This window comes from Ascaphus truei, chromosome 11 (assembly GCF_040206685.1).
Source record: "Ascaphus truei isolate aAscTru1 chromosome 11, aAscTru1.hap1, whole genome shotgun sequence".
Classification (NCBI taxonomy): domain Eukaryota; kingdom Metazoa; phylum Chordata; class Amphibia; order Anura; family Ascaphidae; genus Ascaphus; species Ascaphus truei.
Window position 1 is genome coordinate 38575261 of NC_134493.1, and position 72089 is coordinate 38647349.

The 72089-nt window shown below is 44.5% G+C and overlaps 3 protein-coding genes across 6 annotated transcripts in view; 1 reads left to right on the forward strand and 2 right to left on the reverse strand.

Annotated features, from left to right (window-relative positions):
* ZNF598 (zinc finger protein 598, E3 ubiquitin ligase) overlaps positions 1–5732 on the forward strand; it is an 18144-nt gene extending 12412 nt beyond the window's left edge. Inside the window, exons 12-13 of one of the 2 annotated variants that reach the window (XR_012787395.1) lie at positions 2282–3573; positions 3639–5732. Coding sequence is in view for 1 of the 2 variants with exons in the window: in XM_075565735.1 (XP_075421850.1) it covers positions 2282–2632 (351 nt within the window). In the remaining variant the exon portion in view is untranslated. Of the gene's footprint in view, positions 1–2281 lie in introns of both variants that reach the window. The other variant, XM_075565735.1, reaches the window with a different exon arrangement.
* A 3283-nt stretch (positions 5733–9015) lies between these two features.
* On the reverse strand, positions 9016–50565 carry SYNGR3 (synaptogyrin 3). 3 transcript variants are annotated; one of them, XM_075565736.1, is made up of 4 exons: positions 50050–50553; positions 23966–24200; positions 20226–20368; positions 9016–11542 (listed from the first exon to the last, which is right to left on the reverse strand). In XM_075565736.1, exons 1-4 carry the CDS (start codon positions 50146–50148, stop codon positions 11333–11335), a joined length of 687 nt encoding a protein of 228 aa, XP_075421851.1. In that variant the 5' UTR covers positions 50149–50553; the 3' UTR covers positions 9016–11332. The 3 variants fall into 3 exon arrangements, with proteins under 3 accessions (XP_075421851.1, XP_075421853.1, XP_075421854.1); XM_075565738.1 differs by lacking the exon at positions 50050–50553 and adding an exon at positions 49250–49289; XM_075565739.1 differs by lacking the exon at positions 9016–11542 and adding an exon at positions 15271–15661 and having other exon boundaries at positions 50050–50565.
* A 13678-nt stretch (positions 50566–64243) lies between these two features.
* GFER (growth factor, augmenter of liver regeneration) lies at positions 64244–69132 on the reverse strand. Its single transcript, XM_075565740.1, has 3 exons — positions 68929–69132; positions 66254–66462; positions 64244–65824 (listed from the first exon to the last, which is right to left on the reverse strand). The coding sequence occupies exons 1-3, from the start codon at positions 69130–69132 to the stop codon at positions 65662–65664; spliced, it is 576 nt and encodes a 191-aa protein (XP_075421855.1). The 3' UTR covers positions 64244–65661.
* Between the last annotated feature and the right edge of the window lie 2957 nt (positions 69133–72089).

Consider the following 72089-nt stretch of genomic DNA (forward strand, 5'->3'; position numbering starts at 1 on the left):
CGTCTGGTTAAAAGACACTTTCAGACAAAACCAAAACGTACTTGGCTAGGTAATAAACCCTGTGGTACATATACATGCGGACGTTGTAAGGCTTGTCCTTCAATTAAAGTAAGTAAAACATTCACCGATTCAGCTTCTCAACACCTATTCTACCAAAGACTGTATTAACTGTCTTACCACAGGGGTGGTATATTTGATCCATTGCTCCTGTGGTAAACAATACGTTGGAGAAACACACAGAGCCTTTAAAGTACGCATTTTGGAACATCTAGGTTCTGTCCGGAACAAACTTGATACACCAGTGGCAAAGCATATAAGTGACATACACCAGGGAGATGCTTCTAATTTACGATATATGGGAATAGCTCGTATACCCTGGGGCCCACACAAGGGCAACTGGGACATTAAATTGAGACAATGTGAATGTAGGTGGATTTACCTGTTAAACACACTTTCACCGCACGGTCTCAATGAAGGTTTTATTTTTTCTCCTTTTCTTTGATTTTGGGTAGAAGGATCCCGGTATATAGGACCTGCTATAATACCAGCTTAGTTGTTCCGTTTTGACTCTATAGGCGGATCCGTTAGGTTAGTTCACTCCTACACCTACCCATTCATTTATTTCTTTATTCGTTTGTATTTATCTCATTCTTCATTAGCATCTCCTGGTGTATGCCATTGTTTGCCTGTTTCATTACCTATGGGTGCCTTTATATATTTACATGTGTATTATCATTCACTGACTATATTAGTCTATCCTCCCCACCCGCCCCTTGATTCCTTATTCGTTTTTCTGGCAAGGGTTTCCCTTCATCGTCATTGCCAGGTATGATTCTAATAGGCAAATTATCCGCTCCTCCCCTATTTGGATGGGTACATAAGGTCACACTGCACATTACAAACTACTCCTCCCCCTTGAGAAAGCGCGCTGTGACGCGCGAAACGTACGTCGGGGTACGCGTGACGTCATCACGTTGGCGCTCACGTGGTTTGTGTTTGGAGGTGAGATCAGTCCGGGATACTTCCCAGGGCTGCAGCTGTTTACTTACAAGCGCAGGACACACTACATCAGGTTGTATATTCATCATTAGGTTGATTTATTCAGTGTTTCTAGGGAGTTATTAAGTTTCACTCTCCTGCTGCGTGTTTTGGCATTATCTATGCGTGTACAGCCTCACAGAGAGTTTGTGTGAGACTGTTGTTATAAGTACAGCATACTACCATTTGTCAGTGTGATTTAGGCATAAGGTATATTACACTGCCTATTCCTCTCACCACCATACACTTTTGGGGACTTTTAACTATGCATATTTATGGTGTTTCGTCGGATTTTTAATTGTTTAATAAAACTTTATTATTTTGTTGAGTTTGACCTTTTGCGGCTGACCCCTATTGTGGGATTAGGCTATATTTGGCTTCCATTGTAATAACCCCTTTGCCTATAGTGTTATCTATCATGAGTGCTACTATTGGGAGCTTTATGTAATCCTTGTGATTACTTGTGTGTTTCAGGTTTGTTTTTTACTAAGCTTCATTTTATTTATTTATTTCCCAGTGTGCTTTGGGTTTGCTCTATCCCAGTGAGGAGTAAGTTGTCAGCCCGGCGTTCTGCAGAGTAAAGCGGCACAATGTATAACTGCAATGCCAAGTATCGTTGTTTAGGACGGGTGCTCCACTCCAGTCCTCAAGCCCCCCAACAGGTCAGTTTTTCAGGCTATCCCAGCTCCAGCACGAAGACTGATCCTCAGCCACCTGTGCTGAAGTAGGGATATCCTGAAAACGTGACCTGTTGGGTGGGTTTGAGGACTGGAGTTGAGCACCTCTTGTTTGGGGAACAGACTCAAAGAGCATCATGTCGGTGTCCCTACGACTGAGTCCTAATGTTTTTTAGCACCATAATAGGAACAGTCTGACTGTGAGGGCAGGGGGCCCCTATCTGGGAATTACTTTTAGGTTAGAAATCCGCAGGTTAAGCATCACTCCTATTAAATTTAGAGTTTAAATTGCTTCAGGTAGTTCTCAAAACAATGTAGTTGTGATGGGCAGAAGTGAATAGAAGTAACACGGCTTGCAGTCTAATTTCTATACGTCAAAGTGCCAACCTGTGTTACCTGGAACCGTCTCTGCTTGGCAGTGTGAAATGCTGGGACCTGCAGTTCCGGTCTGGAAAAGTCTGAGGTTGTATGCAGATCTGTGCTGCCGGGCCTTATCTTCACCTTGAGTATTGCGTTGACCTGTTTGTGAACCTCTGCCTTATGCGTGTGTTACTTTGTATTTAAAGGGACTCATTTCAGCTGCCGAGTATTACAAAAGCTGCCGCCACCTTCTTGGGGAGAACTTCAAGCTCATCTTCAACGAGCTTCTGGTGCTACTGCCAGACACGGCCAAGCAGCAGGAGCTGCTATCTGCGCACCAAGATTCCCGAGTGGAAGACAAGCAAAGCTCTAACAAGTCCAAAAAGAACAAGAAGGGAGCATGGAACATGGACTCCAATTCTCCTGATCTGGACTATTCCACCTGCCCCAGTTGCAGCCAAGTTCTGGCCCATAGGGACTTTGCAGCCCATAAAACATTACATATTGAAGACCACGACTTCCCATCGCTCCAGGCGGTCAGCAGGATTATTAGTTAACTCTCCGGACGCAGCGCTGTCCGGTTTTGCACTTTGTAAGAAGGAAAAAATGATTACCAGTTATGTCACTCAAACGGTCTAATGTGAGCAGAGGCCATTTGCTGCCTGGTTCTAAATAAAATGTCTTCCGTTCAAAAAGCACTCAGCGGCCAGAAATTAAAAAGCTTGCTTGGGACACTGAGGAAGGGGCTGAGAGTAATAGCGACGTGCCATGCCAGGGTTATTTCCACAAGCTAGGCCTTGTACAAGTTTACATCTCTGAGAACCTGCTAAATCACCTGCGTGAAGCAGGGCCACAGCATGTACAGGATAGCTGGGTATAAATGAAACCTCAAAATAAGATATTCAGGGGAAATGAGACTTGGGCAGCCCAAAACCTATATTTATTTTTACCTGTACACATTTACTTTGCCCCTTCGCCTTGATCACGCAGAACATTAGGAAAGTTCCCAATAGTTGTCTTTGTTGGTTTAAAATAATAGGCGGGTTTTCTAGAAACGGCTCTTCCTGCTCAGCCTTTGGCATCCTGTGCTGGGACAGCTCAGAGTCCCTAACTGCCTCTAACGAAAGACATTATTTATAACCAATGTATGGAAAGGTGTGTTTTACGGGCTTTCAACCTCAATTTGTAAATCTATTCGACACATCTTGGTTTATGGAACAACCGATACAAAAGGTAGAGGAGGTTTTACCTGGCCCACGGGTTTCACTGTTGCATCTCTAGTACATGTTGGCAAATGGTACTGGGGATTTAAACAAAACCTAAATGAAAGATGGGCACCTTCAGATCCAGACCCCTCTATAACAAAAGTGGGTTACCAAAATCCACAGACCCCAGTCTCTGCAGTGTGGCCTTTGGCTTACAGGCTGCGGTTATCCCTACATTATTATTTAGCCCAAGGCGGACCAACTCCAGTCCTCAAGGGTCACTAATAGGTCAGGTTTTAGGATATCCCTGCTTCAGCACAGGTGGCTGTCAAAGACTGCATCGCCTGTGCTGAAGCAGGGATATCCTGAAAACCTGATCTGTTGGGGGGGCCCTTGAGTTCTGGAGTTGAGCACCTGTGATTTAGCCCATTCACGTAGGAAAGCTGTTTTTTTGTTTGTTTTAGTGATTGAAATTCAAAGCCACGTCTGTCTTCCACACTCCCAAACAAAGACAACGTCTTCTTTCTAAATGCAAGAATGTATTTTCTGTCTGGTCACAGGAGGAGACGGCTGGTCCAGTGAACCCATCCTTTTCCTGTTCTCTTCCCCCAACAAAAAAATACCTTGACCCAATGCAAGTGATTGAAGGATGAAGACAATATCTCACAACATTTTCCTACCAAAATAAGCTTTTTTCCCCGTTTTTGCCTGTTTAGAAGGAAGCAACACAAATGTACAGTTTGGTATTGGCTGGTTTCAGTGAGGATCACCATGCTGGTCAGAGATTAACATTTTGAATTATACTTGAATTAGAACAATCTGTTAAATTTGGAGGGTTATAACATCTTGCCTTGTGTATGAACATGCATTTTTGTTTTACACATGGCTGTAAAACCCCTATTTGTCCACTTATTGTCTTGCAGTATTTGCATGTTGCATATTTCCCAGAGCGTTGGCCTGTAAAGTATGCTTGATTTAACCATTTAATTTTATTTAAGGATTGCTGTGTCCTTCTTGAGAAGAGCTCATGTATAAATCCAGCCAGTTTGGCCTATCCGCAGATGCAAGCATTGAACCCCTCATATTATGGAAATTGCACTCTGTTGCAGAAACCTTTAGCCGAGATGGGGTTAATGCAGAAAAGTGCTATGTCATGGGTGGCCAACTCCAGTCCTCAAGGGCCACCAACAGGTTGGGTGTTCGACTGAGCCACCTGGGCTGAAGCAGGGATATCCTTAACATCTGACCTGTTGGTGGCATTTGAGGACTGTAGTTGGCCGCCCCTGTGCCATGTAATGTTTAAATCTGCTGTTGTCACTGAGAAACATTTGTGATCTTCCTGGAAATCTGCAGTAAAAGAGAACAGAATACAGAAAGTTGCTTTTTTGGGGGGAGGGGAGGGGGGTGGGGTTATAAATGCTTGTTCTACATTTTGTGCATATTCACAGATATATCAGAATAGGGGAGCGGTTAATCGGCACCAACATTCTTCAGTTACAAAAACGGCAGCCCTTTCCTTCCACGTAACCTTTTTTTTTTATTCATTTATAATGTACAGAAAACAACTTACAGTTTGACACACGACATCACTGAAAATACACAATCACAGATTGTTCTTTCAGGAAATACATTATATACAGAGAATTGTAAACATTTCACTTGTTCCCAGACGCAAGTCGCTCTGCACGATAAAATGCACATCGTTTAACAGACCACTCTGACAAGCCTCTGCCCTGCAAAGAGTGGGCACTACAAAGATTTGGCTTCTGTTTGGTATTGATAGATTACAGCAGGGGTGGCAAATTCCAGTCCTCAAGGTCAACCAACAGGCCAGTTTTCCCCTGCTTCAGCACAGATGGCTCAATCTTTGATTGAGCCACCTGTGCTGAAGCAGGGATATCCTTAAAAGCTGGCCTGCTGGTGGCCCCTGTGGACTGGAGTTAGCCATCCTGGATTACAGCCTAAATACAACAAAGTAATGTGGCAGTATTTGTTTGGCATTGTTAGGGAAGAGAGCCAATGTTGAATTTATTGGGGAGAAGGGAATATCCAAGGTGGATGTTTGTATGGACTTTAAAACAGAACAACATGGTTAAGTAGACGGCCATTCTGGTGTGTTATTTAATCTTGGTGCTTTAACCTACTGTACAATATGCAGACCTAGTGTAAGCTGTACAGAGGACACTCCATGCGTTGGATCCACAGCGGACCGCTAACTCGGGGCTCGTAACAGCACGTTACCAAAATACATAATGGGCGTTTTTTTTTCCCTTGAGGTTAACACACACATCCACAAAGCCATGGTACGTTAGCAGTGCCTTGCATCAGCTTCAAATAACATGACTCGTGTTAAGAATCTCTCGCCAGAAGGTGGCGTTACTTTTTTTGTAAAGTACCTGGTGACTTGGGTGGGTTCATTAGCACGAATGTCCATTGTAGTTGATGCAAAGCACTTTCTGTCCGAAAAACTGACAACCTAGCGTTATTGAGCTTTTGAATATACACCGCGTGTAACAAGGTGTTAGGTTAGCGCCTCCCTTAAGTCAGTAACGGACCTCTGCTTCTGAGCCTAAGTTTTTGTGGAAGAGGCCCAGCATGAGCATGTGATCTTCAGCAAGAGGACCAAGTAGCTCGCAGTGTTCTCCCTCTGTCTCACTTAAGCCCTTTGCTTCATAATGTGCTGCATGCGCGTCTTGCAGCAAAGTGTTGCCGGCCCCCCTGGAACTTAAGGGGTTAACTGAGCACACGATCTTAAATAGAATTGTAACCACCCACCATCGCTTTGGTGCTCTCATCCTGAAAGCTTCTTTCAGGGCGGTTTGGAAGAAACCAGCCCCGAGTCCCACACCACTGTGTATTTTCAGACACGAGCCCGAGTGTTAAACCTCTTTGCAGCCACAATGGAGACCACCCTATCACTGTGCAATGCGTGCAGGCACCTCTGGCGGTGGAGGGGTGCATGTGGTGACCTTAATTTGCTCTTGCCAGGTCCTGTATTACAGTGGGAGGGGGGCACAGTTCTGAGAGGTGGCACTTTCTTTGTTACCTGCAACCATCCAAGGTAGTTCATATGAAGGTGAGATGGGGCTTTTAATTCTATATGACTAATGTGGTTTGTACTGGAGATTTTATGCAGGCCGGAGAGACCAGTGTAACATTACTGTGGTCAAGGTCTTAAGATGCTTTTAATAGCCACAAGTCCTTGTGTGTTCTCTCGGCAGTTACACCAGGGGTAGGCAATGCCAGTCCTCAAGGGCCACCAACAGGCCAGGTTTCCAGGATAACCCTGTTTTAGCACAGGTGGTGCAGTCTTTGACTGTGCCACTGATTGAGCCACCTGTCCTGAAGCAGGGTATCCTGAAACCTGACCTGTCGGTGGCCCTTGGGGACTAGACTTGGCCACCCCTGAGTTGCACATAATTTATACCATCATTTTCACGGTTGTTCTACATGAGATTTTAAGGCTGTGAATATCCTTATCCAACCCACTAAGTGCTAGCTGGGCCTGCACCAGCTCGCCCTCTGGTTCCCTCTAACATTAGAAGAATTCATTGCCCTCCACTTCCGATTTTTTTCCGCAGTCGGAACTGAAATGTACCTTCTCTCCCTAAGGAACTAGTCATTAGTCTCACAGTTGAAGAAAAAGCAAAAAAAGGCTTGCATTTTATACTGATGCTATAGGACAGAATAGCAAAGTACTGCCATGGGTACTTGGCGGTAATACAGTCTGCTTGGTCATAGCTACAGATGTAAGCGGCTCCATTACTCCCTCTAGTGCACCACGTACAATATTCTGAACCAACTCTGCCACTGAATCGCGCGTGTCCTGTGCTCTACCCAGTGGGGATTTACCACACCGTCGCCCATAGGCACTTGGTGCCGCCTGGGCTGCTGCCTCTTTCGTGCCGCCCTCCTCCATCAGCGTTGCGATGTGAAATGGCACACTGACATCACATGGTGTTGCGCTACTATGGGTGTCACATTGCCATGGCAACGTGCCGCCACGTCACGGCGACACTGAAGTAAGAGGGTGGCACGAAGGAGAAGGTAAGAACCTTGCAGAGGCTCCACGCTCCATCCCCTGGCAATCAGTGGGGCCGCTATATATGGGGAAGGGGGAATTTGCTGGCCCAAAATGTTGCTGCTCTAGGACTGGGCCGAATGGGAAATCCACCACTGGATCTACCCATAACGGTCTCCTTTCCACCCCTTTCACCTCTACTGCTCTCGCCTTAAACCTTTCCCCTCACTGCCCCTTACCTGTGGAACTCCCTCACACTCGGTATACACCAAGCACCTCCCTCACCTTTAAGGCAAACTTTAAAAGCCACCTCTTAAATGAAGCATCCCAATAGCCCGGACCCATGGCCACTGTCCCACACCCACAGTCACTACTACCAACCATCATGGCCAGGCACTGCCAGCTACTGCACTTACCCTTCACCTGCTCTCTCTGTACGTTTCCCTACATACCACTTAGATTGTGTTTGCACTTTTTGTATTACAATTCCCTGTACTCAGTACTGTATTCTCTTTTGTAAAGCGCAGAGTACACTGTGGGCGCTATATAAATGAGAGATATATTTATTTTAACACGAGATGATAGAACAGGCGGCAGGGGGCCCTGCATATGGGATCTACCGTTTTGCTCTGCTATACTCGTCTCCCCCTATTTAATATGGTGATAATTTGTTATTGCAGAGTTAACAATGCAACTTCTATTCACTTGAATGTAAATGCCTCTTTAACTGTGCGTTAACCACTTCTCCCCATCATTGAATATGGGCACTTGTGTCTAGTTTCCAAACCCTTCGTATGTGTGGGTGGCCGCCTGCTGCCAGGTTTACCATGCAGAACCAGATAAACCAGTTCAGGTTCAGGAATGTGTGTGAGAGAGAGAGAGAGAAATAACTGTCCTTAAATAAGTTGCTGGCTCTGTACTTCCGTGCCACCATGCCTGGCTGCAAAAACTGCCTCACTGCACTCCGAGGGGGCAGAAAAAACATGGCAAAGCATAAAAGTTACCTCGAGCATTTCCAAGCCTGGAATCCAGATAAGTGTAACTTAAACACTGTGATTTTGGAAGGAATGGAACCAGCTCGTGAGCCATGTGATTGGCCCCATAGGCTTTATTCCAGCCCTTGTGGAGAAAGGGTTAAGTCCTACTAATCAAAGATACATCGTATGTGCTTTACAATCAGACTACGCTATATAACACCCTGCTGCCCACACATCGCCTGCTTCTTTACAATGAAGCAGGGTTAGAGACACACTTCACGGAACACACGTGATCTGACAAACACGGCAACTGAAGTTAACAGAACATTAGTCATAACACACACGCTGTTTAACTTAAGTGTGTCTGCGCTGCTTAAGCCTTCAGTGTTCCCTCTAAGACCATCTAAAATATATATTGCTCTGAGTTTTAACGTGGGATTAAAAAAAAATGGTGTTAGTGCATATTTACAGAGGGCTGCCGGGGAGCAGGAAGCATTAACACGCTGCATTATTTAACTGTTCTGTTTAACCCTTCCACTACTTCACATGGTACTATAAAGCATTGCAAAAGGTTGATGGGTATGACACGACCCCAGTAGAGACCAGACTCATTGGGGGGGAATCCATGTTAATGTATATAATGAAACATCCATTGATGCATAGAAACGTAACCACTTCTAATTCTGCGCTAACAACATAAACAGACTTTGTAGGAGTTAGTTTAACTTGGCGTACAATTTTGAAGCAGTTTCAACTATTTATTTGATGCACACGTACACAGTTTGCGCCAATATATGAGTAAAATATTTTGAAAAACAATACTCTTACGGTGCACAACAGGGGGGAAATGTTAGTGCATAGACGCGAACACCCAATATATTTCTTGGTTCTCTTGCATCAAAAGAATGCCAAAAATGCAACTTTGGACGCTTGGCACTGAGACCTCTTCATCTCGAACAGCTCACACCTGTGCAAAGATAGTTAGAAACACTTGCTAGGTAGTATTGTCTAGTTTGGCACGTCTATACCAGCAAGGGCTCAGGCTTTACACAGGCACTCTGCATCGATAATGTGTATGACCTGGTGTGTTACATTCCTGCACAAAATGTGTTTATGGTCAGTGTCAGGCTAGTCTAGGGGTGGGCAACATCTACCCTCTCAATCCCCCCCAGAAAAGAGATGTATTTAGCCCTTTCCCTGCAAAGCCCCCTATGACTGGCCAAGGAATGACAATGACACCACAGAGACGATGACATCAAATGACTAAGCTTAGACCAGGGGTAGGCAACTCCAGTCATCAAGGGTCAGGTTTTCAGGATATCCCTGCTTCAGCACAGGTGGTGCAGCCGAAGACTGAGCTACTGATTGAGCCATCTGTCCTGAAGCAGGACATGAACTATTATTGGTGGCCCTTGAGAACTGGATTTGCCCATCTATGGGTTAGACCATGGAAAAGAAGGCTGCAGGAGACAGAATGGAAGTAAACCTCCAGAGAAGCAAAACTTCTCTCTCGACTTTCCCTCCTTACACGGCAAATCCATGACTTGGGTCCACGCTGTAGACACTGGGTACAAAGGAAAGAAGAAGTCCCCTTCTCACGTTATCCCAAAGGAATGCAGAAGATAAAGCCAGCACCGGGATAGTATGTGCAAGAATGCTGTGAGAATGAGGTGGGGATAATGTTTTATTACAGGTATATATACTGTGCTAGTGTTTTGGGAGAGATTCTTGGTCTAGATCAAGATGCGTGTCCTCATCACATCGAGGTAACACCGCACAACTTATCCTAATTGTGTGCTGTGCTTAAATAACACATCTACTTTGAGAAGAGAGAGAGTGAGAGAGTATCACCAGGCTACGTTTATTCCAGTTCCCTCTAGAAGTTCATTTAAAAGTGGTACTTAACCACACTTACTTACATTGCACAAACTACAGGCCGTTTATCCCAAATTCATATCGCTCGCGGTTCACTGCTTTCATCCTGTGCACCTGCAGAGCGAGTGAACAATATCACTCTGTCACCTCCAAATTTGCTTTTGTACAAGGCCAGGCGAGAGCTCCAGTCTCCGTACTGAAAGTGGTCGAGTTAATTGCAGGTTGGTATTCCTGCGAGTTACATGGAAACAAGGCTGGGAATATACAATGTGAATGTTTTAGCCACGGCAACAGCCTGCAGGTTGGGGTCACTGGAAGTGCTACTTTCTCTAAAGAGCGTTGGTCAAAATAATATCACACAAGTGGTTGCTCGGGGAACTAGAAGTGGTGGAGATTAATACAGAAAATTCAACACTGCTTTGAATAGGCACAACGGGAACCTACATATGAAAATAAAGCGGAGCGAACGCGGCCTGAGGCTTCTGATAGGAAAATGGCCGGACTGCGTGCGCCACCAATTGCTACATTTCTGTGGCACTGCGCACATTTTATAGCGAGCCTATTTCTGGCAAATAAGGGGTCAAGCTTTGTGTTCAAAATGATTCCAATATACATGCTTAACAAAAATTCAGACACATAAAAATGGCACATGTGAGTTTAGTTTTGTCATTAGAAAGCAGTTGTACTGAGTATCCCTTGTACCATCGCACATTACGACAAATGAGTGCTGGGAAGCTGGAAGTGTGCAGAGATACTCCGTTTCATCATACAGTGCAGCATTTGAAGAAAGGGGATACACTCCCATTGAAACAAAAACCCTTTTTACTCATCACTGGCAGATATTCATGCGCCGTTAGGTCAGAGGTTTCCTGTGCAGTTCAACCCTTCTGCTGACAGAACAATGCATTGCGGACCCCAGTAGCAGCAAAGGGGGTTATATTGCTTATACACCTTAGAGGGAACACTGCACTATTTAAACCCCTTTGAAGATATCACACACACGCAACCAATACCACTGTACAGCGTGCACTGTACATCTAGCTAACAGAAGAAATCACCCAGCACTGAAAATCACATCAAGAAGGTAGAACTCAATACACTTTGCCATCCACCAATTACCTGCACTGTATCAGTACACCTGCTCTATCTGTATATAAAGACACAAGGCTCTTCTCTCCCTCAGTAGGCTGGAACTTGGAAGCCTTTGGGACTGCTGTCCAGGTTTTCAGTAAAGGGGGGGCTTTGATAGGAGTCTGTGCTTTCCACGCCGCTGCCTGTGGGGTACCCCGGGTATCCAGCGTTGGGTCCGGGGGCAAACTGATCCGTGGCAAACAGCGTCATGTCGGTTCCTAGGCGGTATCTCTGCAGCGCTTTCAAAGTCAGTGCAACCTGGGTGAGATGCCAGGGGTTAAAGGGTTAATAAGGGTGTTAGGGCAGCTTGAAAGTATTGGGTCTGAATGATTAGTGGGGGGCTTTCTAAGCACTGCAAGCAACAGAGGGTTAAGACACTTCTAGGGTAGTGAAAAGGTTAATAAACTTATTTCCATTCTTTGGTTTAACTAGATTAGTGGTTTTTAGTCGATTTGTGGTTAAGGAACCCTATAATTATATTGGTAAAATTCTGCGGAACCCCAACCCTCTCTAATAGCGTGTCTGAGATCAGATGCACTGTAAGGAACGCCAACCCTCTCTAATAGCGCGTCTGAGATCAGATGCACTGTAAGGAACCCCAACCCTCTCTAATAGCGCGTCTGAGATCAGATGCATTGTAAGGAACCCCAACCCTCTCTAATAGCGCGTCTGAGGTCAGAGGCATTGTAAGGAACCACCCCTCTCTAATAGCGCGTCTGAGGTCAGAGGCATTGTGAGGAACCCCAACCCTCTCTAATAGCGTGTCTGAGATCAGATGCATTGTAAGGAACCCCAACCCTCTCTAATAGCGCGCATGAGATCAGATGCATTGTAAGGAACCCCAACCCCCTCTAATAGCGCGTCTGAGATCAGATGCATTGTAAGGAACCCCAACCCTCTCTAATAGCGTGTCTGAGATCAGAGGCATTGTAAGGAACCCCAACCCTCTCTAATAGCGCGTTTGAGATCAGATGCATTGTAAGGAACCCCAACCCTCTCTAATAGCGCGTCTGAGATCAGATGCATTGTAAGGAACCCCAACCCTCTCTAATAGCGCGTCTGAGGTCAGATGCATTGTAAATTCTTCTGTATTTGGTACCATTTTTAATTGACCTGAAAATTGCAGAGAACCCTTTTGGGACGCCCATGGAATCCAAAGGCTCCTAGGAACCAATGATCTAAGTAGTATTTAGTACTAAGAAAGCTTTTTAAGGCACGTTAATAACCTCAGTACCAGTGTCTGTGCCAGTGCTTAGTAACTATTGGTAATTTGAAGCTCGTAAAGTAGGAAATAGTTATCACAGCTTAACCTTAATATTCAGTAGTATGTTTAAAAAATGGCGGTGCATGGGGAAGGAGAGATATATTTTGCAAATGACCATGAATGATCACAAAAAGGTTCCCACTAATTTGCACACAGCCTAAATTACCATGAACAGTATTTGAGGGAACTAATTAGTCCCAGCATACATATAATGCAAAAACCAGGAGGAATAAAATTACAAAAATAATACAATTTTATTAATATATGCTAACTCTTCTATGTGACAAAATATATAAATGTGTGTATACTATTAAAATTATTTAAAAAACTGAAGTATGCCTTTTTACTGGACCATTCATATGCATATTAACCCCTTGTATGGCTGTTATAACCATTCATTCAATATAGGCTCAGCCTGCACAAATGAAAGTGCATACCTGGTATATGATGGTTACAATCGCTTCTGTTTTGTTACTAATGATCACAGTTTGGGTACATAATGTTGTATGATCTTCTGCCCATGGATACAGTTGGGTAGAGATATACATTCTGAAGATAGTACATTGTATATATGATAACTTTAATTGTATACACATGTTCTATCTATTTATGGAGAATATATTGTGTGTATATTACATATCACCTGACCACATTTAACCCACTGTGAGGGGTCATTTAGCACAGACTCCGCATTGGTTTGCCCTTGCTCATATGTGTTGTGAACAAGCACATACTCACCTTACGCATATATACTTGCAAGTGTCAGCGGTTTTATATCATTGACACTATTTTGTCAAACCCTATAGCAGGGCTGCACAACATACGGCCCGCGGGGCGCATGCGGCCCCCCTGGGCTCTCTGTGTGGCCCGCGGTGACTCCGGCCGGGCGCCAGTTAATTAATTAAATAAATGTAAAAAAAAAAATTTAATCGAAATTTTTTCGATTCATCCCCCTCCTCCACCGCCCCCCCCTCCTCCACCGCCCCCCGGGTTTTGCAGTGCGCGGGGGCAGAAGCAGCATGAGGAGGATGCAGGATGCCGGGGAGGTCAGAGCATGCTGGGGGCGGGGCTTAGTGCCGGGGAGAGGATGTGCTGATCTAAAAGAGGTAGAGAGGGGGGGGGGTGTGAGAAAAACGGGCTGGTGGGGGGTGGGTGTGAAAAACGGGCTGGTGCAGAGGTGGGGGGTGGGCTGGTGCAGAGGTGGGGGGTGGGCTGCTGACATGTGAGGGGGGGGTGCTGACATGTGAGGGGGGGGGGGTGCTGACATGTGAGGGGGGGGGGGGTGCTGACATGTGAGGGGGGGGGGTGCTGACATGTGAGGGGGGGGGGTGCTGACATGTGAGGGGGGGGGTGCTGACATGTGAGGGGGGGGGGTGCTGACATGTGAGGGGGGGGGTGCTGACATGTGAGGGGGGGGGGGTGCTGACATGTGAGGGGGGGGGTGCTGACATGTGAGGGGGGGGTGCTGACATGTGAGGGGGGGGGGGTGCTGACATGTGAGGGGGGGGGGTGCTGACATGTGAGGGGGAGTGGGCTGCTGACATGTGAGGGGGGGGTGGGCTGCTGACATGTGAGGGGGGGGTGGGCTGCTGACATGTGAGGGGGGGGTGGGCTGCTGACATGTGAGGGGGGTGGGCTGCTGACATGTGAGGGGGGGTGGGCTGCTGACATGTGAGGGGGGGTGGGCTGCTGGCATGTGAGGGGGGGCTGCTGACATGTGAGGTGCAGGGGGGGGAAGTGATGTGAGGTGCAGGGGGTGTATGATGTGAGTTGCAGGGGGGGAGAGAGTGTCATATTGAGGAGAGGGGGAAAGAGTGTAATTGAGAGGAGGGGGAGAGAGTGTCATTTAGGGGAGGGGGAGAGTGTCATATTGAAGAGAGAGAGAGAGAGAGTGTCATATTGAGGAGAGAGAGTGTCATATTGAGGGGAGGGGGAGAGAGTGTTATATTGAGGGGAGGGGGAGAGTGTCATATTGAGGGGAGGGGGAGAGTGTGTCATATTGAGGGGGAGGGGGAGTTTGTCATATTGAGGGGGGAGGGGGAGTGTGTCATATTGAGGGGAGGGGGAGAGTGACATATTGAGGGGAGGGGGAGAGAGTGTCATATGGAGGGGAGGGGGAGAGAGTGTCATATTGAGTGGAGGGGGAGAGAGTGTCATATTGAGGGGAGGGGGAGAGTGTGTCATATTGAGGGGAGGGGGAGAGTCATTGAGAGGAGGGGGAGAGTGTCATTGAGAGGAGGGGGAGAGGGTGTGATTTAGGGGAGGGGGAGAGAGTGTTATATTGAGGGAAGAGAGACATGGGGGGGATGCTGACATGGGATGCTGACTTGGGGGGGGGGGGGTGACTGCTGACATGGAATGGGCTGGGGAGATGTGGAGGGGGTATTGTGTTTTTGATGTGGAGGATGGTATTGTGTGGGTGAGGGGGAGAGATGGGGGTATGAGAGATAGATGAGGATGATGATGATGGAGAGGTGCTGGAGGAGAGATGATGATGATGATGATGATGATGATGATGATTTAACCCGTGCGGCCCCAAATTTTTTTCCTTGGAGCAGTTCGGCCCTTCTCACTTTACGAGTTGGGCAGGCCTGCCCTATAGGATATTTGAGTATGAAATTATGCTTTCACCACAATAAGGATATATAGATGCATATATGCATATGAATGGTCCAGTAAACAGGCATACTTCAGTTTTTTTTAATAATTGTATTAGTATACACACACATTTATATTTTGTCACATAGAAGAGTTAGCATATATTAATAAAATGTTATTATTTTTGTAATTTTATTCCTCCTGGTTTTTGCATTATATGTATGCTGGGACTAATTAGTTCCCTCAAATACTGTTCATGGTCATTTAGGCTGTGTGCAAATTAGTGGGAACCTTTTTGTGATAATTCTTGGTCATTTGCAAAATAATTTGAAGCTCGTGCAGCAGCAGCTATCAGAGAGCACAGCACAGACGGATCAGCGAGATGCCTGGAGGGATAGGGGCGGGGGGAGGTGGGTAAGGGCCTGGTGGGGTCAGGGGTTTGAAAGTAGTCTCTGCTCATCTTCAGCAAAGGCTAAACGTTTAAGCCGGTCCATGGTGCAGAGAGATAAGTATCCCTGAAATACAACAGGAGGTGTACTGAGAAACTGGCAGATGTGAGAACGACGAGTCAGTGAAAACCAGGGTGCATATCAAGGTAAGAGGGGGTGCAAACACTGAACATATACACACATACAGAATACATGCACCTAGTCTCATCTTGTGTAAAGATCTGAATGACACAGGTATGTAAGAAGGTATCACTCATGACAAATGCTGCAAAGACATACACAGCCACCCTTCTTCACAATAAATGTATTAAATGATTATTTTATTTCACTTGCTGTGCTTACACTCTTCTCTATCTGCCATATGCAATGTCACCTGTAATTCTTCTCATTCACACACTCAGATCACAACTTGCACTTCCATGCCTTATTCCCCCATAAGTTTCTGTGCTTGACATAGGAGCTTACGCTCTATGGAGCGGCCCACATAGAAGTGCAGAGACAGCTCGCACCCAGGCGTCCGCTCTGCCATTTCGCTGGCGGCTGCAGCTCATTTTGTTCCATTGAACTTAGCACAAGGATTTAGCTGGGAAACAGCAAACAGCCATATGGTGTTTGCAAGGGAGATGTGCCCAGAACGCGCGTTCCAGCTCCTCTTCCATCAAACTTCCCTTGTGAAGAGGAGGAGTTATGTGTATATTGAATGCGCTGCTATGTAACAGGCCTGAGTGTGCAGAGACTAGCATGGTCTGGACCGGAGGACACCGTGCAATATGTCCAATGGGTTCTTTATTAACCCCTTTGCTGCCAGAGAAGCCTACAACCCATTACAAATGAACAGCGGCGGATTTTGAGATCCGCCGCCCAGTGGCACTTACATGCGGCCGCCCGCCATCCGTCGCCGTCTGAATCAGCGTCAAACGATGCCGCGGACTTCACCAACGTGATGTCGCAACGGCACCGCGTTGCCATGGTAATGCGACATCATGATGTCACTTGACGCCACGATTTGGAAGAAGGAGGGTGGCAGCGAGGAGGCGGCCGCCACATGTAAGTGGCCCCGATAGGCCGGAGAGCGTGGCATTTTTTGCCGCTCTAAAATTTCGCTGCCCTAGGCCCAGGCTGACGGAAGTCATGGGAAATCCGCCACCGCAAATGAAGGGGGTTTAGTGAAGGGGTTGGGCGCCGATATTTGGGGATTGTTGCACGGCTTTTGCTCTTCTGTGGAGGAGCAGAGATGTTAACTAAGAAGAACCCAAAACAAGTGAGATCTTTAGTTTCTGGAACAAAAAAAAAGGGACATTTTAATTGGAAAAGTACTGAATTCAATGGCCCCTGTTCTATGCGATCAAAGCAAAGGAATGACGAATGCATATTGAATTGGGGACAATAACTGACATTCTCATGTAGTGTATCAGAGTACTACAAATACAAGATTGACTCCCAATAAGTGATGCTCAGTCTCACCTGTGAGGCATACCGACCGTCTACTCTTATTTCCCTGCTCTTTCGCTTAAACAGGTAACATTCCTTTTTCTGCTGTCCCCCTCACAATATGTCCCTCTTCCCAGTGACGATTTAGACGTTGTCTGCACTTTACTCCCAGGTCTCTGTGCATGACTTCTTTCTCTCTCCCTCTCTGCTCCTCTTTGCTATAACTGAGACCTGGCTCACTCAGTCTGACTCTGCTCTGGAAGCTGCCCTCTCTTATGGTGGCCTCTCTTTCTCCCACACTCCGTGCCATGATGGCAGGGGTGGAGGCATGGGGCTCCTCTCCTCTCTCTGCCGTTACTGAACCCTTCCTTGGAGGCTCACACTGTCCAGATCTTCTCTCCTCTCCCTGTCCACTTGGCGGTCATCTATCGCCCATCTCTACTCATCCCCCTTCTGCCTTTCTCTCTCACTTTGAATCCTGGCTCTCTTTCTCTCCTCAGACTCCCCTGTTCTTCCCCTTGGGGACTTCAACTGCCACATTGATGACCTTTCCCGTAGGCTTCCCGCTTTCTGTCTCTAACCTCTTCTTTTGGCCTTCAACATTGGACTGCAGCCAGCACCCACAAGGATGGCCGCTACCTAGAACTGGTTTTCACTAAAAAACTTTTCTCTCTCTGATTTCTCCATTTCTCCCCTTCCTCTCTCTGACCATCACCTCATTTCACTCTCTCTCTCTCTCTCGCTTCTCCCCTTCTCCATCTTCATCTCTCCCTCGTTTCTGCAGAGACCTGCGCTCTATTAACCTACCAGCTTTTGATTCCACTTTACGCTCCCCCGTCTCCTCTCTCAGCTCTGCTACAGACCCTGACAACCTGGTCAGGAAATACAACTCTGCCCTGTTCTCCTCTCTTGATCTACATGCCCCGCTTTCTCTCTGCTATCCTCGCCCTTCTAACCTCTGTCTTTGACTCTTTACTCAAACCACCTTGAGTTCCATCTCACCTCAGGACTATTTCAAGGAAAAGGTGGAATCCATACGTTAGAACATCCCCTCTGTTTCCTCCTCCCACCCTACTCCGCTTCCTAACTCTCCTCCTGCCTTCCTTGACCCTTTCTCCGCTGTCACAGAGGATGTGTCACTGCTGATCTCCTGTTCTCCTCTACCACTTGCCCTCTTTACCCCATTCTCTCCCATCTCCTAAAACCTCTTGCTCCTACTATAATCCCTACGCTCATACACATTTTTAACTCCTCCCTCTACTCTTGTACATTTCCCTCCTTCAAACATGCAACAGTTATACCATTACTCAAAACCAGCAAGATTGACCCTACCTGTCTTTCTAACTATCGACCTATCTCCCTGCTTTTTGCCTCTAAACTCCTTGAACGTCTTGTATTCTCTCGCTTGCTCCACTTTCTCAACACCTATTCTCTCCTAGACTCTCTACAATCTGGCTTCCGCACTGCTCACTCCACTGAAACAGCCCTCGCTAAAATAACTAATAACCTCCATGCTGCCAAAGACAGAGGTCGTTACACTCTGCTCATATTACTTGACCTCTCTGCAGCATTTGACACCGTGGACCACCCTCTTCTCCTTCACATTCTTCATACTCTTGGTATTCGTAACAAAGCTCTATCCTGGATCTCCTCTTAACTCTCCCATTGTCCTTTCAGTGTCTCTTCTGCTAACACCTCCTCCTCTATCGATCTCTCTGTGGGGGTACCCCAGGGCTCTGTCCTGGGACCTTTCCTCTTTTCTCTGTACACACTTTCTCTAGTTGACCTAATCATATCTCTTGGGTTTAAATATCACCTATATGCTGACGACACACAAATTTACTTTTCAACCCCCGACCTTACACCTGCTGTACAGACTAAAGTTTCTGAATGTCTCTGCGATATCATCCTGGATGGCCCTCCGTTGACTTAAACTTAACATGGCAAAAACAGAGCTCCTCATACTTCCTCCCAAACCTGACCCTACTACCTCCTTCCACATTACTGTTGGAAGTACTATCATTACCCCAGTAGCCCAAGCACGCTGCCTAGGGGTCACACTCGACTCTTCTCTCACATTCTCTCACATTCAAAACGTATCTAAAACCAGTCGCTTTTTCCGCTGCAATATTACAAAGATACGCACTTTCCTCTATTGCTCGACTGCTAAATCTCTGACTCAAGCCCTCATTCTGTCCCGTCTCGATTACTGTAACCTCCTGCCATCCGGCCTTCTTGCCTCTCACCTGTCTCCCCTACAATCTATCCTAAATGCTGCTGCCAGAATCACTCTACTCTTTCCTAAACCTGTCTCAGCATCTCCCTGCTGAAATCACTCTCCTGGATTCCCGTCAAATCCCGCATCTCGCATTCAATTCTCCTCCTCACTTTTAAAGCTTTACACTCTTCTACTCCTCCTTACATCTCAGCCCTAATTTCTCGCTATGCACCATCCCGACTCTTGCGTTCTGCTCAAGGCTGCCTTCTCTCTACCCCTTCTGTATCTAAAGCCCTCTCCCGCCTTAAACCTTTCTCACCGATTGCCCCACTCATCTGGAATGACCTTCCCTTAATACCCGACTAGCACCGTGGCTAATACTATACATATGACATATAAAGCTTGGCGCCCTGCAGACACTTACCAGAATTCCCTCCTACTGTCTCTGTACGTTCTTCCTACCAACCAATTAGATTGTAAGCTCTTCGGAGCAGGGACTCCTTTTCCGAAATTTTATTTTTCATCTCTGAAGCACTTATTCCCATGACCTGTTATTTGTATTATTTGTTATTTATATGATTGTCACGTGTATTACTACTGTGAAGCGCTATGTACACTAATGGCGCTATATAAATAAAGACTTACATTACATTACAGGTCTGCCTGACAAAGTGAGTGAATGAACGGTCTCTAGGACATTTGCTCGTGGCCGTTTTGCCGTGACCAAATCGGCGTTTTCAGCCGCTACTCACCTCGCCGCAGGGACATCTCTCTAAACCTAAACCCTTACCCTAAAACCCCTATCCTCAACCCCCTACCCTAACCGCTACAACCCCTTAAGTTAGCGGCTATAGAGGCGATGGGTCCGTGGCCCAGTGACTGAGTCAGTCTGGACGTGGCAGGTCCGCAGGGCGGAGGTTCTGCGTGTTCTATGCGCCTGCGGTGCTCATGAAACCCATCACAACACAACTAGCATCTTACCCATGAGATGATGGAGAAGAAGGAGAAAGCAATGGCAGCTCGGGCAGCATCAGCTCCTTTGTCCACTTCCGGTAGCGGTGGCGTCCTCTGCCACTGATTGGCTAGGAAGCAGAACGCTACAAACCACAGGAAAGACCAGACACCTGCAAGTGCAACAAAGAGGCAGTTCTAACAGCAGTTTGTAGACTCAACTTCCGTAGGGGGGGAGGGGGTACAGAAATGGTCCTCTGCTGTAATCATCACGGAAAGGGTGGTGCTAGGCTCCTAACAGAGGCAGTAGTGCAGGAGTGGCCACCTCCAGTCCTCAAGGGCCACCAACAGGTCAGGTGTTAAGGATATCTCTGCTTCAGCACAGGAGGTCATCTGTGCTGAAGCAGGGATATCCTTAAAACCTGACCTGTTGGTGGCCCTTGAGGACAGGAGGTGGCCACTCCTGTGGTAGGACACTGATGAAGTTACCGAGATACCGATGAAGTTACCGATATCACTTCCTGTTTTTTAAAGGGGATTTAAATGGGCATCCTATAGGAAACCACAACTGGTGTTGCAGTTTCCTGTTGACTCGAGAATTGGCAGCCATTTTGTTTCCCCTGAGGGAGATTTAAACCCTGTAACTCAGGATTCAGGGGTGTCCCCAGAACGGAAAGTAGTGGCGTTTGGTTAAGGGGGTTTCCTTGGTTACCATGGTGCTCCTTTTAATAAGCACTCAGGTAAACCAACCTTCCCTAACCCTCAACTAGCAGCAGAGATCGGGCTTAACCTCTTCATGCCTGGAATCTGCTGTATGGATAAGCCCCTTTGCCCCGGTGAAAGCCACACACCTGAGAACCCCATGTCCAGGTGCACAGCGTCCCTCTGTTACTTGTGCACCCAGCTGTCACTAGCGTCCCTCTGTTACTTGTGCACCCATCTGTCACTAGCGTCCCTCTGTTACTTGTGCACCCAGGTTTCACTATTGTCCCTCTGTTACTTGTGCACCCAGCTTTCACTAGCGTCCCTCTGTTACTTGTGCACCCAGCTTTCACTAGTGACCCTCTGTTACTTGTGTACCCAGCTTTCACTAGCGTCCCTCTGTTACTTGTGCACCCAGCTTTCACTCGCGTCCCTCTGTTACTTGTGCACCCAGCTTTCACTAGCGTCCCTCTGTTACTTGTGCACCCAGCTTTCACTAGCGTCCCTCTGTTACTTGTGCACCCAGCTATCACTAGCGTCCCTGTTACTTGTGCACCCAGCTTTCACTAGCATCCCTCTGTTACTTGTGCACCCAGCTTTCACTAGCGTCCCTGTTACTTGTGCACCAGCTATCACTAGCGTCCCTGTTACTTGTGCACCCAGCTTTCACTAGCGTCCCTCTGTTACTTGTGCACCCAGCTATCACTAGCGTCCCTGTTACTTGTGCACCCAGCTTTCACTAGCGCCCCTCTGTTACTTGTGCACCCAGCTTTCACTAGCGTCTCTCTGTTACTTGTGCACCCAGCTTTCACTAGCATCCCTCTGTTACTTGTGCACCCAGCTTTCACTAGCGTCCCTCTGTTACTTGTGCACCCAGCTGTCACTAGCGTCCCTCTGTTACTTGTGCACCCAGCTTTCACTAGCGTCCCTCTGTTACTTGTGCACCCAGCTTTCACTAGTGACCCTCTGTTACTTGTGTACCCAGCTTTCACTATTGTCCCTCTGTTACTTGTGCACCCAGCTTTCACTCGCGTCCCTCTGTTACTTGTGCACCCAGCTTTCACTAGCGTCCCTCTGTTACTTGTGCACCCAGCTTTCACTAGTGTCCCTCTATTACTTGTGCACCCAGCTATCACTAGCGTCCCTGTTACTTGTGCACCCAGCTTTCACTAGCATCCCTCTGTTACTTGTGTACCCAGCTTTCACTAGCGTCCCTCTGTTACTTGTGCACCAGCTTTCACTAGCGTCCCTGTTACTTGTGCACCCAGCTTTCACTAGCGTCCCTCTGTTACTTGTGCACCCAGCTATCACTAGCGTCCGTTACTTGTGCACCCAGCTTTCACTAGCGTCCCTCTGTTACTTGTGCACCCAGCTTTCACTAGCGTCCCTCTGTTACTTGTACACCCAGCTTTCACTGCGTCCCTCTGTTACTTGTGCACCCAGCTTTCACTAGCGTCCCTGTTACTTGTGCATCCAGCTTTCACTAGCGTCCCTCTGTTACTTGTGCACCCAGCTGTCACTAGCGTCCCTCTGTTACTTGTGCACCCAGCTTTCACTAGCGTCCCTCTATTACTTGTGCACCCAGCTTTCACTGCGTCCCTGTTACTTGTGCACCCAGCTTTCACTCACGTCCCTCTGTTACTTGTGCACCCAGCTTTCACTCGCGTCCCTCTGTTACTTGTGCACCCAGCTTTCACTAGCGTCCCTCTGTTACTTGTGCACCCAGCTTTCACTAGCGTCCCTCTGTTACTTGTACACCCAGCTTTCACTAGCGTCCCTCTGTTACTTGTGCACCCAGCTTTCACTAGTGACCCTCTGTTACTTGTGCACCCAGCTTTCACTAGTGACCCTCTGTTACTTGTACACCCAGCTTTCACTAGCGTCCCTCTGTTACTTGTGCACCCAGCTTTCACTAGCGTCCCTTTTACTTGTGCACCCAGCTTTCACTAGCGTCCCTCTGTTACTTGTGCACCCAGCTTTCACTAGCGTCCCTGTTACTTGTGCACCCAGCTTTCACTAGCCGCAGCAAGAAGAGGAAGCCCCCGGCAACTACAAATAGAGGTCTCTTGTGAGACTGTGTGCCATTTTTCCACGAATAGTAGACAGCCCGAGGGAGCGAGAGTCACACAGGATCTTACCGACAAGCGTGTCACCAGCGTTAGGAGGTGCAAGCAGGCAGGGGAGCAATGGGACAATTCACCACTGGCCATTTTGCGGTAGAAGTTTAGGCTATTTAAGGTCTGTGTGCTTGTAGGACCGGCGATTGCGTTTGTTTCGCAGATCTTTGTGGTTTGGGGCTTGCAATAAATTGCAGGCTCCTCTAGCAACAAAGGAGTTAATGAGAGAGAGAGAAGAGAGACCATCCTTTCCAATCACTATTACTTAGATTGTAAGCTCTTTGGGGCAGGGACTCCTTTTCCTAATGTTACTTTTACGACTGTACTCCCATTATGTGTTATATTACTGTGTCCCGCGTGTTACTGCCATGGAGCGCTGTGTACATGCATAGCGCTATACAAATGAAGATATACTGTACATACATACATCAGTCTTGAAGTGCGAATTATCTGCCGTGCGCTCGAAGTCTTTGCTCTTTTTTTAAGGGGCACAGAGAACTGAGACTCCTCAAATCCATCTTAACAGACCCCCTAATCAGGGGGGTCTTCCAGTGCTGACCGGCACTATTTCCAGCTCCAGGCACCCCCTGGTCACCGAGACACTGATGAAGTTACCGATATCACTTCCTGGTTTTTTTAAAGGGGATTTAAATGGGCATCCAATAGGAAACCCCAACTGGTGTTGCAGTTTCCTGTTGACTCGAGAATTGGCAGCCATTTTGTTTCCCCTGAATGGGGAGTGTAACTCAGGATTCGGGGGTGTCCCCAGAACGGAAAGTAGTGGCATTTGGTTAAGGGGTTTCCTTGGTTACCACGGTGCTCCTTTTAATAAACACTCAGGGAAACCAACCTTCCCTAACCCTCAACTAGCAGCAGAGATCGGGCTTAACCTCTTCATGCCTGGAATGTGCTCTATGGATAAGCCCCTTTGCCCCGGTGAAAGCCACACACCTGAGAACCCCATGTCCAGCAGCACAGCTCTCTTTCTGTCCTTCACGCTGCTGATCTGCGGGAAGTAAATATCCAGCATGAAGAAGAACACGCAGGCGAAGAACGCCATGATCCCGATGGCGATGGCGTAGTTGCAGGCGTCCTCGTTTTGATTGAAGATGCACTCCATCGTGGGCCTATGCATGTTGACGTAACCCTCGTTCACGATGCACCCAAAGACCACGATGGAGAAAATCTGGAGAGGCAAAATAGTCAGAGCACGGTGTAGGGCCAGGTTTAATAAATGGTGCTAAGCCTTACAACTTTAATTGCCAGAGGGGACAGCACTGACAGTAAAAGGGTCATAATAAACCCTCATCTAGGACAATTAGCTGCGGCCGTTTCGCCGCAAGGACAGTACGTCGCCACAGGTAATGTAACCCCTAAACCCTTAACCACTTGTCCTAAAAGAACAAAAAAATAAAAACCGGGCGCTTCTCAAAGTGAATATTAAATAATTAAGTAATTATATGATATACGTGACAGTGATGTTCAATTAATAATCAGTGCACAAAATTGTGTTTAGTGACCTTCACCAATGTGTGAAAAATTATATAAATATTAAAGTGCAATACAATAAATAAAAAAGCAGCTCTACACCCTTAGGATGGACTGTTCATGTCCAGATGGTTCTTGTGTAGATTTTCAAATTGGGGCGGAGCGCTGGGTGACTCAGGATTATGAAAAAGAAAAATAAATACAATAGTGCAGATGGTATTGATATGATGATATAATAAAAATGTTCTCTGTAGTAGTGGTACTCACAGATTGCACTATCAAATATAAGCGTATCAGAGACCCTTCTCTCTCTGATGGGAGCCCTTTAGTGGAAATCCCTCAGAGTGGTATGCTGATACTGGAAGCTTGTATTATGGTGGTTCAATTGTCCTCCCAGGGGTATGTAAAAGTGAAAGAGAGAACACACAATAGAGTAGTATAGTCTAAAATTGTATTGGCAGCAATCGATAAATATATGTATAATACACTCACATTTTGTAATAAAATTTTGTTCGTGGGAGAGGACAGCTGTGAATGGAGAACGCCGGTTGTTCCTGGAGCGGAGGAGCCCTTCCGCATACGTCACTGGTGCCTTCGTCACGTCCTGTGTTGTCGTAGGTCAGGGCGGAAGAGGCTGCCTGGAGTATCCGTCTCCTACTGGTTTGCCAGCAGTTGTCTCCCGGTTTCCTCAGCACAATCACCTCCCACAGCGAATCGATTCTACGCGTTTCGCTGTGGCTTCTTCAGGAATCGAATAGGTTAACCCCATAGGTCCTCCCTTATATATATAGTCCATCATAAATTGACATAGAGCTAATCAGGGGGTCCTATCAGCTGATTGCAATATTACATATCATTGGTAATGACGGTGTGTGTCAGTTATTTTAAACAGTGCAAACAATATAAGAAATTCATATTCTCCAATACAATTAATACAATTTCTATTACAACAGATAAAACAATAAGATTTTAATTCATAATATTTAAAACAAAAGATGATGTAAAAAGGAGTATATAAAAGAATATATGAGAAATATATTGAAAACGACGCAAGGAGTGACGGAGTTCTAAAATGGATGAGGAAGATAAACAAAATTAGAAGCAAATACTTTCTATAATATTATTGAAATACAAATATCATATTCTCTTAAAGGAATTATATTAAGAACTTTGATATTAAAATTACCATAATAAAGACACCATATTGTAGTTAAAAACACATATTATATAAGAACAATATTATAAAAGACAATATTTTAAGAACAATGATTTTAATTAAGAACGTGTGTGCAAACCATTATATTAAGAAGGCACCAATGTCTATGTCAACATTCAGACCCTTTGGACTGAGGGTCTGTAACTTATGAATCCAAAAGGTTTCCCTTTTTGCTAAAGTGTTTAATCTATTGCCCCCCCTCCAATGTACTGGGACATGTTCAATACCTTTAAAAGTTACAAAATTGGGATTTGATTGATGACACATATAAAAATGTTTAGAGACATTGTGTGTTAAAATACCCTTCTTAATATTTAAAAGGTGCTCTAAAATCCGTACTTTTAGAGGCCTTGAGGTACGTCCTATGTATTGGAGACCGCAAGGACACTCTAAAAGGTAGATGACAAAATCCGTTTTACAATTGATGTACCCCTCAATTTTAAAAATTTCACTAGTGGTGTGAGATTTAAAATTGAATTTGTCCTTGTGTTTATGCGTGCATGCTTTGCATGCATAACAACCATAGAAACCTTTTGGTTTATCTAGCCATGTACTAGTTTCTTCATTTTTCTTAATATGGCTTTTCTTACTCAGTACAATAGAGAAGCATCACAGATCAAAAATATAATAGGTAAACACTGGCATATCCTTCAAAATGACGTGATTCTAAAAGATCATATACCTGATAAACCTGTTGTCATTTTTAAAAAAGCTCCAAATCTTAAGAGCAAATTAGTACCGACCACCTTCCAAAAGAAGAAAAATGAAGAAACTAGTACATGGCTAGATAAACCAAAAGGTTTCTATGGTTGTTATGCATGCAAAGCATGCACGCATAAACACAAGGACAAATTCAATTTTAAATCTCACACCACTAGTGAAATTTTTAAAATTGAGGGGTACATCAATTGTAAAACGGATTTTGTCATCTACCTTTTAGAGTGTCCTTGCGGTCTCCAATACATAGGACGTACCTCAAGGCCTCTAAAAGTACGGATTTTAGAGCACCTTTTAAATATTAAGAAGGGTATTTTAACACACAATGTCTCTAAACATTTTTATATGTGTCATCAATCAAATCCCAATTTTGTAACTTTTAAAGGTATTGAACATGTCCCAGTACATTGGAGGGGGGGCAATAGATTAAACACTTTAGCAAAAAGGGAAACCTTTTGGATTCATAAGTTACAGACCCTCAGTCCAAAGGGTCTGAATGTTGACATAGACATTGGTGCCTTCTTAATATAATGGTTTGCACACACGTTCTTAATTAAAATCATTGTTCTTAAAATATTGTCTTTTATAATATTGTTCTTATATAATATGTGTTTTTAACTACAATATGGTGTCTTTATTATGGTAATTTTAATATCAAAGTTCTTAATATAATTCCTTTAAGAGAATATGATATTTGTATTTCAATAATATTATAGAAAGTATTTGCTTCTAATTTTGTTTATCTTCCTCATCCATTTTAGAACTCCGTCACTCCTTGCGTCGTTTTCAATATATTTTTCATATATTCTTTTATATACTCCTTTTTACATCATCTTTTGTTTTAAATATTATGAATTAAAATCTTATTGTTTTATCTGTTGTAATAGAAATTGTATTAATTGTATTGGAGAATATGAATTTCTTATATTGTTTGCACTGTTTAAAATAACTGACACACACCGTCATTACCAATGATATGTAATATTGCAATCAGCTGATAGGAACCCCTGATTAGCTCTATGTCAATTTATGATGGACTATATATATAAGGGAGGACCTATGGGGTTAACCTATTCGATTCCTGAAGAAGCCACAGCGAAACGCGTAGAATCGATCCGCTGTGGGAGGTGATTGTGCTGAGGAAACCGGGAGACAACTGCTGGCAAACCAGTAGGAGACGGATACTCCAGGCAGCCTCTTCCGCCCTGACCTACGACAACACAGGACGTGACGAAGGCACCAGTGACGTATGCGGAAGGGCTCCTCCGCTCCAGGAACAACCGGCGTTCTCCATTCACAGCTGTCCTCTCCCACGAACAATATTTTATTACAAAATGTGAGTGTATTATACATATAATTATCGATTGCTGCCAATACAATTTTAGACTATACTACTCTATTGTGTGTTCTCTCTTTCACTTTTACATACCCCTGGGAGGACAATTGAACCACCATAATACAAGCTTCCAGTATCAGCATACCACTCTGAGGGATTTCCACTAAAGGGCTCCCATCAGAGAGAGAAGGGTCTCTGATACGCTTATATTTGATAGTGCAATCTGTGAGTACCACTACTACAGAGAACATTTTTATTATATCATCATATCAATACCATCTGCACTATTGTATTTATTTTTCTTTTTCATAATCCTGAGTCACCCAGCGCTCCGCTCCAATTTGAAAAACTTGTCCTAAAAGCCTAAAAGCATCAACCCTTTACCCTTAAAACCTCAACTTTAACCCCTTACCCTAAAAACCCGAATCCTAACCCAACAAATCGTACGCAGTAACCCCAACCTCACGGGGAAGCGGCGTGACGTATTAACCCTGTACCCCTTGCAACTGTATAAGCCACACGGTGCGCTAAGGCTGAGCACTGGCGCCTCTCAGTGGGAGACGCCACATAACCCAGTGCCACACTGTGCTGTGATTGTGTCCCCTGCACTGTGTGTGACCCGCTGTGACACAGCACAGAGGGAAAAGGGCCTGGGACAGTACCTCCCTGCCCGATGACAGAGCAGGGACTGAGGTCTCCTGATGGGATCATGTGGAAAAACGGCACCTTCATGGTCTGTTAGCCTCTGAAGTGGGACAATCTAGATGGAGACCCTTTACAATCTGTAGTAAACGGGGCACAGGGGCGATCCAGGGTTCAGCTCAGGGGATTCGTTGTACAGAAAAATATTTTATCATCTCGACTGCCCCGTGTCAGGGCCACGGGAGAACATGACACGCACAGACACATTAACCCTAACACTGCTGCAGGGGCTAGAGATGTATTGATCTGCAATGCGTTGTGGGCAGTGCTGGGGTTAATGGTACCTTCTGTGCTCTCTCTAACCGCACACACAGATTCCCTAACACAGGGGCACTCAACTGCAGTCCTTAAGCCCCATCCCCCCCCCCAACAGGTCAGGTTTTCAGGATATCACAGCTTCAGCACAGCAGTCGAAGAGTGAGCCTCTGATTGAGCCACCTGTCCTGAAGCAGGGACTGATTGAGCCACCTGTGCTGAAGCAGAGATATTCTGTAAACCTGACCGGTTTGGGGGGGCTTGTGTACTGGAGTTGAGCACCCCTGCCCCAACACACGGATACACAGCGACACTGATTCATATGGTCACATACACAGGTTTGCACCCACGCGTGTACACATATACACAGGCACACGCAGGGCCGCCAACAGGAGTGTTGGGGAATGGTACAGATGAAAGGAACCCCCCTGTTAACCCCACGGTGCACTGGGGGACCCTAAGGGGTGCGAAGAAGGTTGGGACCTTCTGGTAGTTATAGATATGGCGTGGGGGGGGGGGGTAGATATGGTCCTGGGGGGAGCTTTGGGTCTGGGGGGTAGTTATGGACCTGGGCTGAGGAGTAGCTACAGACCTGGGGTGAGGTGTCGCTATGCGCCTGAGGGGCCCAATTAGCGGAAGTTTTTTTCATTTTAGGCCCATATTCACTAAAGAGCGCGAACCTTCAGTGAAGTGTTAAAGCAGCACTATTTTTGCACTATAACCAATTGTTGTATTCCTTTGTTGCAGTGCGCCCCCTTCTTGTCCTTTTCAAAGCTGTTTTTATTTTTTAAATCTGATACTCGGTTCAGGAGATCCAAGCGTTGAAATATGAAGGAAGTCAACATGGAGCTCTCTCCGGAGCCCAGAGCTAGAAAAAATGAGGAAAATATAGGCTTCTGGGGGGATTGCACCGTTTAGTGAATATGGGCCAAAACGGTTAGGAGCCAAACAGGGACATTAGAACTATGTGTATTGTGTAACCTACACCGATGGCCCGCGGGAACTGAAAGTACGGGGAATTCAGAGGCAAACCACAGAAAAGCCAGGGGGATTTTTCAAATTTGTCGTTGATATAATTTTAGCTGTAGTTTCAAACCATAAACATTCAGCTGCTACCACTGCAGGGTGTGGGCTGAACTGTATGTCACACACGTGTATGTAAATGTGTGTGTGTAAATATATATACACAGGGGTGTAGCTATAGCCCGGGCAGCCCGGAGGGGGGGGGGGGGCGTACTCTGTCCCACAGGTAAGCATGGAGGAGGAGGAGGGGAGAGCTGGAGGAGAGGGAGAGAGGTGAGGGGGAGAGAGCTGAGGTGAGATGAGGAGGAATGATGAGGAGAGATGATGAGGAGGGCTGAAGAGGTGGGATGATGATGAGGAGGAGGAGGAGGAGGAGGAGGGGGAGAGACCTGAGGAGAGATGATTAGGGATGAAGAGGAGGGATGATTAGGAGAAATGATGAGTGAGGAAGAGGAGGGATGATGAGGAGGAAGAGGGGTGAGATCATGAGGAGGGATCATGAGGAGGAAGAGGGGGAGAGAGCTGAGGGATGAAGAGGAGGAAGAGGGGAGAGAGCTGAGGAGAGATGATTAGGAGTGACGATGAGGGATGAAGAGGAGGGATGATGAGGGGGAGAGAGCTGAGGAGAGATGATTAGGAGAGACGATGAGGAGAGATATCCTCCAGTTTAAATGGAGAATTTTTCGCCTGAATCCGGGAGCCTGCACGTCTAGCTACGTGTGTGTGTACGTGTGTGTACGTGTGTGTACGTGTGTGTGTGTACGTGTGTGTACGTGTGTGTGTACGTGTGTGTGTACGTGCGTGTGTGAAATGGAAAAATTACTGTATGCTCATTTGCATATTGTAGACAGGTCTGCAACCCCGCCTTTCAGCATTATCACCCAGCACACAGCACTTTCACTGCAGCAAGGGATTCTGGGAAATGACATGCAAATGAGCACACAGTGCCACCTTTTGCTTCAAAACCATTCAACAATGTTCCCCTATGCTTAAGCTTGCTGCATGGTCCCAGCTTTGAGCACAACCAGGGTTAAGATGCATAGCCAGCAAACCCACCCACAGACAGACAGTTCGAGTTGGTCCTTTCTTGTAGTAACACAGGGGGGAGCGGGAGCAGGGGGTACGATACCTTTTATTAGACCAACAAGAAGTTGATATGTTTCAAGCTTTCCAACCTCTCAGTCCTTCATCGGGTCGTACCCTGACCCTGAGAGGTTGGAAAGCTTGTAACATATCAGCTACTTGTTGGTCCAATAATAGGTATCGTACCCCCTCCTCCCGCTCCCTCCTGTGTTACTACAATAATTAAAAAGTGAGCGCTAAATAGTGACAATGCAAACAAAACACGCAAACAGAATAAATCATATAAAAGTGCCCCATGTGATTATATAGGATGGAGAGGAAAGGTTTATTAGTCCAGCAGCAGGTGAACAATTAATGAGTAATCCTATGATCCACCAGCCACAAAGTCCAAGGTTTTCCAAACCCTGTAACAGGTGCAGAAACGGGACTTGTGAAGGCGCCTCTGTCCGTGGACAGCAGTAACAAAGGAGAGGGGAATAATACGATTCGCAGTGAATCGCATGACACACACTTACTGCCCGTATCGTTCCTTGAAAATACTATTTCAAAAAGGTTACGTGTCCCTGTATATTTCAGAGTTTCTTCCGATGCCGTGGATAGGAAAGGTTCCTGTTTGGATGGATTTCTTCAGATAAATGTAAAAATTATTATGCAAAAACAGAATATTAATGAAAAGAAAATCCTACTATAAAAGTACTATAAAACAATAAACAGCCACGTCCATAAATGAGTGTCGTATGGGTTATCTGTAATGTAAAACATTGATGGAGTCTCTTACTCACGTCCAAGAAATTAAAGTGTTGAAATATGGTATTGATAGGACCTTTACAGTAATAAGTATGGGGGTATCAAGGACTTTTTGGGGAGGTGTATCTCTAGAACAGGGGGGGCTCAACTCCAGTCCTCAAGCCCCGGCAAAAGGTCCTGTTTTCAGAATGTCTCTGCTTCATCATAGGTGTCTCAATCAGCCCCTGCTTCAGCACAGGTGGCGCAATCAGCAGCTCAGTCTTCAACTCCAGTCCTCAAGCATCCCCAACAGGTCATGTTTTCAGGACATCCCTGCTTCCGCACAGGTGACTCAGTCAGTCACTGCTTCAGCACATGTGGCTCAATCAGAGGCTCAGCATGGTCTGGCAGATCTCTCCTCCCACATCTGGGCACGCTGTGGCTGCTCTCGCTTCAGCACTGACCCATGCACCTTAAAAAGTCCCCTTTCTGCACCCGGCATTTAAATCGCTACGTCACGCGAGCCAATAGGAAGCCGCGATGGACGACATTTTGCCTTCTTATCGGCCAGCATAACGCGGGAGATTTAGGAGCCATTTTGTTTCCCCGGGCAGCACCTTCCAGGGGGGCCCAGCCGAGGATGAAACAAACGTGGTTCTGCTTTGGAGACCTGTCTATGTGGAAAAAAAGAGGGTTAAAAAAAACAAGCAGAAGGAACCGCTCTTTTAACCAGGCGTTTTTGTGTTATTTCTTATGGTAACTGGCATTAGCCGAGGAAATAAGGTCTGCTGGCTCTGTATGCCAACATGCCGCTTGTAAGAAAGCAGCCTGGCAGGTGACAAAGCATCATTCCTTTGTGAGGCTTTGCTGAGCTGTGAGCAGAACAATGTATTTATTTATGTATTGTATGGTGTGAAAGTTCCATCCACATATCTTCTGCTCTGCTTCTCCCTTTGCCACCTGTGTGTATGTGTCTGAAGAACGTTCTATATTCATCCCTGCGACTTCTCACCTCCACCCAAACTATTCCTTTTCAGGGCCTCAAAAATACAAACGCTGCTAGAATCACTTTACTTTCTTCTAAATCTGTCTGAATGTCTCTCCTGCTGAAATCCATACTGTACATGGTCTGAAGAAAGGACTGGCTAGTCCTAAACATTACTACATGTACATACCTGCTCTGAAGCTTCAATACAGCTGAAGTTTATTTACCGTAACTCGACAAAAGTCTCCTGTGTGCTTCATCTATTACCAATACACTTTATTTTATATATACATATATATATATATATATACACACACTTTTTGTATATCATTGACCGAGTGGTCCTCGTGATTTCTACTCTGGTGGTCGATCGCAGTGATATATATATATATATATATAAAATAAAGCTGGAGCACAGAGGAAGAATAAGTGCAAGTTGCATTGATAAATTGACACAGAGACACAGGCCATAATATGCTTTTAAGTATCAATTTACCAGCCGCCATGTTGTTTTTCTGCCTCGATGCTTGTGTTATCTGGGATCTAGTGAAACATTAACAAAATCAGCGCAACATAAGGATCTCCGAATATAATACAGCGTTATAGATATGATTGCATGTTTTCCTTATAACACAAGATACAGAGGATGAGATAAGGATTCTCAGGACCAGCTCATTACTTAAATACAATAAATACCTGTACTGGGTGTCAGTGCTGGAGCACAATCCATGCCACACATTTGTATTACACCTGATAACAACATGCTAACAACAAGGCTCTGGCAACAACGTGTGACAAAGATTTCTAATACATTTATTGTGAAGACAGAATAGGAACGAGACTTGTTGTAACACAGGTCCTGTTTTCTATTCTTCTGTAAAAAGAGGTAAAGGAAGCAGAAGTTGAGGTTTCAAAATGTACCATCCTGTCAGCAGTGCTGTGAAGAGTTTGTGAACAGACTTCCATCCAGTGTGTAATATGCACAGACGTCCATCAAGTGTGTAATATGCACAAACTTTCATCCAGTGTGTAATATGCACAAACTTTCATCCAGTGTGTAATATGCACAAACTTCCATCCAGTGTGTAATATGCACAGACGTCCATCAAGTGTGTAATATGCACAAACTTTCATCCAGTGTGTAATATGCACAAACTTTCATCCAGTGTGTAATATGCACAAACTTCCATCCAGGGTGTAATATGCACAGACTTCCATCCAGTGTGTAATATGCACAGACGTCCATCCAGTGTGTAATATGCACAACTTCTATCCAGTGTGTAATATGCACAGACGTCCATCCAGTGTGTAATATGCACACACTTCCATCCAGTGCGTAATATGCATAATTTCCATCCAGTGCGTAATATGCACAGACTTCTATCCAGTGCGTAATATGCACAACTTCTATCCAGTGTAATATGCACTGACGTCCATCCAGTGTGTAATATGCACACACTTCCATCCAGTGCGTAATATGCATAATTTCCATCCAGTGTGTAATATGCACAAACTTCCATCCAGTGCGTAATATGCACAAACTTCCATCCAGTGTGTAATATGCACAAACTTCCATCCAGTGTGTAATATGCACAAATTTCCATCCAGTGTGTAATATGCACAAACTTCCATCCAGTGTGTAATATGCACAAACTTCCATACAGTGTGTAATATGCACAGACTTCCATCCAGTGCGTAATATGCACAGACGTCCATCCAGTGCGTAATATGCACAAACTTCCATCCAGTGCGTAATATGCACAGACTTCCATCCAGTGTGTAATGTGCACAGACTTCCATCCAGTGCGTAATATGCACAGACTTCCATCCAGTGTGTAATGTGCACAGACGTCCATCCAATGCGTAATATGCACAGACGTCCATCCAGTGCGTAATATGCACAAACTTCCATCCAGTGCGTAATATGCACAGACTTCCATCCAGTGTGTAATGTGCACAGACTTCCATCCAGTGCGTAATATGCACAGACTTCCATCCAGTGTGTAATGTGCACTGACGTCCATCCAATGCGTAATATGCACAGACTTCCATCCAGTGCGTAATATGCACAGACGTCCATCCAATGCGTAATATGCACAAACTTCCATCCAGTGCGTAATATGCACAAACTTCCATCCAGTGCGTAATATGCACTAACTTCCATCCAGTGCGTAATACGCACAAACTTCCATCCAGTGTGTAATACGCACAAACTTCCATCCAGTGTGTAATACGCACAAATTTCCATCCAGTGTGTAATACGCACAGACTTCCATCCAGTGTGTAATACGCACAAACTTCTATCCAGTGTGTAATACGCACAGACGTCCATCAAGTGTGTAATACGCACAGACTTCCATCCAGTGTGTAATACGCACAAACTTCCATCCAGTGTGTAATATGCACAGACTTCCATCCAGTGTGTAATATGCACAGACTTCCATCCAGTGTGTAATATGCACAGACTTCCATCCGTTGTGTAATATGCACAAACTTCTATCCAGTGTGTAATATACACAGACTTCCATCCAGTGTGTAATATGCACAGACTTCCTTCCAGTGTGTAATGTGCAAAGACTTCCATCCAGTGTGTAATGTGCACACACTTACATCCAGTGTGTAATGTGCACAAACTTCCATCCAGTGTGTAATATGCACACACTTCCATCCAGTGTGTAATATGCACACACTTCCATCCAGTGTGTAATATGCACAGACTTCCATCCAGTGTATAATATGCACAGACTTCCATCAAGTGTGTAATATGCACAGACTTCCATCCAGTGTGTAATGTGCACAGACTTCCATCCAGTGCGTATATGCACAGACTTCCATCCAGTGTGTAATATGCACAGACTTCCATCCAGTGTGTAATATGCACAGACTTCCATCCAGTGTGTAATATGCACAGACTTCCATCAAGTGTGTAATATGCACAGACTTCCATCCAGTGTGTAATGTGCACAGACTTCCATCCAGTGCGTATATGCACAGACTTCCATCCAGTGTGTAATATGCACAGACTTCCATCCAGTGTGTAATATGCACAGACTTCCATCCAGTGTGTAATGTGCACAACTTCCATCCAGTGTGTAATGTGCACAGACTTCCATCCAGTGTGTAATGTGCAAAACTTCCATCCAGTGTGCACAACTTCCATCCAGTGTGCACAACTTCCACCCAGTGTGCACAACTTCCACCCAGTGTGTAATATGCACAAACTTCCATCCAGTGCGTAATATGCACAAACTTCCATCCAGTGCATAATATGCACAAACTTCCATCCAGTGCGTAATATGCACAAACTTCCATCCAGTGCGTAATATGCACACACTTCCATCCAGTGTGTAATATGCACAAACTTCCATCCAGTGTCTAATATGCACAGACGTCCATCCAGTGTGTAATGTGCACACACTTCCATCCAGTGTGTAATATGCACAGACTTCCATCCAGTGTGTAATATGCACAGACTTCCATCCAGTGTGTAATATGCACAGACGTCCATCCAGTGTGTAATGTGCACAAACTTCCATCCAGTGTGTAATGTGCACAAACTTCCATCCAGTGTGTAATGTGCACAGACTTCCATCCAGTGTGTAATATGCACAGACTTCCATCCAGTGTGTAATGTGCACAACTTCCATCCAGTGTGTAATGTGCACAGACTTCCATACAGTGTGTAATGTGCACAACTTCCATCCAGTGTGCACAACTTCCATCCAGTGCGTAATATGCACAAACTTCCCTCCAGTGCGTAATATGCACAAACTTCCATCCAATGCGTAATATGCACAAACTTCCATCCAGTGTGTAATATGCACAGACATCCATCCAGTGTGTAATGTGCACACACTTCCATCCAGTGTGTAATGTGCACACACTTCCATCCAGTGTGTAATATGCACAGACTTCCATCCAGTGTGTAATATGCACAGACTTCCATCCAGTGTGTAATATGCACAGACTTCCATCCAGTGTGTAATATGCACAAACTTCCATCCAATGCGTAATATGCACAAACTTCCATCCAGTGTGTAATATGCACACACTTCCATCCAGTGTGTAATATGCACAAACTTCCATCCAGTGTGTAATATGCACAAACTTCCATCCAGTGCGTAATATGCACAAACTTCCATCCAGTGTGTAATATGCACAAACTTCCATCCAGTGTGTAATATGCACACACTTCCATCCAGTGTGTAATATGCACAATCTTCCATCCAGTGTGTAATATGCACAAACTTCCATCCAGTGTGTAATATGCACACACTTCCATCCAGTGTGTAATATGCACACACTTCCATCCAGTGTGTAATATGCACAATCTTCCATCCAGTGTGTAATAAGTAAAAAGCTTGCTGCATGGTCACAGCTTTGAGCACAGCCTGGGTTAAGATGCATAGCCAGTAAACCCACCCACAGACAGCCGTTTCAACCTTAATGGGTCTCAGTGTGGGGTTGGTTATACTGGCTATGCAAAAATGAAGCAAGGATAGCTTTTACCACACTTAGTTAAGTTATGGTGGGTAAAAAAGTGACAAAAAACCTCCACAGCAAAGCATATAGCAAATGGAAATGTTACTGTATGCTCATTTGCATGTCTTAGGCCTCGGTCCCGCTGCGCTCGGTGGCGCGGGCGGCAATGTAGCGAGTTCCCCACCAGCAGGGGAATCCTCGCGAGCCGGTCCCGGTCCCCACTGGCTGCACAGCTGAATATACGCTGTGTCGCGTCATCCGCTAGGAGACACCACAGAATGGTGTTTCCTAGCGTTGACGCGTCACGTGGTGTGGCTGTGAGCCAATGGGGAGGGGAGGCTGCGGGAGGAGGAGAGGCTTCGGGGAGCGGGGAGGAGTGTGGAGTGAAAGCAGCGTGAGTGCCTCTCTGTGTGTGTGTCTGAGTGCGTGCGTGCCTGCCTGTGTGTGTGTATGTGTGTGCCTGTCTGTGTGCGTGCCTGTCTCTGTCTGTGTGTGTGTGTATGAGTGCGTGCGTGCCTGTCTCTGTCTGTGTGTGTGTGTGTATGAGTGCGTGAGTGCCTGCCTGTGTGTGTGTGTGTGTGTGTGTGTATGTATGTATGAGTGCCTGCGTGTGTGTGTTTTTTTTACTTACCTGCAGCCCGTGGCAGCCCGTGGAGGGAGGGGGGGGAAGAGTAGCGGGTCCCTCCGCTCAAGCCACGCCCCCCCCTCCCTGTCAATCCTCCCACTCCCGCCCACCTCCCGCTCCGGCCCCTCACGTCATGGCCGCGCCCCCTCACGTCATGGCCGCGCCCCCCCGACCCGTTTGGCCACGCCCCCCCCGCTCCGAGAAAAGTAGCCTGTAGACCGCAGATCGCGGTACAGCGAGTTGCACGCGCCGCCGGCATGCAAGCCAGCCGTGCGGACGCGTGCAACGGGACCTTAGCCTTAGACAGGTCTGCAACCCCGCCTTTCACTATTATCACCCAGCACACAGCACTTCCACTGCAAAACCTATCCTTGCTTCATTTTTGCATAGCCAGTATAACCAACCCCACACTGATGAGACCCATTAAGGTTGAAATGGCTGTCTGTGGGTGGGTTTACTGGCTATGTACCTTAACCCTGGCTGTGCTCAAAGCTGTGACCATGCAGCAAGCTTAAGCCTATAGGGAACCATGTTAAAAATGATTTTGAAGCAAAAGGTGACACTGCGTGTCCATTTACATGTCATTTCCCAGAATCCTTTGCTGCAGTGGAAGTGCTGTGTGCTGGGTGATAATGGTGAAAGGCGGGGTTGCAGACCTGTCTAAGACATGCAAATGAGCATACAGGAATATTTCCATTTGATATATATATATAGCAGAAAATAGCCGTTTTAGTCCAGTTGCGATAGTGCAGAATAAATGAGTTCTTCAGTATATATATATATATATATATATATATATATATATATATATTAATTTTCCAGGAGGTCTGTGTGTGTGTACAGCCACTCAGGAAAAGGCGCCAAATTTTACACTCTGATAATAACGAAAGCAGAGAACGGAACATCTCGTTCACACAGGGAGAATAAAAACAATGTAACAAGCTCAGCGCTTGCACTTTTTGTATATATATACACACACATTAATTCACACACCATTGAAATCAACAGGATGTTGAGACCCCGTTAGAATCAAACAAAACTTTTATCTATAACTACTGAGAAAACTGGACAAGAAAAGCAGTTCATTACCGATTCACACAGTATGTATCAGACAGATTGTTTCACTGTGTAGTAACATTGTTAGTGCGAGTGATACATTCAATATTACATAATAATGCGAGTGATACATTCAATATTACATAATATAGTACATTTCACTCTGGCAAAACATTGAATTGGGAAGAAAAAGGACTCAAAATGTTGTATGTTTGTCATAAGTCGAGAAGACCTCCAGCAACAAAGCAAGTAAGAAAGTGGGTCTCCATATGAATGTCAGCATGACCAACGTGGTGACCAACAAATGTGTCAACTCTACAAAGATCGAAATAAATACAATAGAACATGAGCAAGTTGAAAACTATGTCTACCTTGTCCAGCAAGTACCAATCTCATACAGTGCCCCCCCCCCCCCCCCACAACTGGAAGAATCTACCTGAGACTCTGAGCCACCACCAGTCTATGCTCTTTCTAAACTAAAGCCGTCTCACATTTTAATCTGGTCTATAACTGTTACATGCACCTATAATATATATTATCTCTAACTGTGCATGCAATGTCTTGTATATAATGTATAACCATGTTCACTTATGTAACTTTGTATTTGTAACCATGTAGTTGCCATCATAATTCTGTGCCCAGGACATACGTGAAAACGAGAGGTAACTCTCAGTGTATTACTTCCTGGTAAAATGTTTTTATAAATAAATAAATACATAAAATAAATGGATTGTACCTTTCCAATGAAATCAATAAGAGAATGAAGAAGGGATGGAACCATTCTGCCCCAGTGTATCCTGCCCCAGTATACACTCCATTTTGGCTTTATTTTTGTTAAATAAATCATGACATGGTGTAATATGTCATGTGTTGTTGTTCATCTGAGGTTGTATTTAACTAATTTTAAGACATGCTAAGGAACAGCTGATTGTTATTATGTCCTGATATGTAAAACCATGAATTCAAAGAGGGTGTACTTTTTCACACCAGTGTGTGTGTATATATATATATATATAGCAACTGTAAATATTACTGTATGTTCATTTGCATGTCTTAGACAGGTCTGCAACCCTGTCTTTCCCCATTGTCACCCAGCATACAGCGCTTCCACTGCAGCAAGGGATTCTGGGAAATGACATGCAAATGAGCACTCAGTGCCACCTTTTGTCTCAAGCTCGTATTACACAAGCCAATCCTCAAGCCACTGCATGCTGTTTTAAACACAGCTTTTAAACAGAGGCTGGGATGAGATGCAAAGCAAATATATATATATTTTAAAGAAACTGGGGAAGAAGTAGAGAAAATCCTTGCAAAACTCTTCACATGCCACTTGAAGAACAGCAAAATTCTTGAGCAATGGAAAAATGCCATCGTTGTCCTCTTCACAAGACAGGAGACAAGAAGACCACATGAACTATAGACCAATCAGTCTTCTTTTGACTATCAGATACAAGAGTTGTGCAACGATTGTCACTAATTTTGCCCCCAGCCTAGAGAAAAAAACAGGATTCCCCAGTGGCTGCAACACAATAGACCACATCAACAACGTGCACAAAATGATTTCCCAAAGTAATGAATATGATCCACCACTCACATTTTATTCTATCTGCACCTCAACGGTTCTAAATGCATTAAGAAGACAAAGTGTTGAGGAAGAGTACATTAATATTATAAAGAACATTTAAGAGATTGCCAGATCAACCAGTCTTGAAGAATTGTTGAAGACATTGCATTGGGAAGAAAAAGGAATCAAAATCAACTGTGAACATTTGAGTAACCTACGATTTACAGATGACATTGCTATTTTTGCCACAAGTCCAGAAGACCTCCAGCAACAAATCGGAGAACTCACCGAAGCAAGTAAGAAAGTGGCCTCTGTATGAATATCAACAAGACCAAAATGATGCTCAACAAATGTGTCAACTCTGCAAAGATCAAAATAAAAGGAATAGATCTAGACGAAGTCAAAGACTATGTCTAACTTGGCCGGCTATTATTTGCTACGCAGAAGAAACTGTAGATGGTTGGAGGTAGTCACACTCATTGGGGGCTATATGTCAAGAGGAATAATTTGCCCGAAAATAATGAAGCAAAAATGTTGATCTGTGCCGATTTCCGCACGTGCTCTTTACACTGTTTACCGTTACCAGCTGACTTCCTGAAAGAGGAATTAACTCACAGGCTTCTGTTTGGAAAGTGTTTTGAGAATCAGTAACCCAGAAACCAAACTGAACCAACGCCCTGACTACAACTTTATGTCTTAAAGCTGCAGTTCAAGCTGCAGTTTTTTAAAAATATATATATTTATGTTTTCCATTCAATATGTGCATCAATACAATCTGCACACTGGCAAGTGATTAGCTAACTTGCTGATCGATCCATCGTCTTGTAATTGACAGCTTGCTCAGGGTTATTTCAGTTCTTGCACAGCATTGTGGGCAATGTAGTCCAGCAATATCTTGTGACTGGGCAGTTACAAGATGCAATTGGTGCACTGCTAGAGAGAGGGCGGGGCTCAAGAGCCAGAGCTTATCAGAAGGGGAAGGGGCTGTGACTTTGGAAATATTTTCTATAGAAACAAAAATGCTTCCTACATTAGAAAGGCTACAAGTATTTTCTCATCGTACAGAACTGATTTATTTTAAAAAAAACACACATGTAGGATATTGCTTGAACTGCTGCTTTAATGCAGTGTTCCCCAACTTGGGAGGACCTGTAGACTTAGAAGGGGGCCCACAGTGATAGGAAGGACACAAACACTGACAGATACAGAAAGTGACAAAGAAAAAGGAGGGTGTTGAGTGACAACGAGTGAGAGAGGGTCAGAGAGAGAGAGTAGGCCATTCCCCTGCATTAAACAGCACCCGATCAATGGATCCTCACCATGTGGAATTCTTATTCTCTTACATGGCATTTGCTGAACCAACCATGAAAACTTGGTCATCTTTGTTTGTACAAGAGGAAATAGATATAAAACTACTCTCTTAGGGGGGTCATTTATCTAAGCCTCCTGGGTGCAAAACTAGTGAACAAACGGCACCGGATTTATCAATCAGGAAAATCCAATTGGTTTTAATGGGAATGTTTTTTCTTGAAAAAACTAGTTTCTTTGCACCTGGAAAATGTTGGGAAATAACCCCCTCAAAAGGACAATCCACCCTAACTAACCTCCATTTTCTTTTACAGGATTGGAAGCGGGGGTCCTTTAGAGCTGAACGGCGCTATTTTCAGCTCCTGGGAACGCAGATATACTTCCTGGTTCTTAAAGGGGATTTAAATGGCCATCCAACAGGAAGCCAGAGCCGATGATGTGGCAGCTCCCTATTGGCCTGACATTTGGCAGCCATTTTACTTCCCCCGAGGGAGATTAAAATGTGGTAATCGCACTTTGTAAGTACCTCGGGAATTAGGGGGTTCCCGGAGCTGAAAATAGTGGTGTTTGGTTCTGAGGGACCCCCCTTGTTCCCACACTATAAACAAATGGGGGGCAAGAAAAAAACCAGGAAATGCTCCTTTTAACATCTAAAAGTAAGGCTAATAGACTGGACAATCATCCCCTTCTACAAACCTTGCTGTTTCTAGGAGCCCTGTTCAAATGGAGGCCCCTACTTAGGGACTTATTCAATCGGTCCCACTTACTTGGAATCCCTAAATAATTCTAATAGCACCCCCTTTTTCTCTCTCAGTGCTGTGCGGGGAATGGCCTGCAATTTGTAGTCATATTGAAAGTGAGCTTTGTTCTGCTTTCGGGTTTCTATTGGAAATAAGCCAATTATTCCATTTGCATATTTCATTTCTCGGTTTTCGTTAATTAACCCTGGCCTGTCGCACTTTGCATGCATTACTCAAATATAAAGAGTTTGTAGGGTATTTCAGGGCGTTAATGGCCTAGGAATGCACTTTTTTTTTTTCATTTTTATTATTATTATGGAGAATATAGTTTTCCACCTATGAAATTGAACACGCCACATTCTATAGTAATATTGTGCACCACCGTATTTCCAACCCAACGAAGCTGTCCCACAAGAGCAAATAGGACACAGAGATGGCCAATAATAAGCCAGTGCTGGGTGACTCGTGCTAAGGCCGCGCTTATAGTCCTGGCTACAGCGACGCGACATTGCGTCAAAACAAGTTTACCTAAGCCGTCGCGTGCGCATATAGTAGGTGCTACGGCTTGGTCGCGATCGCTGGAAGTCAATGAAAATTGATTTTTCGGCGACCACCGCGTGATGTCAGCAGGCATGTGAGCGGTTCAGCCAATGAGTGGGAACCACTCACAGCCACGCCCCCGTCGCCGTCTCTTGCCTCCTACACTATAGGCATAAAATGGTGTTACAATGGCGATGGATGACGTCACAACGTCACCGTAGCCAGGACTATAAGCGCCGCCTTATCGCCGACTCATCAGACTATCGCTAACAAAACTGTGGGACCGATCCCAGGCAGTATAGTGTCCTGAGTTCATGGGGGGAACGCACGCTTAATAAGGCCGCAAACTTTCCCTCAGTGTGTGCAGGCAGCATGTCACTCACTGTGGGAGCTTCCAAAGCCACGTCCCACAATGCCTTGCTGCCTTTGTGGATGCAAATGATTGTGGCGGGCGACTGGGATCTCCTGCTGTAAGTGACAGTGATGCCCCCCATGCGAAGGTGCAGTTTGACGCCTCACTAAGTGCGCAGCTATACTGCCTGGGAGCAGCCATTACGGATTTTTGTTGGCAAACCCCTTGGCGACACCTCACGCACCCCCTGCTGGGAACCAGCAGCACCAAATTCACAAGGTATCCCCGTTTGATGCATTGCTCCCAAAGTGCCGCTGACTCGCCGAGCTGTATTTCAGCATTTTCTGCAGCCAACGAATAAAAGCAATTGCATGCCATTTATGTCCTTGAAAAAGATTGATGTTATGGGTACACACGGCTGTCAGTGGGAAAACAGGAACCTGGGAACCTTTTTCCTTTCTCCAAGCTCACAAGCATCTCTGGGCATAGCAAATGTTTACCTGCCCCAAAGCAGAATCACACAGATAATTACTATACAAAGAGCTTCTAGTAAGCAAAAAAACAGAAAGAGTACTCTTATAGTAAGTTAGGGGTAAGTCTAGCCAATTAGCACAGGGGTGGGTAACTCAGTCCTCAGGTGCCACCAACAGGCCAGGTATTAGGGATAGCCCAGCTTCAGCAAAGGTGGCTCAATCAGTGGCTCAGTCCCCGAAAGGGGTTAAAACCAGGACTGACTCAGCTTGACATGCTGCTAATTCAGGGGTGGGCAACTCCAGTCCTCTGGGTCCAATAACATACTAGGTATTAGGGATACCCCTGCTTCTGCACAGGTGGCTCAATCACTCCCTGCTTCAATCCAGGTGGCTCAATCAGTCTCTGCTTCAGCACGGGTGGCTCAATCAGTGACTCAGTCTTCAAAGCAGGTATATCCTGAAAACCTGACCTGTTGGTGGCCCTTGAGGACTGGCGTTGTGCACCCCTGGATTAGCAGCCTGCCAAACTGAGTCAATCCTGGTTTTAACCCCTTCCGACCTGTGAAGCACTGAAAGATTAATCGGCATCAGCAATTTCAGATTTTTCAACAATAAAACAGGACAGGCAAAAACAGCAGGTCCTATTTCCTGGTGACCTCAAGGCCTTTGGTAGCCGTGGGAAATTCACTGAGAGAAAACACAGTAGCCTTGTGGTAATGTAGAGGGGGAACTAGGTTTGAGCCCCACTGCCAGCTTTCCTTGTGACCTTGGCAACGTCCTGTTATTTCCTTGTGACCTTGGGAAAGTCCTGTTATTTCCCTGTGCCTCAGGCACTAAACATTAGGTTGTAAGCTCTATGGGGAGGGATTTGTAAAATTGTACGTACAGCCGAGCCCAGACTGTCAACATCATATATTAAAAACATACATTATAATAGTATATACCAGATACCTGGTTTTTAGCTGGTGATTATCCAGCCCTTACATGTCTTAGCAGTGACATTGAAACGACCTTGGTTATGCTTGGCATAGAACCTATAAATCTCGTTAAGGTGACATTCTAGAGAAAGCAATGTATCAGTTTTCAGTGCTATAGAGGATGTTTGTGCAAACAGAAGCAAACAGCACGTGGCGTTTCTCCAGAACCTACAGTGCAACCTGAAACTGGTTTTACTTTCATTGAGCAGCCTCAGTCTGCACACATCTTCTTACCATGAGCCCGGGGATATCCAATACGTGGAAGATCCTAAACCAATCCACCCATTGCCATGGGATCTCCCGCCGAACGAAGGACAATGATTATATCATTACCAGCTTGGCTGGAAGGCCTCGGACATGTTGCCTGCTTGCTGGCGGAAGCGTGCTGACGCGCGCTCCCGCTCAGCACTGAGCCCCTACAGCCGCAATTAGAGCGGCTTTAGTAGGGGCTCACCTGCGCTTCCGCGCGCTTGCGGAAGCACAGGTCTTAGGGGAATTTAAAATTCCCCCGCTTGCCGGCGAGACAGGCCAGTCACGTGAGCGGTTCGCCCAATGAGGGCGAACCAGCTCCGTGACGTCACTGGCCCGCCCCCGGCCAGTGACGCGCCCGCCCCCGGCCCGCCCCCTGACGGTCTGTCCCCCTTCTGCCCGATCCCTGCCCCCCTTCTGCCCCGATCCCTGTCCCCCTTCTGCCCGATCCCTGTACCCCTTCTGCCCGATCCCTGTCCCCCTTCTGCCCGATCCCTGTCCCCCTTCTGTCCGATCCCTGTCCCCCTTCTGCCCGATCCCTGTCCCCCTTCTGCCCCGATCCATGTCTCCTGTGTGTGTGTCTGTGTATGTGTGTGTTTGTGCATTGTGTGTGTGTGTATGTATATGTGTGTGCATGTGTGTATGTATGTGTGTGTGTGTGTGTATGCATGTGTGTGTATGCATGTGTGTGTGTGCGTGTATGCATGTGTATGTGTATGCGTCTGTGCGTGCGCGTGTGTGCGTGCGTGAATATATTTATCAAAGTTGCACAATGTTAATAAATAATTTATTCTCACAACATGTCTTTTTTTTTAATTTTTAAAATATTATATAATATACACACACACACACACACACACACACACACACACACACACACACACACACACACACACACACACACACACACACACACACACACACACACACACACACACACACACACACACACACACACACACGTTCCCCAGTGACACACACACACTGACAGCTACCAAGTGACACACACACACAGTGATACCCGCCACCCAAGCGCTTGCTGTCTCCTCTGTAAGGACAGCAAAAAGATCCTGGTAGAGCGAGCGGCAGCAAGCGAGAGCGAGCAAGCGCCAAACATGGCCAAGGCCTTTACTGTTCTGCAATGGGCACAATATACACTGCATTACACCTGCATATACTCTGAAGCACCATCATTTATTCTGCCATCAACAGCCTTCTGCAGGCGATAGCTGTAACATAGGCCTACCTTTTTAGGTATGAGATACCATCAATGGGTATATTATATGTTATTAGCTTTACACCTGCACCTTGCGTCTCTGTTCCCTTCCCTTTGGTGATATCTAATCCAGGACACACTTGAAAACAAAAGGGAATTCTCAACGTGTTGTCTGCTGGGAAAATATTTTATAAATATAATATATACTACATTGTAGTTTCTGCAACTATACAAACCTATAACACAGGGGTACTCATCTCCAGTCCTCAAGACCCCCCCCTCCCTCAACAGGTTAGGTTTTCAGGATATCCATGCTTCAGCACAGGTGACTCAATCAGTGCTTCAGTCAAAGTCTGAGCCACTGATTGAGCCACCTGTGCTGAAGCTGGGACTGAGTGAGCCACCTGTGCTGAAGCAGGGATATCCTTAAAAACTTTTTTGGGGGGGTCTTCAGAACTGGAGTTGAGAACCTCTGCCATAACACCTCTGTTGTATTTACAGCTCCCCCCTTTTTTTAAAGATGTTTTTTTTTTCAGAGCACAAATTCCGTGTAAACCTGTGTAAACCGAGATGCACGTATATTTTGTAACCAGTATAGAATTTCTAGGAATTTGATACAGGATTACTACTATTTTCTAAAGTACTTAACCCAGTCTTTTTTTTTTTTTTTTTTTTACTGATTTAATCTCATTTGTCTGGTGCTGCAGTTGGTTCCTATCGGAGGTTCTTGTCTTTGATCATTATTCCATCAATATTGACACTTACGTCTATATTCAAGAACTTTCTGCAGTTGCTGTTCACCTAACTCCAGCCATGTGACGTTACATTGATTGTTAGGGGAATCAAAGCCGCTGTTCTGTGCCCTTCATGTCTCTTCTGTCAGACCTGCCATTGTTATCTGTAATTTCCCCATGCCAACTACCTATTCATTCTCATTGGGTGAGCACACTGTATCTCCCCACTCCTGGGTCCCCATTAATTATGGGATAAGCTGAGCCCGATTTCCCAATAGGCCCATCAGACCCTGCCTTAGGGCTCCTGAGTTTGAGGGGCCCCTGGCTTTGGGCTCCTGAGTTTGAGGGGCCCCTGGCCGGGCCCAAACGGGGCCTTGCCTCTAGTTTTATTTTTTACATAGCTGAAAACATTCATCTGGAATCCCTCCGTTCCTCTTCCCTTCGCTACATTCTGGCCCTAGACGCGTGCCGCCATAAAATTATCGGCGTGGGTGTAAATCCGCACACATTATTTAATGGTCGGGGGCGGGGGGGCAGTTTTTCGACAGCGTAATCGGCGCGGTTTTTGTAATTGTTGCCGGCTGCTGTTGTCATCAGAAGCTTTTCATTAAACCCCCACTTCAAACTGACTTTAACCCCTTCATGTTAAACCCTGACGTGTGGCGTGTGGCGCGTGGCGCGTGGCGCGTGGCGTGTGGCGCGCTGGTAAAGGCTCTTGGTAAATAAATTGGAATTATTGTTTTCCAAGAAAGTGAAAGCTAGTTATAGCGAAGTGAAAAAGTTACAGAAATGATGAATAACAATTTGGTAAAAAAATAAATGTGCTTAAAAATCAGATGAAAATAACGTAATGAGTGACAACAATTTATTTTTGGGGTGTGGTTGGGAGGGGGGCTTGGTTCCCAGCCTAAGGCCCCCAATTGGGTAAATCTTGGCTCTTGGGGTAAGGTAATACACAGTTAACAATGCAGAAACATCCATTCATATAATTAGAATAGGAGCCCAGATAAAGAGCATCTTCTAGCTAAGGGGTGCTCAACGCCAGTCCTCAACCCCCTCCAACAGGTCAGGTTTTCAGATATCCCTGCTTCAGCACAGGTGGCTTAATCAGTCGCCGCTTCAGTCTTCGACTGAGCCTCAGATTGAGCCACCTGTGCTGAAGCAGGGATATCCTGAAAACCTGACCTGTTTGGGGTGGGGGGGAGGGGGGAGGCCTTGAGGACTGGCATTGGGCACCCCTGTTCTAGCTGACAATGCATTGCAGATCTCTCCTGCAGAGACAGGGTTATGGAAATGTGTGTTCTGCATACAAAACATCTCACTTGGAGCTACATAATACATTGTAACTAGGCTGCAAGATGTATTATATTAATACAGCACCCAGCACACAGTGGGATGAGAGAGGGTGACATACAGTGTAGCAGCCCTATATAATCTGCACACACAATACACAGCATGACCTGTGAATACAAAGCTTGTCTCCTCCCTTCCAAGGTCCCATCTTCTGCCCTGTCACACTGTGGTGATCCAAGGAATAGGCAGTGGGACACACAGGGGCTGTCATTTTTTTTTATCCTAATGGGGGTTTTTTTGTATTATATATTTTGTGACGAATTGACTTACATGAAATCAAGGATCCCACATTCCAATAGGACCATTCAGTGACAGGCATTGTGTAGCTTTGCAGTGATCTAAATGCCCCTTCAGTACATAGGGGGCAAACGTCTTTACTACTGTAGGGACAGGATTTGGCTAATTCCCCCCACAAAGAATGGACAGAAAAAGATGCTAATCTCACATCAAGAAAACACACAGAGAAATCTTACCCAAAGGGATGAACCCAGCCCTATCAGAACCCGAGACCCCAAATCACAGCACCCAGTGGTACACATACATCAGAACCCAGAGCATGCAGGCGACATCAGAACCTCAGGGACCAATTCACAGCCTGATATATACACCCAGAACCTGGGATACACATTCTGCTCATAACCCAGGTCAGAGCCTAAGGGTCACTATGAGCACCCACCACATCACATGCAAAAGCCCCCCACCCTCTGATCTAGGGAGGGAATAAGATAAGGATACAGTGAGAAATACATCAAGGGATACAGACAACCCCCCCCCCCCTATAAATAAGAATCAGACATATTAATCTCTTCCACAGGACACTGCGATATAGGATCACATCATGTCCCATAGACAGGGAGGAAGCTTCTTCTTGTAGGATAATATCTATCCCATGACATCATTATTCTGCACCATCGTGTTCTTCCTCATCAGGACAATGTCATTGCCTGATATATTATATTATCACATGCTTCATTATATACACTATCCATAGCTTACCCAGGACATGCATCATTATATACACTATCCATAGCTTACCCAGGACAATATCCTCAGGGTGGTCACATGCATCATTATATACACTATCCATAGCTTACCCAGGACATGCATCATTATATACACTATCCATAGCTTACCCAGGACATGCATCATTATATACACTATCCATAGCTTACCCAGGACATGCATCATTATATACACTATCCATAGCTTACCCAGGACATGCATCATTATATACACTATCCATAGCTTACCCAGGACATGCATCATTATATACACTATCCATAGCTTACCCAGGACATGCATCATTATATACACTATCCATAGCTTACCCAGGACATGCATCATTATATACACTATCCATAGCTTACCCAGGACATGCATCATTATATACACTATCCATAGCTTACCCAGGACATGCATCATTATATACACTATCCATAGCTTACCCAGGACATGCATCATTATATACACTATCCATAGCTTACCCAGGACATGCATCATTATATACACTATCCATAGCTTACCCAGGACATGCATCATTATATACACTATCCATAGCTTACCCAGGACATGCATCATTATATACACTATCCATAGCTTACCCAGGACATGCATCATTATATACACTATCCATAGCTTACCCAGGACATGCATCATTATATACACTATCCATAGCTTACCCAGGACATGCATCATTATATACACTATCCATAGCTTACCCAGGACATGCTTCATTATATACACTATCCATAGCTTACCCAGGACATGCTTCATTATATACACTATCCATAGCTTACCCAGGACATGCATCATTATATACACTATCCATAGCTTACCCAGGACAATATCCTCAGGATGGTCTGCGGCTGTTTCAGGAATTCGACAGGTTCAAAGCCCCCCCCTGCCCGCCCCGCACCAAACGATTCTCCTTCCATGTCTGCAGAGGCAGCCCTGTCCCCTGTCACTGACCCTCCTGCCTGGCTCTCCTCCTTTATATCTACTGTTTATATACTTCCTCCTTTCACCTGTCCCTCTCTCTCCCTCTACTCCTATGTGTGTCTGTGTCTCCTCTTGTGTCCCCCCTTCCTCCTATTCTCTCCCCCTCTGCCAATCCCTCACCGCCTGTCTGTCTGTCTGTCTGTCTCCTTGTTGCTCTGAGACCCTCCCTGATAGCCAGTCCCTGTCTGGTGCTGCTATGTGTGCATTACAGGCTAAGCTGGGTTCTAGCACCTCCTCTCCCAGCTCTTGTCCCCCCTCTCGCTCTATCCCTCCTCTCTCCCCTCGCTCCTTATCACTCGCCACAGTTCTCCTCTCCCTCCTTATCTCCTCCTTCACCTTCACATCCCCCCTTCTGCTCACTGATGCTGTCACTGACAGGGAAGGGTTAAGGTGACATTTCCAACAGAAATGACATCCCCAGAGTGTGTGATAGGAGCAGCATTTCTTCAGACTGCAATAATTAATAAACATAACAACCCTTTATATCATACAACTCACAGTGCTATATATGGTTACATTGTTATTATGGTGGAACGTTTAGGTGTGTGTGTGTGTATATATATATATATATATATATATATATATATATATATATATATATATATATATATATATATAGATATATATGTATTTATTTATTTTTATTTTTTATTTATTTTTACCTTGACAATTAAATAGACAATGTATTTTACATGGAGCTGGCAGTGTGTACAAGCTTGTAAAGAGTAGAACATTGCAGGTATATAAAGGCACAATGCATGGCTGCCATAAACAGCTTACAATGTCATGTTTGTACACATTGATATACAGTAAGAGAAAGTGTCTCCTTGTGTGTCAAACTAAGATCTTTGTCTTCTAATTCCTATATGGGTGTATCATGTAAATACAGAGGTATATGTGCTCTGAACATCGAGGGGATGCAAACAAGAATCTCCTGTATATCATTTCACTCGCAGACTTTATTCTGACTTTTTGAAGTAAAACTTCTTTTCTGGCACCTAGTAAATTCTCATTGGACAAAATCTCCTTCATTGGGAACGAAAATGTGTAACGGAAGTGATGTCATTTCATAGTGCTGGCTGCGCATGTGCAGAAGCGGTCGCCGCCGCGTGTGCATGCGCTCAAGTATGCGTACTGGAAGTTACCTGATTGAATGCTGTTCCAAGCACATGCGTGGAAGTGGCTATTGCCGCGTGCGCATGCGCAGAACTATCAGGCGCTGATCGCGCATGCTCAGATATGGACACTGTGGTCTACGCATGCGCAGACACATTCAAAATTCATTGCGCATGTGTAGACACAGCCAGCACCATCTGCGCATGCTCAAAAATGACCAAATCCATCTGCGCATGCGTACAAATGGCCGCCAAAACTCGCGCATGCACAGTGTACCGACCTGGGGAGGTACCGGGAACTGAGAGCAGTGGACATGGCAGCATTAATGCAGATATACAGATACACATCCTGCTGTGATATAATATATATATATACAGGTCATGCCAGTGTCTGCCTCATGTTTACATGCAATGCATTTATTCAAGACTAGTGTGTGTTTAAATGTATATCTGTACATAAGTGTGTGTACACACACACACACACACACATTTTTGTGTCCGCATTTTTTTTAACTCCAAACACCACGCATATATACACACACATATATACATACACATACTCAAGTTGAGAGTGCTGGAAAGTTACATTTTTTTGTTTACTCAAGCGCCAAGCTTGAGTGAGCGTGCATGGGGACTTGTCCATATACATTTGTGCAACTAAAAGCGACAAGCACCGCGCGCTCAGCGCCAGTGGGGCCGCAGCCCTGAGATACACAGCCAGTAAACCCACCCACAGACTGTTTCGACCTAATGGGTCTCCTCAGTGTGGTGTTGGTTATACTGGCTGTGCAAAATGAAGCTTGGGATAGGTTTCACCACACTTAGTTATGTTATGGTGAGTAAAAAAAGTGACAAAAACCCTCCACAGTAAAGCATACAGCAAATGGAAATATTACTGTATGCTCATTTGCATGTCTTAGACAGGTCTGCAACCCTGCATAAGCTTACAAGGGACCATGTTGTATGGTTTTGAAGCGAAAGGTGGCACTGTGTGCTCATTTGCATGTCATTTCCCAGAATCCCTTGCTGCAGTGGAAGTGCTGTATGCTGGATGATAATGGTGAAAGGCGGGATTGCAGACATGTCTAAGACATGCAAATGAGCATACAGTAATATTTCCATTTGCCTTATGCTTTACTGTGGAGGGTTTTTGTCACTTTTGTTACCCACCATAACTTAACTATATATAATCTCCAGATCAGAGCATTCTACAACAAACATGTCTCCCCCCCCCCCACTGATAAATTTAAAAAAGCTGTGTTTATTAGAAACTAACACATGTGGACTCACATCGCAAATGTATAGGGAAGTGACCTGCTCAGGCCTCGGCTATGCCCAAAAGCATACGCTACATGTCCCAGCGGGAAGCAGACCTGGGAGAGGTACCGGAGAGTGTGAAGTGGGACGAGATATTTACTACGGTAAGGGAGAACACATATTAATGCGTTGGTATCTCACTCCACTAAAACTATCCAGATTCGTCCCAGGGTACTACCCGTTGCGCCCGAGACAATGTGGCGAATCGGCTGACCTGGTGCATATGCGGTTGTCTTGTCCTCGGATTATGGGAGGAAATGAAGGATTTGGCTTCAGAAGATTTTGGACCTCACAATTCCATTGGACGCTTGGTCGTTCCTATTAAACAGACCAGCACCGGGCCTGGCCAGGGTCGAGAGTAAATTAGTTGCTCTCTTTGCAACAGCAACGAGGTGCGAGATCACAGCATTGTGGAAACAAAATGAAATTCCAACTATTCCTAACATTCGGAACAGAATTTGGTATGTCTGCCAGAAGTTGACCGGTTTAGTTAACAACACTGGCATTACATTCCAAAAGGTCTGGCTGCAATGGCTGGCTCAGGCAGACATCCCTGGAGTGAACGATGCCACAATTTTGCTATGATAGCCACGGGTGCGTTATCGGCTGACGGCGGGGCAATCTTGATAGCAGGCGATGAGCGGAGTTGAGTAGATAAGCAGAGGTGGACGGGACCGCACGGGAGCTGAGCGGTAGTGTAGGATCAAGTCAGCATTTGTGGTAAAAAGGAGAAACGGACAGCCACAGATGCAGAATTCAATATTTACCACTAGAAATGTCTCAGACAGCTTCCCCTTTAACCCTTTTACTGTCAGAAATCAATGAATTTCAAAGCAATTAAAGCAGTAAAACGTGAAAAATCCGTTTTTTTTTTAGTTTTTTTTAAATAAATCAGTTCTGTAGTATCAGATAATACTGTCTGCATTTTTTTTTTAAACTCCTAATACCATTTTTAATTATTTTTTTCAAATGTACGGATCATCCTTTGGTTGCTGCAGCAACCATTTTAGAGAGTCAAATCCACTTCCTCTTTTGAAACAGGCTCTGACACACAGCTCTGGCCTTTGGCAACAAAGTATCACAAACAGATCTGTTGCTGTGTTCCAAACAGCAGACTGCCTATTACTCTGAAAGCTGTAACAATAATGTGTTACACTTAGTAATATAATGTTACATATCAGCTGCAGCATTTCACACAATCAGATATTGAGGGGAAGGGCATTCCAGAGGTGTGGGGCAGTGAGGAAGGTTGGCAGGCGAGGGCTTTAGACACAAAAGGGAATCTCATGTTAATATGACGTACTCTATATTTCTGCGAAGAATAGGAAGGGATCAAGGATTTACCTTTTGTTCTTTTTTTTTTAAGGTGACAAACATTCAGAAGTCATGAGATTCGTTAACCCAGAGGTTCTCAACTCCTGTCTCTGACTGAGCCACTGATTGAGCCAGCTGTGCTGAAGCAGGGACTAAGTGAGCCACCTGTGCTTTAGCTGGGATATTCTTAAAACCTGACCTGTTGGGGGGAGGGGGGAGGGGGGAGGTCTTGAGGACGGCAGTTGAGACCCCCTGCATTAACCTCTTGGACCACTGGTTAGGCCCAACTCTCCACCCTTAACGTCCCCATCTTCCAAACCCCATGAGGGAAATGTATTTTCTCTTGGCTTATGTTAAAAGGTGTAAGTGCCACACATGGAGACACGCAGCTGTAATTATTGGGGCGGCCCCCAAATAATGTTTTTTTGTGGTTCCATTCTTTAAGAGAAGCTTGGGGGGTTTGGATGTATGTAGTCATACGCGTTACCAATGTATGCCGTTGCAATATATCCCGCTGTTTTAATCCCTCCTCTGCCAGAGGGCTCTGTAAAGCATTGCTGCGCGGTATGTTGCTTGGTGTCCTTGGCAGTGACGGGGTTAATTTAAGAGGCTAAGTGAAGGCGAAAGTGAAATGTTGCCGTTAATAGGCCTGCCATTTTATCCAGGAGAAGCGCAAATAAATAAACTATGAACGCTGTTCAACATGAAACCTGGAAGATAGAAATAATAACAACCTATTCTGCCCCCTAGCGGACAGACACCAGTACTGCAAAATCATTATTGTCCCCACGCTTCGAAATGTACAATGATTGGAACAAGAAAACAAGGAGTGGTAAAACGCGGAAATAACTGGCACACGTCTATTTTAATGTACACACGAGCAAAAATATCAAATGTGCAGGATTTTTTTTCTAGAGCATCCAGGAAATATTATGAAATCAATACATTTCCGATGATCGCATTGTGTATTCAGGTTAGGCTGCGTCCATAGCTAGGTAGACGGCACGGACGTGTCTGCACGCTGAGCGATCAGACCGCCTAAAGGCAGTGATCAGGTCTATACAGCGTGTGGGCGCGTGTACACGGAAGCGGGAGGGGGTGCGCGATGCGCGAGAAAACTGATTTCTCGCGCGATAGGGCGTTCACGTGAGCGGTTCGCCCAATGAGGGCGAACCAGCTCCGTGACGTCACTGGCCCGCCCATAGACACGCCCCCGGATGGGGAAAGCAACCGCTTTCCCTCAGCCTCCGCATGGCTGCAGTGTCTATGGACGCAGCCTAAGACTAACTTGTCGCGTGTTGAGATTCCCCTGGAAGTTGTAGCCGCAATGCTGTTTTTGCCACAATATTTTATTTATTTTATGTCCTTGTAACGCACAAACTGCATATACTTGTGTGTCATGTAAAAAACCCACAAAGCAGGTACACTAAAGAGAGCCAGACAGACCGGGGGGGGGGAAGAGGGGAAGGGAGCTTAGTATCTAATCATTATATTTCTAACAAAGAATTGTTCAGTTTATTATCACTATTAATATTATTTCAAAAATGACATGGGCCGTATTTGATATCCAGGGGGAAATAATGATTTGCCAGCAGCAATTCCCAGAAACTGGAATATTTGTGATTGGAGCGAGCACAAGTAATGGGAAATCTATGAAAAATATGATGTGTAATTGAGGAGCAACGCGCTCAGTCCGGTTATAATCTAGATCCGCTGCCAGCCCTTCCTATATTATAAAGAGGGCGGACATTCAGCACAATAGAAAACATATTAAGCGCTCAGGAGCGGGGCCCATATTACATACAGTGTATCTGTTTGCGTTTGTTTGTCCTTATTGGTTATGTCACTCTGTTTCCCCTTTGTACTGCACTTCAGTGTATGTTGGATGCTTATTAAATAAATAATAATAATAGGACACTTTCACATGCAGATACAGAGCCTGCTATTGACGTGCTGAGTGATACACAAGGCCGGTATATACAGCCATCCTAGTGCAAGACGCTGAGCTGAAGCTGCTTTGCATGCTGGGAAGCGGCCCTGCTTCCATGTCACGGATCACAGCTTCACATTTGTTGCTATGGCAAAACTGGTTGTTAGAGGTGCAGTCCCGCTGAGTAACGCAGTCACAGTGAATAAAAGCGTGGCGGTATATCACCTTTGTATTTGTTTTAGGATTTAACCTCTTTGTAGCCACTGGGATCTGCAATGCGCTGTTTTGGGATAATTGGACCATTTAAGTCCCTATTCGTCACCCTTTTAGACTTGATAGGGTCGTTTGGCTACAATATATATGTGTAAAATAAAGGTGCGCAAATAATCAGTGATGTGCAATATAAAGAGAGTCCCTATGTGCAGCCACAGAGTTCCTGATCTCACACAAAGATACAAATCCTATAAAAAGAAACAATTGAACATAGGGCGCCACTAAGTGGGCACATTAGTAAATCAAGTGATAAATAAAAGCAGTCTCTCGAAGGGGTGTTATAAATCGAGATAGCAATAAAGTCCTAACTTCTATGATCTGCCATGGCAATCCAAGGACAAGGGGGCAAACAGACGACAATCCAAGGACAAGGGGGCAAACAGGGGCAGTCAAAGGAGTGTGTCGTTTTCAATATGTCTAATCATATCCTTAGTTCGGCGGAGCTTAGCCTTCTCAGCAAGGGCCTTTCTTCTGTGCCCACACATTCCCAAGACCCATTCGGGTGGGAAATTGATTTGTATAAACTTAACAGACAGCTCAAACTTAAGGATTTCTATAGCAAAACCACCGAAACTACTGGCGTCCCTGCTAACAGTGCCAGAACGGCACGCTGCTTTACACCTACCAGCGCGTTCCACCCACAAAGCTTTAACCACAATATCTCCACCTTCATGAGCCTGGTAGAGACAGACACAAGAAATACAATTAAAAACTATTCCACTACTGTAGTTACTATCATTTAACCAGGGAAGAGCACCAAGCACTAAATACATTGCAAATGAACACAGAGATGATTATCAGGTCTGCAGATAAAGGCGGTGGGATAGTAGTTATGCCCTACACTTACTATCGTGCGGAAGTATTAAAACCATTGAGTGTAACTACACATTACAAAACCTCAACTGCAGATCCGACCACCACCTGCAAAAGGGAAATTGATTCAATAATTGATTTGGGTATATCCAATATGTGGATTTCTGAGGACACAGGTACATTTCTTAAACAACCATTTCCTGTTATCCCGGTAATATATATTTCTACCAAAAATCCATAAATCAGCTACTGCTCCTCCAAGGAGACCAATCATTTCCACCAGAGGATCGCTTTGCCGCCCTATCTCACAATACATAGACTTCTTCTTACAGCCTATGTTAGTACAGATGCAATCATTCAAAGATACAACAGATTTTATCATTCACACTGAGAGGTTATCCTGAGTTACAGGTGGCACCATATTAGTGACAATGGATGTTGCAAGCATGTATAACAACATCAATCATATCGAAGGCATTGAGGCCAGCAGGTGTCACTTCAGTAATTTTCCAATCATATCGGCCCTCCGCCTGATTTTTTGTTGCTACTTGTAGTAATTGTCCTACATAAGAATTGTTTCAAATTTGTAAAAAAAAGTTTTACTTACAACTCATGGGCACTGCTATGGGGTCAAATATGGCCCCTCCTATGTCAATTTGTTCATGGACACATATGAGCAAAAGCATATCCTTAATGACACCCCCTACAGTAGACATCATCATGTACCTACGCTATATAGATGACGTGTTTCTCATCTGAGGGGGGGGGGGGGGGAGAAGGGGGCAAGAGACATGACTACTAATGTTTATTGACGATCTTAATAGCATCCCATCCACCATACATGGCTAGTTTCAGCAGAACTGAAGGAACCTTTATAGATACAGTGGTTTATAAAAATAATGGTTCTCTAGCTACAAGGGTCTTCAATAAACCAATGGACAAAAATACATTATTATTGGCAACCACCCTCTTTTGAAATTCTAGTTGGCAGAATATGCCTCCCCTTTTCTAAGCCCATCTTGCTCGCTGGCATCTACCGCCCCCCTAAAGCCCCTCTACAATCCCTGACTGATATCACCCAGTTTCTTGGCTCCATTTCCTCTCTGAATGAGAAGAGTGAGCTGCTAGTTCTTGGGGATTTCAACTTCAATTGGCTTGACCCTAAAAACCACAAAATCCAGATACAACTCAAGTCACTTAACCTATCGCAACTCATTTCCCAACCCACACGGATAAACCTGAAATCGCATAACCATTCCTTGCTAGACTGGATTCTCTCCTCAAACCCCAGCAGAATCCAATCCTCTGGCATCCTTCCTGACATTTTCAGTGACCATGCAATAGTGTACTGTGTAAGGAAAATTAAACCGCCCCATTCAAGCCCTAAAGTTCTCCTCACTAGAACATTTAAAAACTTTAACCCACAACAGTTTCTGGATGACATTACCAACTGCCCATGGCACAGAATTGATTTAATTCCCGACCCTGATTCTGCGCTCGACTCTTTCCAATCCGAGTTTTTAAAACTCTGCAATACCCATGCTCCACTACGCAAAATAAGGGTACGGGGGGCCCACCTTCCATGGGTTACACCTGACCTTATAGCACTCTACCAGCTCAGGGATACCTTGTGGAAAAGCTACAAAGTAACTGGCACTACCATGGATCTCAATCACTACAGATGCCTGCGGAACATGTGCACAGGACAAACAAGGCATGCAAAAGCACAATATTACTCTGACAATCTCCACCAAAATACATCAAACCCAGCTAACTTCTGGAAGGTTATCAACAATATATTCCAGCCTCCTAACCATCAACAACCAAGTAATATCACTAAGGCCTCGGTCCCGCTGCGCTCGTTGGCGCGGGCGGCCATGTCACGGGTTCCCCACCAGCAGGGGAATCCTCGCGAGCCGGTCCCGGTCCCCTCTGGCGGCACAGCTGACTACACGCTGTGGCGCGTCAGCCGCTAGGGGACACAAGAGAATGGTGTTTCCTAGCGTTGACGCGTCACGTGGTGTGGCTGTGAGCCAATGGGGAAGGGAGGCTTCGGGAGGAGGAGAGGCTTCGGGGAGCGGGGAGGAGTGTGGAGTGAAAGCAGGTGAGTGCCTGTCTGTGTGTGTGTCTGAGTGAGTGCGTGCCTGTCTGTGTGTGTATGTGTGTGCCCGAGTGCGTGAGTGCCTGCCTCTGTCTGTGTGTGCGTGTGTGTGTGTATGAGTGCGTGAGTGCCTGCCTGTGTGTGCGTGCGCGTGTGTGTATGAGTGCGAGTGCCTGCCTGCCTGCCTGTGTGTGTGTATGAGTGCCTGCGTGTGTGTGTTTAAAGTTACCCTCAGCAGCTCCAGCCCGAGTCCGTGGAGGGAGGAGGGGGGAGAGTAGCGGGTCCCTCCGCTCAAGCCACGCCCCCCCTCCCTGTCAAACCTCCCACTCCCGCTCCGGCTCCCGCTCCCTACAGACCGCGTATCGCGGTCTGTGTATCTCAGCGCACCGCCTGTCTGCAGTGCGGGTGCGCTGACTCTGGGAGCGGGGCCTTAGCCTAAGGGGGATATTACTCTGACAAACCCCACTGACATTGCAAATGCATTCAATGATTACTTTGTGGGGTGTGCTACTAATTTATTAGTGAAACGCAGCCCAAACCACAAACCTGAATCTCATCCTGGGAGTACCCACATAGCCCCACCCCCTCCCAACACTGCCCACAATTTTCAATTTGGCCCAGTATCCGAAGAGGAGATTACACAAGCACTCCTCAAATTAAAACTAAGCAGCCAATGTGGACCTGACTTCATACAATCTAGGTTCCTACGACTTGGTGCCCCAGCCATTGCCAAACCAATTGCTTCCATAGTCAACTCTATCCTGTCTGCAGGCCATATCCCTAAGACCTGGAAAACTGCCAGAGTTTTCCCAATCTTCAAAAGTGGGGACAAAAACACTGTCTCAAACTACAGGCCAATCTCTCTTCTCCCAATACTATGCAAAGTCATGGAAAAATGTGTCCACTCCCAATTAAGTGATTACTATACCAAGACAAATTTCCCTAGGCAATTCCAATCTGGCTTTCGCCCCAAACACTCCACGGTAACTACCCTGCTAAAAGTTTGCAATGAAATCCAGTGTGGAATGGAACGGGGACAACTCACTGATGCAGTATTCCTAGATTTTGCAAAGGCCTTTGACACAATTGATCATGTTATCCTGCTTAACAAACTCCAGAGCTCTGGAATAGGGAAGCATGCTTTAAACTGGTTTCAGTCCTACCTATCAGGAAGATCCCAACATGTGTCCATCTCAGGCTCTAACTCCAACCCCCTGGATATCACCTGTGGTGTCCCGCAAGGCTCTGTTCTGGGGCCCCTTCTCTTCTCAGTGTTCATTAATGATCTTCCCACAGCTTGTAAGGAAGCCTCAATACACATGTATGCAGATGACACAATCCTATATGCACACAGCTATAGCCTCTCTGACCTTCAACACATACTTCAGTCTGACTTTTTGAGACTCGAAAACTGGATTTCCCAAAACAAACTGTTTTTAAACACTGACAAGACTGTAACAATGGTATTTGGGACCAAGACTAATTTTTTTAAAGCTTCCAGCGACTGAGCTCCTGATTAGAACCAACGCTAACACCACCCTAACCCCTGTCACTAGTTTTAAATACCTGGGCTTATGGTTTGACTCCCACTTAACATTCGGGATGCACATTGATACCCTGACAACCAAGACCTATGCCAAACTAGGGGTACTTTAAAGGAACAAATCCTCCCTAAGTCTCCTGGTCAGAAAGCCTATCGCACAGCAGATGCTAATGCCAATTATTGACTATGGAGACATAGTATATGGCTCTGCACCTCAAACCCACCTTAGCAAACTTGACATCCTCTACAATTCAATTTGTCGTTTTGTTCTCCAATGCAACTACAACACACATCACTGCGAAATGCTCAAAGAACTAGATTGGTCATCCCTAGAGTCTAGGCGCAAAGTTCACCTTTGCTGTCTTGTCTTTAAATTCTTTATGGGCAAGCTACCCAGCTACCTGAACAAGCTCCTCACCCCTACCACATGCAGCACTTATCACCTGAGATCAGACTCCAAAAGACTGTTCATAGTCCCAAGGCTCAACAAAGTATCCGGACGCTCCTCCTTCTCTTACCGTACACCCCAAAACTGGAACACCCTACTAGAGACTCTCACATCCACCACCAGCTTAAGTTCTTTCAAATCTAGGGCTGTCTCACATTTTAATCTGGTCTGTAACTGTTTCATACGCCCATAATATATATTTCTTTACCTGTGCATGCAATGTCTTGTATATAATGTATACCCTGTTCATTTATGTAACTGTATTTGTAACCATGTATTATTTGTCTTAACTCTGTGCCCACGACATACTTGAAAATGAGAAGTAACTCTCAATGTATTACTTCCTGGTAAAATATTTTATAAATAAAATAAATAAATAAACCAGTCATCATCCCCCTTCACTGGAGAGAGGCTTACCCTATTCCCAATTCCTGAGAATAAAAAGAATTACTAGCGATCCCCAGGAATTAGAGCAAGTATTGGACAAAACGGCACCGCAGTCCAAAGAAAGAGGATGTAACAGCACAGATATTGCGACTGCATTGGATAATGCAAGAGGATTGGACAGAGACAGACTCCTGAAACCAACTGTAAAGAGTGAGTACGATGACCGGTTTAACATCAAGAGCACATTCAGCACAGCCTCAGGTTGCATTAAACAGAACATCCGCATTATCACATACTGTCACATGACAACAAAATTGGCAAACATGTTGCACAACCGCCACGATTCTGTTATAGAAGAAGTCGTAAGCTGGGGGATCTACTGACGCAAGAAGACACCACCACGAAATATGCAGCCAAGACAACATGGCTTCAAAGACCAGCGGGAGTACACAAGTGCCATGGATTCATTAATTGCCCATATCTGATCCTTGGGAAAACTTTTTCACCTCAAGACAATTAAATTAAAATCAAGGACTATGTGAATTGCGAGTCAAGTTATGTGGTCTACATTACACGCTGTCCCTGCAGTCTATACTACGTGGGGAAAACCATGCAGATGCTAAAGGAACGACCAAGTCTGCATCGATCTGCAATACGCAAGGCATTGGTTGACAGAGACAATAAGGAGGACCTAAACCATCAACCAGTTGCCAGGCATTTTAAAGAGTGTCAACATGGTCTGGCTACCCTTCGATGCATGCCAATCCTGCAAGCCCATGCCCCGGGATGGGGTGGTTGATCAGAAGAAGACTCTTCTTCAATTGGAAGCGAAGATGATTAATTACTTGGATACTGAGCCCAAGAGGACTCAATGAAGACTTTAAATTGAGCTGTTTTCTGTAAAAAAGCACACATCTGATGACGGATAACCAGGACTGCTGACACTAGAATGTTCTTTCTTCCACAGCAGCCACGGATGAAGCAAGGATCTTAGACAATCAGACATGTCGTTATTTATGATGCTGTATATCCTTGTCACTTGTGGACACATTAACACGTAATATGGCCATGTACCAATTCTTTACAGGAATGGGTCTGTTATTCAAGACCATGGTTGATGGTAGTTAATAATCAGTGTTAGTTTTGTGTATTCCTACGTAAGCCGCTTAATGGTAATCATTATTCATGCAGTCACCAAGGCTACTATTTAAATCCTAAGGAACCACCTGCTGTTAAGTATCTGATGCCTATACAGACATTCATCCAGCTATGTTGTTCTGCATATATGCTATCACATCCTGCTACATCTTCATTGTGTACATGTATATGCTTCTCCCATCACTATAGGACACTGAAGGTGTTGTCAATTTGGGCTCATCCCTGCCCCACATCATATAACTTTTCTCTTGATGCAGCAAGCACTTGCTTTTTAGATTCCTGGTATCTCACTATTATGGTTATCTATGTCTTTTCCCACATTTGTAAAAAAAAAATGGCCGCCGCATCTATGTTGTGTCTTAGCAACCACTAGCTTGGGTTGCTGAAGCATATTTAGGCTTATTTAATGTGTTACACATTGCATATGCTATCATGATCCAAGATGGCCGACTGAGCCACGCATGTGTGGCAAGGAAATACAGATACGGTTACATTGTGCATGCGCCGGATCTCCCGATCCAAGATGGCCAACAGAATGATTCAAAATGGCTGATGCAGCACCTTAAGATCGTGGGAGTGCAGTTTTGGTGGGCTTTGGCCCGTTTTAATTGTTTTGGTGTGATTATGCGCTAATTAAATTAATTTCACCTAGGTTTAGGGGTATTTATGTTCTGTATTATCGTTCTTCCACTGCACTACCCTAAGGTCCAATATTGGGACCAAAACGTTGGAATTTTCTACTCTTTATTACAAAACTATTTACTTGACTTACCAGAGTGCTGTTTGCTGATTTTGTGAGAATGGTATCATATATTTGTCTTTACTTTATGGGATATGCACCAACCTTTATTTGAATGCTACTGGAGTGCCGGCTGATTGATTAGATATAGAAATAGAAACACACACACACACACACACACACGAAATTGCTGCACACTCCGTATTAAGTATCCCAGAGGCTGTCCGTGAATAAAATATCCAACTTGAAGACCAGAATGGTCTAATTGTCTGCACCAGACAAAATGAATGCAACATAGAGGGTGTTATTGACCCATAACAACACACAGGTGTTATGGGTCAATAACACCCTCTATTTCACATGAATTTGGTCTGGTGCAGAAAATTTGACCATTTTGCTCTTTTCTTCAAGATACACGCGCACACACACACAATGGATGCCGAATGCTGCCCAGCAACAATGAATCTTGGGTTTATGGCAAACAGTGAAAAACGAGTCTCTTGGATCACCCATCTCTATGGGGTTCCATGGCAGAGCTGTGCGAGCTGCATGGGATGGGTGTTGAAGTTAGTGAGCGTGCTACACCTTTGGTGAATTAGGCCTCTCCTGCGGCTGTCTCACTCTTTCAAGGTGTTTACCTCTCAAAATAGGGCGTGAGAATAAATCAAATGTGATGTTCTCCATAAATGGGTTACTCTTCAAACGGTGAGATCTGCTGGACATGATCATCGCGCACCTTTTAACTGATCAATGAACAGTTCTGACCAAATAGTTAGCAAATGGGCTGGACCTCCGCTTTCACACACTGCTCATCAACCACGGACTATCGTTCTTTAACCTAAATGTTCTAGAAATAACTATCGTTATTTAGACATGGGTACAGAACCCAGACATTATTTGATGTAGGATTTTATTTACATAAAAAGAAATAAGTAGAATGGAACGTTTCACTGATTAAACCTGAAGTCGTTACCAAGCAATTCAATAATATATAAATCACCAAATTTCAAATAAAATCATATTGATGGACAAGTGCAAAATGAGAGACACAAATACATCACTTGTAAATCCCAACCATATCCCAGTCCCACTCATTGGTCAATGCAGAAAGTTCTGCAAGTTACACATCGGTAAGGACAAATTATTAGCAATAAATATAATTAACCACTTCACTGCTGGAAAGGTCAGAATTGGTGCTTTTACAGGATTGGAACCGGGGGGTCTTTAATAGCTGGGCCGTGCTCTTTTTAGCTCTGGAGAATGGATTAAGCTTCCTTGGGTTCCTATAGCAACCATTAACATAGGCACAGCACTTCCTCTTTTTGAAATGGGCGGCCATATTGTGAACCCCGGGAAACAGGACCTGTGCCAAGTGATCGCGGGAGAACAGATGGATCGGCAGCTTAGATAATTAATTTCCCTGAAGGTAAGAAAATGTTGGATCAAGTAAACAAACACAAACAAAATTCAAACTGCATTGCTACTTTAAGACAGCGATTCCCAATTTCTTTTTTTTTTATTGTGTGAACGGGGACGATATGCTGGTTGCTTACAAAATAAAATCTCACAGTATGGCTTCTGGAGTCACCAACAGAAATCCATAACCTGATCGCCCAATGATGTGCGGCTTTCTATTGGCCATCAGAGCGAGGCTGACCCGGAAGCCATTTTTGTTTCCCCCCCGGGAAGTTTTGCCAAAAAACAAACAGAGCAGCACGAACCTCTGCTTTTATTTATTTTCTGGAATGTTATTTATTAAAGCTTGTGGCTGGAAATCAGTGGCAGGCCAATGTCGCCCGCAAGTGGCTATATTTGCCAACTCGTATGCTGCAATTTCCTGCCCTGCAATGTGCCACCTTTCCTCCTCCTCCTCTGTTTGCCAGTGTGTGTAACTTTGGGAAAAGGGATGTCAAATGTTATGTTTTTAACCCCTTCAGAGGCGGACGAGGCTCTGTGAGTAGTCTTCCCAGCTTTGCACCGACACAGGAGGTGTGAGATTTATGGCAGCTCCTTTCCTGCTTTGCTGCAATAATATGCAATGTATCGCTTGCTTCCTCCAGCAACAAAGGTGTTAAATCTCCCAAGCAGTACACATTGTGTTGTCACAGTCTGACAAAGGCATGTCACTAAGAGAGCACGTGCAAATTCAATTCTCCAGATGTTGACAAACTTTCCAACACTAAAATTCCCCGGCTTTTTACCTAAAACTTCTGCCAAGGGTTGGACACCTGTTGATATATTGCTTTCTCCTCGTGTTGACACAGAACATAAAAAAAAAGCAAAAAAAAATTAAAAAGAGTCGTCAAGTTGTTCAATCACAGGATCCATCCTTCCAGCCGTCCCGCCACCTCTCGTCCACTTTCGAGCAGTCAAACTCCAACTTCCCCAGCTTTCTGTTGACATCGTTGTGTAGGAGACACATCCACTGTGAGAAGTTGTGTCTGCTGCTGGTATCAGGCTGCGTGGTAGTCAGTCTGTAAGACGAATGAAAAAAAGTACAGTTTCAATTGCAAACTGACCCAAATCCTCAATTATACAACAACTACATTATAAATATCCCTGGCAGAAAAAAACATGCTGCTGTATTCTCCCCACTCTTAAGAAATAACCAAATCCTAAAAATATATGTATTCTATAGCAGGGTCGAAGGGGGGGGGGGTTACGATAACTGGAGTTGAGCACTCCTGTTCTGTAGCATATATTGTATTAAAAATTACATAGAAAAAACCCAACACATTTAGTTATCACAGTAATTACTGCTCATCTCTAGCTGCTTAAGCAATAAATCGGCTTTGATATGTCTGGCGATTACTTTTCCCCAGTGGGAAATAATTGAAAGACGACCCTTGGAAAATGAGCCTCTGTGGAAATGTTATCATAGCTGCTTCACCAAACAAACGCACCTCTCTCTCAGGTCTTCTGCACACTCATCACAAGGATAAAACTTTGAAAACAAGTAGATGAGGTTTTTCATGTTCTGCTGCTGTTTGCTAGTGGGGTGGTCAGGGTAATACGCTGCCATTGTGTGTAAAAAGGACCAGGTGCTCCTGCCAAGCTCCTCCCGATCCAAAGGACATTCTGGGGGTCGTTCCTTCTCTTCGACATCAACTTCCTACAATGAAAAGTAAAGGGAACTATGATTACTATGATCAGGGGAACCCCTGAGGAAGCCGTTGAATCTATTGAGGCAAAACGTGTAGGGTTTTTGACCCTCTAAGGATACTATAACAGCCTGCGTGACTCCAGTGAGACACCATACGCAGACGAGGAAGTTCCCACGCCGGCAACTAGGGACATCACGTGATCGCGATTGCCGATACGGAGACTGGAGAGAATTTTTTGGGCACTCAGGCTGTGACTAAAAGACTATCCAGAGTGGTATAAGTGTACCCTTAAAGCTGCAGTTTAAGCAATATCAGACATGTGGGTTTTTTTTTTTTTTTTAATAAATCAGTTCTAACTATGAGAAAATACTTGTAGCATTTATATTAAAGAAAAACTATTTTAAAGACATTTTTAATGTATTCTAATGTAACAAGCATTTATGTTCCCATAGCAACCACTTACACAGTCACATCCCTTCTGAAACAGCATCACCTTTTTGAGCCCCGCCCTCTCTAGCAGTGAACCAATTAAATCTAGTGCCTGCCTGGTCACATGATCTTCCTCACAGAACTTTTTCACAGATTACCCAAGATGCATTTAGTGAACCCCCAGCCGAATCTTCAGGTCGATTACAGGAGAACTGATAGATCAGCGACTTAGTTAATTACTTGTCAGTATATAGATTGTACTGATGCACATATTGAATGAAAATTATTATTTTTTTTTTTTTTAAAAGACAGCTTGAACTGCAGCTTTAACACGCTTACTGCGCTACAAGACTGGGAGAATGCGAGTGCTATTCTTTACCCTTCCAGATCTGTTATTGTGCATTAAAACGATGTTATGTTCTTCTCGTGTTTATCGAGGAGAACCTTGGTTTGCAGTTTGACCATCACTAACTACTGCATTTGTTTAGGCAACCACAACTTACCTGCGGTGAGTGCTTTATTTCACAATTTGAGCCCTGCACTTATTTCATTTGAATCATTCACACTCAATTGCACCTTGTTCTTTTTCTAACCTCGGAAGACCACTACTGTTTCACTGACCTACCTTTCCCTACTTTCTAAGCACAAATGTTGAATACATCTCTATAAAAACAGTTACAATAGTTTTTCATAATGTTAGATACATTAAGACGACTAGATCTAATTAGAATAAGCCTCCTCATTTCTATTCTTATACATAATTAGGTTAAATAGAATAGCTTGCTCGGTTGCTATTGTAGATGGGAATGAAGTTGGGAGGGGTGCTAGCAGGAATCTAGATTCTTAAGTAGAAAATGAGAGGAAAAGGCAGATTCTTAATGCTGCACACTTATATGACAACAAGAAGAGGAATTGTTATAACAATAAAAAAATATATACTTTCATTCAAACATTCTAAAATAAGTATCATGCCTACAGATCGTCTCGAAAAACGAAAAATACATTTGTTGGACCTTATTTTAAAAAATAATGCATATTTATATGTACACAATGCAAATTTGGTTGTGCACTGAGACACTTGGGTTAAGAAACACTGTGTGTAATCCCATCTATACTGGTAGCAGCCAGTCCTTTTGCTCAAATACAATAATCTATAGCCATATAATATTCAAATAAACTCTAAATTGGTTATTCACCAGGATTTTAATGAGCAGCGATATTGACACAGGTTGCTGCAGTTATAAGACAAAATAATGGACAGGCTCTTTATAATTGTTTCCCATAACATGTTCTACTGTCACACATGCCTTAAAAGGGTTTAATGACTTGTATCTGTAGAGTTTTGCCCCTTTAATACAATTGTGAAAAGATTTGAATATAAACAGAGTGACTGACTGCACTTTAACTTCTGCACAGCCAGAGACCAGCAATGCATTGCGTAGCACCTGCAAAAAAAAAAAGAATGTGCTTACAATTTTCAATATATAACTTTATTGTAGTATATGTGCATTTTTTAAACATGTATGAGTGTGTATTTGCAAATCTATGTATATACAAGTGTGTACTGTGTGTGTATCAGTGAGGTAATAAGGTAAAATATGTTTTTTGTATATATATATATATATATATATATATATATATATATTATACACACATTTATAATGATTGCATATGAAATGTATAGGTATTACTACAACTAGTACAAAGCACCATTAATGACTGTACACGTCAGTGTGTTAATATGTGGGTGTACATCAGTCTGTACACGTCAGTGTGTGTGTGAGTGTGTACGTCAGTCTGTATTAATGAATTAGTACAGGGGGTTAATAGCATTACATATACAGCTATAACGAGTACAAGGCATCATTAACCACTTCACTGTCAGAGGGTTATTTCTAGAAGTGAGCAGATGAAACCGTGTCCTTATTTGCCATGACTACACTACGGGGTTAATGTCATTTAAACCAGCCAGGACACAGAGGTGATGGTGAGGGCGACAGAGCCTCGGGTGAGAGAGTGACAGGGTGTGCTCGGGCTGCTCTCACCGGTGAGGCCGCACTCTGCATCCTCTGCCCCCGTATCCAGCTCTTGAAGTCGGTGCAGGCCCGGCACGGTTTCCCCGGCGCAGCCTCCGCCCTATGTCCGCCTCCCTCGGGCTTTGCGGCCGGTACCGGGAAGGGAAACCCCGAGAGCTCAGCTCCTGGGACACGCCGCTCGCTGGGCGCCGCCATCTTGGGAGTGCAGTGCATTATGGGGGAGCATGGCTTGGTGCAATAGAGGAAGGTTAACCCTTCATCTCCAGGGAGACAACTGTGTGGGGCACCAAGCAAAGGGATGCATTTACCTGGGGCTGTCTGCAACAATGTATATATGAATCCTGTATACATATTACATTAATAAATATGTAAATTTACGTGTGTGTGTGTGTGTGTGTGTGTGTGTGTGTGTGTGTGTGTGTGTGTGTGTGTGTGTGTGTGTGTGTGTGTGTGTGTGTGTGTGTGTGTATCTATATAGATTATAGAATATAAAATATATATATTTTATGTGTTGAAGCGCACAACCAATAAATAAAAATAATAGAGTGCAGTGCAATATAGAGTGCTAGTGTTATGTTGAACAGATATGTGTGCGTGTATTTTTATATATATATATATATATATATATATATATATATATATATATATATATATATGACACACAATTGAAAAGGACAAAGACAATCCCCTTAGTAGCACTCTAAATTGCACCTAAACTAATCTATAAAATAAAGATTGCCAAAAGGAAACAGATGCTCCGCCAATTCAGAAAAAATGAACAAGATTTTATTAATTTAACAGCAAGACACACTAACTTAAAAACATATAAGTACTAAAGACAGCCTATAAAAATATGATGTATCAAAAATATATAAAGAGAGGACTACTAATCAAAGACTATCAGTATTACAAAAAGAAGAATGTGTCTAAATAAGATTTAAATAGTGACAACAAAGTAGTTTAGTCTAACATAATAGGCAATACAAAGTATATTCCCACTGACATATATACCTAAAAAAATGATAAATCATTGCGTTGGAAAAAGTATATAGTCAATAATCCAGTATATAGCCAGGTAAAAAAATTAATAACAGGGGGGGGGGGGGGGGGAAGGGGGAACACACAGGGAAAAATAATATAACAATAATAATAGTTATACCCTGAACAGCATTTCCCAAAAATGAAAACAATGAGAGCTGATGCAGCAAACAAAAAATATAACAAAAAATATAACTAATAAAGACATATTAGCAAACAGAGTCATGCATATTGAAAACACCACAATGCGCAGCACTGCAAGGACAAATAATGCCCAAACAGTAAAGGAGGGTAATACTCCTCGGCTGCAGCTAGATTTTGTAGAGTTTATGTCCATATCGTTTGTGCAGGATGTGTTTCCAAAGTCTGCTTATAACAGGAACAAAAAATAAAGTCCAAAATGCTGCATCAGATCCATCGTAAGTCCCTCAGAATAAAGATTACATTAAGGCTGTGGTAAAGTAAACACTCTACGCGTTTCACCCGTTGGTGGGCTTCTTCCCGGAGTGGTAAATATATATATATATAGAACCACACATATAACCGCATCAAAACCTAAAAACTATAATTATGATCAAAAACCACAAATAAACCCAAAATAAGGGAAAATGGCGGTGCTATGGGAAGAGAAATAGATGAACCCACAAAAAGAAGGAAATCCCAAATTAAGCACTCTGATCATGAAAAAGATATATATGGAATCAAAAAGGTTTATTAATCATGGACTGGGAAAACAAATGAAACACAATAAAAAACATACATATAAAAACAATACCAGACATTCATTTATTTTGTATGCCCTCACTATTTGTTCCTCTAGCTGGTATTTACATATGTTCATTATCATTTATTATTTTTCCAGCTTATGGTTGTTATATCTTTTCCCATTAGTGATTACATGTGGGGACCGTCCGGTCATCATATTCAGAGGGATCTTTTTGATGTCCTCTGTTAATGTTAGGATCCTCCTCCCCCTTCCCCTTATACATCGGGTTTTTCACTTCTGAGGTACGGTACTTATAGCATATTTGGGATCTGAGTTTCGCCTGCATATACCCTGTCTGGTATTGTTTTTATATGTATGTTTTTTATTGTGTTTCATTTGTTTTCCCAGTCCATGATTAATAAACCTTTTTGATTCCATATATATCTTTTTCATGATCAGAGTGCTTAATTTGGGATTTCCTTCTTTTTGTGTGTTCATCTATATATATATATATATATAATTATTGCATATAAAATGTATAGGTACCACAATACTATAACTAGTTCAATGCACCATTAACCAGTTCACTGTCAGAGGATCAATTCATGGTTTCATACATTGGAACAGTCGATAATAATTTCTAATGATTAGTATCGATATATAAATAATTATTAGTATATATATATATATATATATATATATATATATATATATATATATATATATATATATATATATATATAATTAATACTCTCTCATGTTGCTGCTTAAACCTTTGTAAGCCATTGATTGTATTGTGTTGTTTCATCCTAGATCCGCGCAGTAGGGTCCAGATTAGCAAGTAAGTGACTCACTTGATAAAGAACTCTGTGCAGTTGGAAACGTTGTGTGTGCCACTGAAAGAATACATTTATTTTCTTCAAATCCGTTGTGCCCTGGATCTTCAACTTACTTCCATATACTTAAAATTACACCAGACAGCTTTTTTCCCTGAACCACGGAGCACCGGTACCTTTAATCGCAAGTATATTGCCCGTGATATATTATTTAAGTTGTGCATGACTGAATCTCTCATTTATGGGTCCAGATTAGGGGCAGATGTAACAGTTGTCTCCTTCCTTACTGCTGGAGCAATGACTGCCGCAAACCGCAACCTGAAGAGAGTCAGTAACCCGCAGCCCGAGGAGAGGCAGGAGTCAGTAACCCGCAGCCCGAGGAGAGGCAGGAATCAGTAACCTGCAGCCGAGGAGAGGCAGGAGTCAGTAACCTGCAGCCGAGGAGAGGCAGGAGTCAATAACCCACATCCCGAGGAGAGGCTTGAGTCAGTAACCCGCAGCCCGAGGAGAGGCAGGAGTCAGTAACCCGCAGCCCGAGGAGAGGCAGGAATCAGTAACCTGCAGCCCGAGGAGAGGCAGGAGTCAGTAAC

Excerpts from the sequence above, each read along its gene's own strand:
- SYNGR3 (XM_075565736.1), bottom strand. The coding sequence starts at position 50,148 with ATGGAAGGAGAATCGTTTGGTGCGGGGCGGGCAGGGGGGGGCTTTGAA. Across the intron at positions 20,369-23,965 it reads GCTGGACATGGGGTTCTCAG|GTGTCTGGTCTTTCCTGTGG; the intron begins GTGTGTGGCTTT and ends TTGCACTTGCAG. Across the intron at positions 11,543-20,225 it reads TCTTCTCCATCATCTCATGG|GTTGCACTGACTTTGAAAGC; the intron begins GTAAGATGCTAG and ends CATCTCACCCAG.
- GFER (XM_075565740.1), bottom strand. The coding sequence starts at position 69,132 with ATGCACTGCACTCCCAAGATGGCGGCGCCCAGCGAGCGGCGTGTCCCA. Across the intron at positions 66,463-68,928 it reads TGCAGAGTGCGGCCTCACCG|GAAGTTGATGTCGAAGAGAA; the intron begins GTGAGAGCAGCC and ends TTTTCATTGTAG. Across the intron at positions 65,825-66,253 it reads GCAGAAGACCTGAGAGAGAG|ACTGACTACCACGCAGCCTG; the intron begins GTGCGTTTGTTT and ends TTCGTCTTACAG.